Source organism: Pelecanus crispus, chromosome 1 (assembly GCF_030463565.1).
Source record: "Pelecanus crispus isolate bPelCri1 chromosome 1, bPelCri1.pri, whole genome shotgun sequence".
In the NCBI taxonomy this organism is placed as follows: domain Eukaryota; kingdom Metazoa; phylum Chordata; class Aves; order Pelecaniformes; family Pelecanidae; genus Pelecanus; species Pelecanus crispus.
The window spans coordinates 56,554,207-56,611,459 of NC_134643.1; the positions used below are offsets into that span (position 1 = coordinate 56,554,207).

At 39.5% G+C, this 57,253-nt stretch overlaps 1 protein-coding gene across 2 annotated transcripts; it reads left to right on the forward strand.

Moving 5' to 3' along the window:
- Window positions 1-636: 636 nt before the first annotated feature.
- Window positions 637-56,817, forward strand: IFT56 (intraflagellar transport 56). 2 transcript variants are annotated; one of them, XM_075719112.1, is made up of 17 exons: window positions 637-774; window positions 1,181-1,273; window positions 7,611-7,725; window positions 16,199-16,248; window positions 17,918-18,063; window positions 19,375-19,546; window positions 19,957-20,031; window positions 21,242-21,344; window positions 25,406-25,461; window positions 27,263-27,316; window positions 27,745-27,808; window positions 39,681-39,769; window positions 45,815-45,898; window positions 48,576-48,645; window positions 51,446-51,552; window positions 55,209-55,342; window positions 56,706-56,817. In XM_075719112.1, the coding sequence occupies exons 1-17, from the start codon at window positions 637-639 to the stop codon at window positions 56,815-56,817; spliced, it is 1,662 nt and encodes a 553-aa protein (XP_075575227.1). The 2 variants fall into 2 exon arrangements, with proteins under 2 accessions (XP_075575227.1, XP_075575236.1); XM_075719121.1 differs by lacking the exon at window positions 1,181-1,273.
- The last annotated feature ends 436 nt before the right edge of the window (window positions 56,818-57,253 follow it).

Genomic DNA, 57,253 nt, shown 5'->3' on the forward strand with positions numbered 1-57,253 from the left:
AAGTGGGGGAAGGAAGAGATCAAGGGGGTTTGGGGCAGAACCAGTATGGGACAGGTGACAAGGGGATAAAAGGGGCTGGTGACGTGCAAACCGGTTGCTCATCAGTACATTTTTCTGGCCGTGCCCCACACCTGATCAGCACAGCAGCTCTCGCCTTCATCTTAAACTCCATTTCTAACTATTTTCCAGGGTGAGGGGACTCTCTGTCCTGCACGTGTGTGTATGGAGGTTTAAGCGGCAGCAGCTGGAATTAGACCACAAGTCACAGAGGCCTACGTGCCCGGGGTGCCAGCAACCGGAGAGCCTGGCTGAGGGGCCGAGCCCCCTCCCGTGGTCGCTAGGGAGACCGACGCCCGCCGCAGCGGAGGCGGAACCCTGGGGGCCGGCGTCAGTCGCCAGCCGGCGCCTCTTCGCCGCCGCGCCCGGGTCTGCGCCGCCGCCTTCCGCCGTCCCGCGGTTACCCTGGCAACGGCGCCGTCGGCGGAGCTCGGAGCTCGGGCCCGGCGGCAGGATGGTGAGAGGCGGCGGGGCGGGGGGCGCGGGGCGCGGGGCGGGCGCGGAGCTTCCCCCACCTCGGGCGGGGGAAGCCCTGCCGAGGCCCCGCTCTGACCCGGCCCCGCTCTGCTCTCTGCTCAGATGCTCTCCCGGGCCAAGCCGGCCGTGGGGGGTACCCCGCCGCCGGGAGACAGGCGGAGGAAGAAAGGGAAGAAGGTGCCGCAGCTGGAAGAGCTCCTGGCCCTGAGGGACTTCACCGGCGCCATCGCCTTGCTGGAGGTAACGGCCGCTCTGGAGGCGGAGACAGCGGCCCGAGGGCGCTGCCGGCACCCTGGTTCTCCCGCTCCCCTCGGGAGAGCGGTACCGGCATTGCCAGGCCTCTGCCCGACACGGCTGCGGGGCGAGGGGAACCCTTCCCCGGCCTTGCGCCCCCCTCCCCTCCTTCCGCACCCTTTAGGCCCTAGTGCGGCAGCTTTTCCCCCCTCACTTCGCAGAAGTAGGTTTGGCATGTGCGGGTTGCCTGCTGCTTCCCTCAGAAATGTGAGAGCAGCTCCACCCCAGTAGCATCCACAGCTGTCAAACCATCCGTGATATAAGATGGCCTAGTATTATTTTGATTATCTGTGCGGCTTTATACACTGTGTGGCAGCTGACAAAATTCTTACGTTCTTTCCTCTCTACAAAGTTTAAACGGCACGTGGGTGAGCAGGAGGAGGATGCTGACCTGTGGATCGGATACTCTGCCTTTCATTTGGGTGACTACAAGAGAGCACTGGAGGTAAGGTGGGCAAATCCTGCTCCCCGAGCTTGGATATCATGACAACGCGATGACAACAGGAGGGAGATGTTCTGTAATGGGGAACAGTTCTGCCAGCCCGTTAAGGTATGAATGTACAGTGATAAGGCAGATGCTGTGGAAAGCAGTTTGGATTGAAAAAAAGGTATTTGCCTATGAAAATAGACCTTTTTTAATGTTACCTACTGTCTGATTTAATATTAGGGTCAGTAGCCTAATTTGCCCTTTTAAATGTCATAGCTCATGTCCTAAATTTTCCATTTCCTTTTTGCAGCTACCTTTCCACAGTGGGTTTTTTTTTTTTTCAGGTTTAATTATGTCTTTGTCTTCATTGTGTAGCTTATCTGTAATATGCATGCTTTTTTAATTCTTTCTTTAGAGGTTGATGCTCCTGGCCATTTAACATGTTTAACATCTTTATTGTTCTTCTTTATATTTTCTTGTGTTAGGTAATTCAATGAAATTAGACATTTTTATTCTCCAAAAGCTTTAAGTCACTGAAAGACATGTTGATTATTCGAATATGCATACATTTTCAATATTTGCACCATATAGTGCTGTTGTGTTTCTTTCAGTGTGTGAGTCCCTATGCAATTCTTGTGTCCGTTTATGTCTCCAGTGAAACTCAATTTGTTGCCACTGTCCCTGGGATTCCTTTATCTTCTCAGCTGTGCTAGGGTATTTCTCTGTAGAAGTCTTAACAAACTTTTGTTGCCTGCCTTGCTCTGTACCTCTGAGGGCTTGGAATCGGTATGCACACCAGAACAGGGAGTGTTGTGGAGAGTCATGTGGTGATACCCACAAGGCTGTGTATAAGCTAGTGAAGACTTGAAAACAACTCAGTCTGCCTGAGTAGTGTTTGTCTCATTGCTGTATTCCTACAGGTGTGAAGTGCTGGGTCCATACAATGTTTTATTGCACCATTTAAGACTTAACTGGGTTTGGTCAGTCAGCTGGGGGAGATCTCCATCATGATGCACTGTGAAGTATAGCTGTGCTCTGAGGAAACTTTTCGTGGCCTTTTAACTTGCTTTCCCTGGAAAAAATATTAAAAACAGATGATAATTTGAAGTATTAACAAAAGAAAATAACCGTGGAGAAATAGATTATAAAACAATCATGGTATTTTCCCTCTTAGATAAGATTACATGTTTAACTATAGTAATACATGGTCATGTGCACAAGATTCATGTGCAAGGCAGACACAGAATTTCTAAAGCTTACAAGTAAGTTCACAAGGCACTTTTCCTTTGCCTTAAAAGACTGAAGAGGAAATATCCGTTGGAGACATCAGAAATGCTCAGTGAATCGAATTGACAGTATACACAGTATAGAATCTAGAGTAGCAGTATAGAACATAGTGGTGACTTAATATTCATGTTTAGAGTTGTGAAATGTAAAGATTATGAATGTAACAAACAGTTGCTTTATTTAATTTGTATCTAGATGTTAAGTGTTAATTGGGAGTGAAAGTTTAAAAAAAGAAAAATGTTTCTATACAAATGCAAAATAGCTTGCAATTTCTTTGAAATAAATTCTGCCATTTGGAATACCCCGTAGGTGCTTCTATAGCCAGAGTAGATTTTAAACGTTTCCTTCAATGAAAGAGTAACAGCATTTTTTATTTTTTTTATTTTTAGAGATTAGGTTTTGTATGTGGTGTTTGATTCACCACTAGGTGATGCTGTTGACTCAGGTTTTTAAAAACTGGAACCTGGTCGTCTTTTTCCCCTTTCTCTGCCCAAGTAGGGACAATAAAAGGTTTGTATGCATGGTTTGTGATTGGTTTGTTTGTGTGTTTGTTTTAAGTGAGAGATCACAGGGCCCGTCTTTTCAGATTTAAGACTGATTTTTGGCACAGTGATGAATCCTGATAACTTAGTCATTTTGTGGTGGGAAATGAGCCTGTGCATCTCAACCTAGTTTCTTTTGGGGCAGAACACTGTGCTTGTAATTCCCAAGCTTGTAGTAATCAAGGGAAAGAGTGCTGACTGTGGAGGCTGAATTGCCTTTCAGTTATCAGCTTCAAGGTTGAAGTGTAATGCTGTATCTTCTCTGCTATGTTACAGAGGCATTGTTGCTCTATTGTCAAGGACAAATTCCTTGATTATCTATACTCTCTAGATCTTGGAGCACTCTTTGGGGTGTGCCGAGAGCACTATAAATAAAATATTGTGGGCAGAAGATTCTGCAGAATTTTCCAGAGGGACATTACACACAATCTAAATGATTCACACTCCGAAGTCCCTGCAAGACACATAGTCTGTATCACTGTATTTCCAGTCTATGATTTGTATTCCACATACCTGATGAGGCTCTTCAGAAATTCTGCTGCTCAATAGTCCTTTTATTTACAATACTTTCACAGTGAGCCAGGCGTGCTGGTTGCATGGCAACTTTTGGAGAGGCTTGGGAATTGAGGTGAGGTGGCTGTCACCCACTGGGAGAAGGCAGGGGAAAAAAAGAAAAACACACAGACCTCTGGTTCAAGAATATCTTCAGAGAGAATGACAGCAAAATATCTGGCACATTTGCATGAGAGAATTCACATTCTCTTATCATAGGCACACCAACAGTCAGGTATTATCTAGGTAGAGCTCTAACCTCAGGTTCACTAGGGTGACACATTCCACTTCTTAGTAGGTAGATGCCTTTCTCAAAGGATGTGTCACTGACACTGGTCTGGTGGGATCATCCCTATTGCTGTACACCAATTTACAAATGGTACTGCTCTGGACTTCACTCTTCCAGCAGTCATGGTGGCAATCCCTCCCTAGGGACGGTCTAGATTCCTTCACTGACAAACGGATTTTTACTAACAGTGGGTGGCTAGCGTCTTCATGGCATCATGTGGCAACCAGAACTGCCTGGATGGCAGCATCTAATCAGTTTCCTGGAGTCTTCCACCTCTGCTTTCCCTAATGGGGAAAAACCCACCTGTCTTTCTGCCATGACTTAATCTTAAACCATTCCTGAAAAAATTCCCAACATCACTCAAGGACCAGAATCCAAGCATCAGTCCGGTGATTCTGTTTGAGCTGCCTGATCTTATAAATTGAAGCAGCCAGGACCTAAGAAAGAGTGGGTTATAAGACATAATAGAGGTATTGATAATTTAGAAGAGGAATTGGCAAGGGCAGGTGTGCTGCTAGGTGGGGTTCAAGAACAGGTTTCACGGTTGCACTCTGCACCCTCTGACCGGGCTTAGGCACACAGGATGCTGGCATGGTGCAGCTGCCAGACATGGTAGTGCCATGTTGGCTCATCAGCTGCGCATGTGAGAAGAAAGCATGATTCCTGGGGCCAGAGCCCTCAGTACATTGTTTCTGTCAAAATCTCGCAAACTACAGCCAGGGGTTCAAACAGTCTCTCCTATCCACCACCTCCCTCCTAGCAGAGAATCGGGAGCTGTTCCACCTCTTCACTGGATGGGACCTCCTGCCTACCCTGACTTGGCTCAAGATAATTTCAGTCAAACAGTGAATCATGAAAGGAATAGGAATATACTAGGGTAGTGGCTCATGCATGAGCAATATATGGTCTTGCTCGAGTACTTCTGTGGGAAGTGTGAGAATACAGGTACACTCAAGTTCCTGACAGCTGAAGCTAGAAAGTATAAGATGGATTTTTGGCTCTGGGAAGTTCTCTAGGCTTCTCTGTCATGACTGTAGCCAGGTTACAATGAGTATCTCCACACCTTCTTTAAGCACTTGTGGGGCAGCCCTATAGGTTGGCCTGTTATTGGCTCTTCAGGGTCTGTGTTTATGGGCTTGGAGAATCCAGACAAGTAATAAGGGCACTGAGCAGAATCCTGCTGCTCTCAGCATTGTCAGTAGGTGTCCATAGTTGTAGGCAATCAAGCTGGCAGCCTGCTTTTGAGGAAAAGTGCATATGTCTCATGATAGGGACGAGAGGTGGAGGAGGGTGAAACAGCAAGAAGTTGTTATGCTCCTGGTTGGCAAAAATATGCCACAAGTTGACTGTTGGGAAAGCTTTTGGAGTATTTAGTTTGTTTGGGTTTGTTGGTTTTTTGGAGAGGAGGTGGGGAAGCTCTTGTGAAGTAGTCTTTGAGACACTGATGTTGAATGCCTTTTAGTGAGGAAAGGGGCAACAGCACATACTCTGGGCTCATGGCCCAGAACTACAGGGTAAGGAGCACTCATAGTCCTCATTTTTATTTACTGTGTTTCCATAGATTCACATTCGTACTGCTAGGGCACTCTTTATTTATTGCTTGTTTTGAATGGCCAGGGCAGAACATGGCTTGTGTTTATGCACTTTGTCTTTTCTAATTAATCTGCCTGAAGCCATAGCCAAAAGAGACCTTTGGGTGCATTTAATCTGAACGGATTTTGAAAGATTCCAGATGGTCCCAATAAACAGCAGTGGCCTGTCTCTCAGAGCTCCGTGACTGGCCTACATCAAGACTGAACTGGCCTCAGTGGGAAAGGTTGGCCTTTATGTAAATGTTTTCTTCTTTTTAATTATTTATTTTTATTTATTTTTATCTATTTTAAATCTTCTTGAAGGACAGCTAGTCCCTGAAGTACTAGCAAGACTGAGATGGCTTTTAAGGGCATACCTTACCAATATCTTCTCTGTTTGGGAGTGCAGTTTACTTTCACTTGGCAACAGAAAAAAAAAAATCTTTATGCTTGCCAACTATAAACTTTATTGTTGTCAGCATGTTTCTGTTCTTGGGATTCACTGTCCTTTCAGCATGGTTTATTTTATCTAGTGCTATATATGCATCTGTGCCTTTTCTCCAGAGATAAGGAGTCTTCCACCCGTAGTGGCACAATATGGTAGACTCTATCTAGACAGAGGGAAATTCCAATTCACATATTTGGAGGAAGAGTACAGAGTCGGCAAGGGATTGTGTTGCTGGGAGGGATGAAAGGCTTATGATGATTGGGAACTGTGTGTATGATTGGGAACTATGTGTATGACATTCTTTCAGCAGGTCTTGTGAGAACCTTGTGTGACCCTGCCTGCTTTGCCTTATGCTGCCTGTTGGACATGGATGGATGGATGGTCCTTCCTAGTAATATAACAGAAACCTGACAGAGGAAAAAAATAATGGCATCGAGAGGTCTCCCTGCCTCTGTTTTTATTACCTATTGTTACGCAGAGAAAAGATGTTTATCTTCAGGAATATCACTGTTTGGTAGCAAATTTTTTCTTCATTAAAAAAGTAGTTTGAAAGATTGGTCTGTTGAGTTTTTACTGTTTCACAAATAGCAAGAAATGAAGCAGTTTATGTGACAGTATTAAGGGATATGTAATGAATGTGGATGTATAAGAAGTATCAGAATATGGTATCTAGTGGTTTTCTATAGCTGTTGGCTCTAAGTCTTAAAATGGGAAATGGTGAAGTTAGGCACAGTTTAGTAATATTTACTATAATTATATCTTTATCTACTAGGAAATCTTGAATTTGCCCAATACCGACTTGTGGGCTTGTATTTAATGCAGTGGTCTCCAAACAATTTTGATCATGCACCCCTATCAGTAAAAAAATTTTGAGCACGCTCCCCCAGTATACATACATACATATATATATATTTATAAATTATATGCATGTACTACTGTACTGATATGTAATTATAAAACATACACAAAAATATAAATTAAGAGAGGATGAGATAAAGATGAAATAAACACTATTTTAAAAATATTTGGCTTAGTTATTAATGGTACCAAAAATTTTTTTCTTCCTGCACCCGATGGTATTGTCTTGCACAGCTGCTGGGGTACGCACACCCCACTTTGGAGAGTACTCTTTTAATCTATACTAAGACACTACCTACTGGTTTATAAAAGCATGTTTAACACTTGCTCCAGTAAGTATTCACAAATAAATTTCCCTGGTGTTTATGGCTCCCAGGCTGTAACTGGAGGAGAAGTTAGGAAAGCATCAGAAAAGAATGAGGAAAAGTTGGTTGTGTTGATGCCTTTATAACTTTAATATATTTGTCTTTTATAAATATAAATAATAATATATTTATAGTAATATAAATACATTTTATATATTTATCACTTCAGTGTTGACAGAATTCATGCTCCTACAGTGAAGATTTGTAGTGCTGCTTGTCCCTGATGTCTGTTCTATTGCTGTAAACAAAAAAGAGCTAGGGACAACATATCTTAGATTAAAATGCAATAGTTTCATTGTAAGAACTGCAATGAACATGGGAATAAGTCATTTGATTTCAGTAATGTAATGATACATTGTAAAATGGTGGAAGAAAGAATGATATTTAATACAAGTCTGTGCTATTACGCATTTTTAAAGAATCACCCTTCTCTTCTGTTACAGGAATATGAGGCCTTAACCAAACAACCAGCTTGCAATCCAGATGTTTGGGTGAACCTTGCCTGTACATACTTCTTTCTGGGGATGTATACGCAAGCTGAACAAGCAGCCTTGAAAGGTGAGATGTATGTCTCTGATGGGAAGGACTACTTGTTGACTAGAACACTTAAAGTGATTTCCAGAGAAAGTATTCAATGCTTTCTTTTCATAGGAATAAAGGATAGTTTTGAGCAAAGTTTTTTGGTTTGGGTTTTTTTGCTAGGGGTTGGGTTTTTTTTTTCATTTAACGGGAGAGTTATGATGCAGTTTGCTTCCTAAAAATACCTTGGGCAGATGGAGTAGCTGGAACTGAAAGAAGCATCTGGAAAATAATTTCTCTTATTAATTTCTAAATACAAAACCCAGCATATGCTGACCAGCAACAAAAAGTTACTTTTATTTTGACTGATTCCATGTATCTGAACCAGTGCAGATGAAGCTAATTAGGCTAGTGAAATTATCAAAAAATAAGCATCTGAGAGAGTTCAGCATTCTCCGTGATGTGGAAAAGAACTCTGTTTACATGGTTTGAGTGACTTAGTAGGTGGTCTTATTGCCTTATAAGTCAGATATTAGGTATTTGATTCTTTAAGGCGTGGAGTTCACTGCAGTCACATTATTACAGTTCTACTTTAATCTGAACATGCATGGGATCATTTAAAGAAGAGGAATGGAAATTAGATTCCAAGGCAATTTTTACTGCCTAAAAATGTTTTTGCTACCCATCACTTTCTATTTATCTCAGTGATTTATATTGTTTCCCATAACCATAGTATCTCAGTGCTTTCTAAGTAGAATTAATAGTACTGATGTTCTCAGTCAACTGCTGACTCTTGCCTTTTTAGGCTAAAACTCTCATTGAAGTATGGGGTTTCTCCTTTCTTTCTTTAGTCTTCTAGTCTTGGGCTGAAAATAGGGTAGGGAGAAAACAATTGTGTAAGTTCTGCTACTGTGGAGGAGTGCCTTCAAAACTGACAGTTTTGTAGTATTTTTTAGAAATAATTAGATTCTTGTATCCCTTTAAAATCCTCTGAAAGATCATGCTGAGCTCAAATCCCACAACTGGAAATGTTTCGTTTCCAACTGTAAAAAGTTCCATGCAGAGCTTTGTGATCTGTATTGCTTGAGGTGTGTAAATTTCTCATATTGACAGGTAATAATTTAATCTTTAATGTACCACAAATTTGAGCTTTGGAGATTACAATCTAGGACTTGAACTGGAATCTAAAAATAATTTGGCAATAGAGCCTGAGGTGTCACTTTGACCTAAACCATGGAGGAAGCAAGCAGCTGCACCCTGTACCAGTTGGAGTCATTGTCATCAGCTTCACATCATGTGAATTACAGTAATCCATTCTAGAGATGACAGATACACAGCTGGGCATGCACCTTTATTAACTGTGAGCTGGAAATGAGGGAAGGTTAATTTTTTCGTGCCCCTTCAGATTAGTTCGTAGTAGCATGGTGAGTGGCAGGGTAGGGGTTAGTGCTGGAGGAAAGGGCAGGAATATTAAGAAAGGAGTGCAAGACGTAGGGAGTGTAGCTGAGGGAGGGAACAGAGAATAACTGAGTGCTCACACTATCAGTTCCTGATTTCATGTAATTGTTTAGGAAGGACAGCATGCCAATTTTTATAGTGAGGCGCTAAACCTTTCTTGTGAGTACTGTAATACTGACGATTTTGAGCTACTTAAGCTTGGTGGGGAGGCAGTCACAGCTGAAGATTTGTGACGCTTGTCCTATCTCCACTGAAGGCTTCCAAGTGTTGTATATTCCCCTTTCCACTCCCATCACTTCAGTTTTTCTTACACTGAGGTTGAACCATTTTATTTTTGCTCGACAGATCCTCTTTTAGGTTTTTTTAACATCTTAGGACTGCATCAGTGATGGCTGTTTGCAATATATTACTGACAGCTGATCCATAACATCTTGAGATCTCTTACATGGTTTTGCAAAGATCCTGGAGAAGCAAAATATTTCATTTGATATACACACAACAGGAGAAGTCTCTAGAAGAACACCATTTACCCAGTACTGCCTTGAATACTGCTGAAAAAATGCTAGGTAGTGTTAGTGTTGGGCTGCTTACCATTGCTATTTTGGGATTATTTTGCCTAACTTCTTGCATACTGCTTGCTGTTTACTGCTGCAGTTAATGCTAAGCCCCTGAAAGTAGTATAATGCTAAAACAAATAAGGGAGAAATCATTTATTTTCAGTTATAATTCTAAACTTCTATAGTGATGGAATCTCTGTGCAAAAGGGAACATAAAAGTCAGCTAGCTTTCTGGAATAGGTTTTCCACGCAAACATGTAAACATCTAGAAATCAATAGAAGTTCCTTCTTGCCAGGTACTGTTGCTTAAGAAAAATATTGTTAACTGTCTGAGGAAAAATATGCAGGATACTTAAAAATTAGGAAACTAGCGTTAAAAGCCATGAGGTAATTACTGCATTTCATACAAGATATATAGTTCACAGTCTCTTGTGGAGCAAGGTTTTATGTTTATTTTATAATAGATGTGAAGTGTTCTCTTAGCTTGTCATTACTTAATTAAAACTTCATGGTCCATTCTCTCAGGAAAGAATAAATCTGTATATCAAAAGTCATATAAACCAGAACTACTGCAAATATAACCTCAGAAGTAGAGCAAAAAGGCAATAAAGAAAAATCCTTCTTTGAAGGTTTTTCATTACAGTTGTACTTTATCGCCTCTAGGCTTTCTTCCAAATTCCTTTCAGATATTTCTGGCGCCTTTTTCCCTGCTGTCCTCTTACATTACAGTTACTAATGTTCCTGGATGTGAGGTGAAGGTAGAGTTACTTCAAGTCAGCTACTGTTGTTTCATAGTCATCCCATAGTGAAGCTGCCAAGTGATGCTTTGTTTACTCCTTTTGCATCTGTGCTCTCATACGTTGGCTGAACATGTTTTCTGTGCTGTGTGCTAGCCCATCTAGTCTTGGGAGAATGAGGCTGAAAGTCTTGGTTTAATAAATAATAATGATAAATTACTATTTTTTAATTATAAAACCAAATAATCTTATGTTGCATTCCCAGTTCCCATGCCTTGCAAAGGATGAGGACCAGAAACTCAGCCTAGCGCACTTGCACGGTGATCCTGGCAACGGATCCTAGTGTTTAGAAGCCTGCATAGTGCTCTCGGAAGCCGTTGGCTAGCACTGCGTTAAGAAAAACACAAGAATTAACAGTGTTCTTTTAAACCACAAAATGTGCACATAAGTGGGGATGCAGTTAAATCTGTTATGAAAAACAGTCTTTTTAGGATAAATGGAATTTTACAATTAAATTTAAGATTCATGCACAGATGGGGTTGTGTTGCTGAACCAGTCATTAAAGTTTGGGGTTTTTTTCCTTCTCTCTTCTAATTTTTGATGAGCAAAGCTTTATAATTACTTTACTTCTTCACAGCTCTGCATGTGTCAGATCTGAATGTGGTTTAACTGAACCAGAAGTAATACTTCTCATTTCACAGCCAACACTAGAATCATGGAATCACAGAATCATAGAATGCTTTGGGTTGGAAGGGACCTTTAGAGATCATCTAGCAATATTGTACAAAAGCAGAACAGAGATGGGTTAGTAAGAACAATGACATGTTTCTTTAGACTGCATGTTCACCTACATAGAAAATTATCTGCTTTCTGCTCGTATTGTATTTCTTGAGAACAGTAGCTTGTTCTCATTGCATTTTAGCTGCCGTTTTGAACAAGCAGAGTTTGATATATGGAACTTTCAAAGTGCACAAGTGAAAATGTATATGTATTTAAACTTTAAAAACTACTAACTGTATTTTCTTGGTTTGCTTTTTAAAGTATAGTGGAAGCTACAGAACAGGAATAATTGATAGTTTTTTGCTTTGGTGATCTTTAATTTACTGTGCTTAGGCATGACTGAAATGAAATGTGTATATATTGCAAGTAACTGAACATAGCTGAACTGGCTTTTAAGTATTTTGGGAATGGGAAAATTTCAATGAACGTCCTCTGTAAATTTCATTCAAGAAAATTCTGAACAGTTGAGCTATTCAAGTGTGTGTAAGCGTGAACCTCACTGTTGGACCATGTTTTTTCCGAACATTTTTCCCATACCCTTGCATTTTCCCTCCACCCGTGAGACTGTGGTTCTGAGGCACAGAGGGCTTTGTTCAGCTACTATGTTCAGGTAAGCAGGGCATTGTTTCTCAGGGGCAGGAGAATAAGGTTTCCTCTGCTCATATTTTCCGTGCTGTCAGGCTGGAACCTTCTCAGCGCTGCTCCATTCCTACCAGCTCCTGCTATGTATGTTTAAGATGTGTTCTACACTGTTAATGTGTGAAGTGCTGCTATACCCTATACGTTATGTCTGCTAGATGGGACTTGTTAATGCTGGGTGCATGACCAACATTGCCTTGCACTCTTACGAGAGGGCACAAATGCCAGATTGTCCATGACTGTATTTCATCATCTTTTTACTGCCTGTGGCAGCAATATGGAACCCACCAAGAGTCTGAGCTGCTATTTCTAGTGAGCTTAACTTTTTGTTTAATATAGTGAAGATAACTGTCTTCACTCTTATTGTAGCTGTTTATTATATTTTAACAAATACTTCACTACGTGCTTCTTCAGTGTCAGCACATAAAAATACACAGAATGCTTTTAAGATCAATGTCAACTGTGAATTTAGTGCCTGGGACATCAGCACTGATCATGACAAAAATTCTAGCGTAGGAATATTGGTGTGTTTCCTAGCTGGAAAGGGATATATCCTATCCAGCTACCTCAGTGGTATCTTCAGCACAAGGCCAATACTAGACCCAGAGCAGGGTCCAGTTTGTTGCCATACAGCATTGTCATCATGTTTGTTATGATCCCTAGATTGCTTAGTACTGATTTACAAAAAAAAAAAAAAAACACACACACACATACAGTCGTTGTCTTGAAAAAGTAGGACAGGAAAAGAAGATTGTGCTTCCTTGTGGCATTAAGAGATCAGTGACAACGAAATTCAGTAGCAGCAGAGCGTAATAAAAGAAAAAGCCTAATGTCCCTTAAAAATCATTATCTCTGATAAGGCAGTTGTATCACTTCTAGTGATTGACAATAGCTTTATCCAATATTCTATTCACAACCATATTCTTTCTGGAAACTAATCTGACCTTGTTCATATGTTTCCTTGTCTTCCTCAAAAAATGCATTTGGCACTGGGAGAAAAGAAACTGCTGATATTGGATGTTTCATGGTTCTGCTTACTGTATCAACAGGACTATTTTGGGGACGGTTCATAGAATCATTGAACCCTTTGGGTTGGAAGGGACCATTAGAGATCATCTAGCCCAACCCCCCTGCAGTGAGCAGGGACACCTTTAACTAGAGTAGGTTGCTCAGAGCCCCGTCCAACCTGACCTTGAAGGTTTCTAGGGATGGGGCCTCCACTACCTCTCTGGGCAACCTGTTCCAGTGCTTGACCACCCTCATTGTAAAAAATTTCTTCCTTATATCCATTCTAAATACATTCTTCTTTAGTTTAAATCCATTATTCCTTGTCCTGTCACAACAGGCCTTGCTAAAAAGATTGTCCCCATCCTTCCTATAGGCCCCCTTTAAGTACTGAAAGGCCGCAATGAGGTCTCCCTGCAGCCTTCTCTTCTCCAGGCTGAACAATCCCAACTCTCTCAGCCTGTCCTCGTAGGAGAGGTGCTCCAGCCCTTGGATCATTTTTGTGGCCTTCCTCTGGACCCGCTCCAACAGGTCCGTATCCTTCTTGTGCTGAGGGCTCCAGAGCCGGACACAGTACTCCAGGTGAGGTCTCACCAGAGCAGAGTAGAGCAGAGGGGCAGAATCACCTCCCTCAACCTGCTGGTTACGTTTCTTTCGATGCAGCCCAGGATATGATTGGCTTTCTGGGCTGCAAGCACACATTGTTGGCTCGTGTCCAGCTTTTCATCCACCCCAGTACCCCCAAGTTCTTCTCCGCCGGGCTGCTCTCAATCCCTTCATCCCCCAGCCTGTATTGATATTGGGGGTTGCCCCGTCCCAGGTGCAGGAGGTTCACACAGGCCCACCTCTTCAGCTTGTCGAGGTCCCTTTGGATGGCATCTTGTTCTTCTGGCGTGTCAAGTGCACCACTCAGCTTGGTATCGTCTGTAAACTTGCTGAGGGTTGCCCCTCTCCTCCTCTGGCTGACATTAAGTAAAAGTGTCTTATTTTAAAGAATATCAAATGGATAGTATCATGTAATATGTCATGAAGCAGGACATATTTTCTCCTTCCATATATCCGTGCACACCATCAGAACTCAGGTTTCATCTTTTGCCTGTTTTTAGGTGTAAAATAATGTGGACTAACCCTCCAGCTTTTGCCAAGAAGTAAATAATAATTTTGGTGTCAGATCAGATGCCAGGTTTGCGAGGGCAGCACTGCAGTCATTGGTTGACTAGTGAAACAAGAATTCCTCGCTTTAGGTTCTTGAGGGAGTATTGCTTGCAAGTCACAATTTTCACAGTGAAATTAATGCTAAAACCCGCTCCCCCCCCCCCCCCCCCCCAAAAAAAAAAACCCACAAAACCTACTCAAAAAAGGAACATTGGTGTCTTTACTCATAGTACTGTGTTTATACAATATGCTATTTTCGGTGTAAATCCCGCAATCTGTCTTGCTTGTATTTTTGGAGTCTTTGATAACCAAATGTTTTGCATTCTGAACGGTGGTTGTGGTTGGTTGAAGTTTCGCACAAAAGCACATGTGGGGTCCATGTGCAACCCTTCTAAACTTTGATATTAAAACCTATCAATTAATGCTGGGTCACATGCAGAGTTACCACAGTATCATCGCTGACAACATTTTGAAGAACATACATTTAAATTAAGGCACTCTAACTTTCTAACTCACTAGATGAAATGATTTCTAGAATGTACTGTTGTATCAGTTATACTACTACTGCTGATTATACAATATTGATTGTATGTCAGAAAAACTTTCCACTCTTTAATAACTAGGCTAATGAGAACTCCCACATATATCCTAGATTGAAGATGAGTTAGCTTCTGAACAGCTTGATGCTCTGTTAGTAATGCCTTGCAAGATGTGGTTTTGTGAGAACTCTCTCATACTGCCTTTGCCTTTTGGGATTTCTGTTCTAGCAGTTCTTTAAAGATACAATTCACTGTCCTCTTAGGAACATGGTTAAATAACACAGCTTGGGAAGGAGAAACGGGGAGAAATAATTGCTGTGCCTATGAGAAGTAGGTGGACAGCCTTACACTGCCAACCTGATGAGAATGGCCTGGGTTTTGGCATTGTTCACTGTTACAAAATTTTCTTACTATGTGGAGAAAGAGTAAGAAGTCTGGAAATTTCTCCCTGCATTGCTTTTTTTTTTTTTTTTTTTTTTTTAAAATAACAAAATACCCAAAAAACTAACTTATTACTACAAAATTCCATTGGGGGGGGAGGGAAGAGGTTTTGGTGGTTTGAGCCCTCTTTCATGGTTTAGGATGTCAGAAGAATTATAGCCTTGTGTTACAGGCCATTGCTTTGCTAACTCTGCACTTTTGTGGCCTCATAAACACAGTAATTCTGCTTTTTGTAAAGATTCCATGTACATCCTTTCTGTGGAACATAGGTTGCCAGCTGGTTGGTCTGAGCAAGAATGAGAGTGCTCATTAACTGAGTAGGCTAAAGAAAATACAGGAAACAAGGGAAGGCTTTTTGTAAGATTGCTTGCAAAAGAAATTAATAGCTCTGTTGGATGAGGACCTTTGTCACTTTCAGTGAAGCACAAGGCTCTCTCTAGTGACTTAAAGCTCTACAGTTAACAGTTTGTGTCATATGGAGTGAGTTAAATGGAATTCCTAATCCTGCTAGAGCAAGAAATTTCATGAACCTTAGTGGCTCTAGAAAGGAGATGTCTCCCTTAAATCTTTTGCCATATCTTAGTTTGAATCTTATCTGTTCTGACTGCAGGATTCTTTCATGTGCCTTTTGTTCCTAAGGACAGAAGAAATATTAGAACTAAGTATAATGTTATGTGCATACATAACAAAGTGGTAGCAGCAATGGTTTTTGCAATACACTGGAAGTTGACAAGCTTCTTAAGATTATGAATCACAACTTACTTCAAATATGACATTGTAGAAGGAGCCTTGATTCTGAGTTTGTTTGTTGCTGCTTTTTATTTTGTAAAAGATGCTGTGCTGTGTGTCACTTGTGCAAAACCAGAGAACTATCCAGAAGGCCCTGCAGGCAAATGATAGTGCAATTCATAAAAGTTTTAAAGCTCATGGAAGGCAGAGGCCAATGAAAAATTATTTTCAACAGGGTTTTCAAAAGAAATGGGCAAGGAATGAAGACAGGAAGCAGGAAAGCCTTTCAACCACTCTGAAATTGGTAGAACCTGCCCTGGGGTTGGTTCCCAGAACCTGCAAAGAACTGTACTTTGGGTAGTTAATGAAAGAATATGGGTGCATGTATGTCTATTGAGAAAGGGAATTAAAAATAAAATAGAGTCACCCTCAGTTGTTCTTTGCAGCAATACTTACCGAATTTTCCTTACAGCACCTAAGAGTCGTCTCCAGAACCGTTTACTCTTTCACCTGGCACATAAGGTATGATGTCTTTTCTTCACTCATGCTTTGTTTGTTTTCTTTTCAGTTGGGTAATGTGTAATTTATGCTAGCAACCTAGCAGAATAATTAAAATGTCTGTGTTAGCAGGAGATCAAACGTTTTCCACCACCAACCTACTGTATTAAAATGTGGAGGAGAAAGTAAGTTCACATATGATCTCAGAATAGATGTCCTCAGCATGTATCTAAGGAAAGTCTTACCAACTCACTTCATGTAAGTCATATCATACAACAGGAACCCGATGGTATTTTTGATCATGAGGAACCTGGGACTCAAACAGAATCAGAAATGTATAAGTCACTCTTTTTTTCTTTTTCTTTCAAGTGTACCAAGTTTTCCTAACTTGCAGCTGTCTTATGCTTAGCAATTTGAGCAAAATGGTCTATATGCTATTACTGATCCTCCTAAGTCATTCAGTATCCAAGAAGTAATGTTGTTTATAGCATGAAATTTACTTTAATTTCAACAACAATTAAATGCTTATTTCACTTACCACACATAGCTATCTTCCTTTAAATTTGGGTTTATACTATCCTGTGTTATACTTAACAAGTATTGTGCTACTGAAGAGACTGAGTTTGGGGTGGAAAAAAGTATGAATCCTGAATGTTAGCTTTGATGTCAGATTCTCTTTACTCAAATCTCTGTTAAGTTTAAGAAAGAAATCTTAAAACATTTTTGTAGTGGCACTGGCACTTACAGATGTCTGTGATAAAGAGAAGTTGTATAATTCCTAGTTCATGTAGTTAGTGTTTGGTAATAAAGGGTTTTGCGAAACTATGAAGCCCATTGCCTTTAGTTCTGTTAAGCAACTTCTCTTGCCTTTGTACTGGAGTATCATTTTGGGACTGGCTCAAAGAAGGAGGAAAAGGATTTGAAGAAAACTGAGCAGATAGATTAAAAACAAATGCGATATGTAAGATAGAGTTTGTGTGTAAGAGAAATTAATAGTTACTGTTGAATGAGCAGAACCAACAAAAGGAAGCACTGGAATAGGTGATTTGAGTAGACTGATTAGGTGAATAGCCTCAACTTTATTGTTGTAATACAAATGTAACAGGTATGTTTAACTCTGTTCCTTGTTTTTATCCTTGTGTGTGTGTTATGTGCTATACAGCAATGCTTTTAAAAATAAACCATTTACTTAAAGAAACTGGAATTTTAGGGGACTGATGACAGATAATTTGTTAGTATGGTAAAGAAGTCTTGTGAAAATTAGTGTTTGTGAGTTGGCAAGTCTTGCATTTTCCTGCTATCCATGAGAAATAAGATTTGGATCTACAAACAGCAAAATTTCTGCTGGCTTGAATAATAACAGTCAAATCTTGTGTTGCAAAATTCTGTTTGTGAAATAATTAATTCAGCTCTTCCCCTCTTATCCATCAAGGCATATGACGTGTAATTATGTCTAAATCACACCTTAAAGGAAAATGTGTACTTGGTTTTAGCCTCACATTTATCTAGTTTCAACTGGTCCCTCTTTAATGTTTGGCTTTCTCCACTGGTCAAATTAACTTTAAAGTAACAGAGCTTTTCCAGATGTTTAATGTGGATCACCTGCTGTTTGCCAGCAAGGACAAAACTAATCCAGCTAATTAAAACATTTTTCTCACTGAACTCTTCTGAGAATGTGTCACACTCTTTTTAGTTCAGTGATGAGAAGAAACTGATGAGCTCCCACCAGAATCTGCAAGACATTACAGAAGATCAGCTTAGCTTGGCGTCTATCCACTACATGCGGTCCCACTACCAAGAGGCTATTGATATCTACAAACGTATTCTTCTTGATAATCGGTGGGCATCTATACTCTAAATCTTATTGCAGTGTCTCTGATACTGTTGGTATTTGAATTCCGTTTAGTTGCTTGGTTTCTGAAAGTACATATTTTCCCCAATTACTATGTCCCTTTCCCACTGCAAAATGTGCACAAGTTGTAGCCTCCATCAATTTTGTTCATTGCAAATCATTATTGAAAAATGCATGTTTAAAAAGAAGTCTGCTGTCTGTTCTTTCTTTTAGAGATATTTTCTTGTAATTTATTCTGAGATCCTTTTTTATTTTGCTCATTTATTCTGAAATTATATATGGTTATGTACCTGCTTTGTCTTTTTCTTCCCGCCCCCGATGGCCAGTCTGGTGGCCTTTGTTTGTGATTATTGACTTCTTCACCTCTTAGCCTTTCTAAGAAGGGGTCAGTTCTTAGTTTTTATGTAGAGAGTTCCTTGTATTCCTTTAAGTCTGAAATTCTTTCCATTTCTATTTATCATGTTATGACACTTGTTGATTTCTTTTTTTTTTTTTTTTTTTTTAAATCATTTTCTGCAAGTTCTTAGTTGAGAATTGAACAAGGAATAAATTGAATTGTTAAGTGGCTGGAAGTATTGTTTAATAAAATAGAAACTGCTGTCCCAGCAAACATAGCTATCTTTTGGCAGTATCTCCTCTTGAATACTTCAGAGAAAGCTGAGAGTCCATCATAATGTATAAGTATGTCATGTAATGGTTGGGGAAAAGATTTTAACTTCCAAGTCCTGTAGAAGCAATCACTCAAAACTAAATGAGTAACCTTCATAACAATTATCCTTTTACTTACTGTTACCACAAATGTCTGTCTTATTTCTGTGTCTAGTTCTTCTGGCTTGATAGCTTGTAATGGCAAGGATTTTTTGAAATAATTGTACTTGGTATAAGATAATAAGATCCATTAAAATATTTTCAAAGTTTTATGTGCATATTAAAAGTCTTTGCATGTATTGCATAGAAAATCCTATTCTGCCAGGCCAAGTACAGTGCTCACAATATGTGCATTTCCTTAGTGTGAAGTTGCCCCATTTCCCAGATTTGCAAACCAACAGTTTTGTAGGTAATTCTTTAAAGCTGCAGTAGCTGCCATTGAAAAAAACTAATGTGAATCTGGATCTGTGCGATCTTATCTAACAAACTAGAGCTCTAAAGATACCTAATAAGTGTTTCTCAGAAACCCCCGTTTTCATGTGCTTGTAAAAGATATATAGACATGTGAGAGCTTTATCACTGATTTTAATGTTCTGTAGTATAACTATCTAGTGGGATGTAAATGTTCTCTTTAATCGTCTTTCCTGCAGGGAATACCTGGCTCTGAATGTATATGTGGCCCTATGCTATTACAAACTGGATTACTATGATGTATCGCAGGAAGTGCTAGCTGTTTATCTTCAGCAAGTTCCTGACAGTACCATTGCTCTCAACCTTAAGGCTTGTAACCATTTCCGACTTTACAATGGCAAGGCTGCTGAGGTATCTATTGGACAGCCCTTCAGTTCACCTTTATTTTAGTTCAAGATTCCATACAGGTTTCTTTTCCTTGTTATCTGTCTTAATCAGTAATGTTGATAATGGCCTTTATCTTGTCATTGCATCCTTCTCTGAGGAGTGTCACCCATTTCAATCTCCCTGGTATTAAGCCATCTGTCCACATGTGTGCACAGTGTTATTACAGTTTTCCCAGTCCACTTTTGACCTTGTGTCTATAAGTATTATCCAATTGCTGAAATCATCGCATAAAGGTGGGAAGGCAAAAATCTTCCAGTGACACATCACTGCTGGAGATGTCTTTCTATCAGCTTCAGGGCTCATATGAAGCTCCATTTATGTTTGTGTGCTTTTTTTGGTTTTGTGTTAAAATTTTGGAATGTATGTCATTCCAGGCAGAGCTCAAGAACTTGACAGACAGTGCCTCATCATCTTTTGAGTTTGGCAAGGAGCTCATTAAGCACAATCTGGTGAGTAATGTATTTCTCAGATTTAATATGAACTTCACTCATTTGTAGAGCTTTTTTCGATGATTCATAAAATGGAATATTTTGGGAATTGCAGACCAAATTGAATCTCTGCTGCCATATAAGTCCCATTCCAGAAATCCTACCTGTATAATCGATGTGCCATCAAGTGTATTTTTTTTTTTCGTGGAATTTTTCCCTGTCAGTTTGAGACTGTGTGAAGAAAATAATAATGCTGTTGCTTTTACCCCCGAAGGCATGTTAAAATAATTTTTGTCCTGTAAGAACACTTTTGCAAGATATTTTGTGGAGCCCAGTCAATAAGGACACTGTAGAAACAAGTCAGAATGCATGACCCTGAATTCTTATTTAGTAAGACAACAATGTGAGTGGAATTAAGATAACTCGGGAAAATGGTCTTCATCCAAAAAGTACTTAACAAGGAGTTCATAGAGAAAAAGGTGCTGATAAAAGCCAAAATACTTTTGTGTTCTGCAGTAAAGGATTCACTAATCACCTGTTAATTTTCCCAGCAGTGGTATTATTACTTTGCTGAACCACCAATAACAGTTAGATTGCTCTTATTTAATGGTGGGCAGTTGCTTGCTTTGTCTTTTTGCAAGAGCAGTCACAAAAAGCTAACACTTTTTTCCCCAAGAGTTAAAACTGCTTTCAAACTGGACTTTCGTAAGTTAACATTCTTTATTTTGAATGTTGGTCTTTTGCCAGTGTTTTATTGAATAAGTATGTTAGATTTTGTTGGAGGAACTGTCATGTGAAACTGAAGTATAAAGAATTGACTGCTCCTGATCATTTTAGGATCTTGTGGCATTCTAAATAGATGTAGAGTTGTTAGCCTAATCTTTTTCATATGAATACTTCATAAGCAAATTGTAATTCTGTTCCCCTCACTCTTGTCTCGGACCACGTTATTCTTTAAAATCTTTGATATATAATGTATCACTGCTTTGAGCTGCTGAAAGCTGAAATAAGTTAATCTTTGCTGATGGATTAAATACTTTATATTCTTCAGAATAAAGATTGTCACACGTCATAATTCTATAGTTATTTTAAAGCAGGGATTATGCTAATGCCAGTACCACTGACCTTTTCCTACTGTTAATATAGGAATTTAAGGATTAATTTCTTCAAATTAAGAGGTCTTAGACAAGATTTTGATAGGCAGTTATCAATATGCTGCTTTTCTCTGCAGGTGGTATTCCGAGGAGGAGAAGGGGCTTTGCAGGTCCTGCCTCCTCTGGTTGATGTTATTCCTGAGGCAAGACTGAATCTTGTGATTTACTATCTCCGGCAAGGTAAATACGCCTTCCTCTGGCTCTTTCATAGCTTCAGGGATGATATTCATTCATTCAACTGACTATTCCATTAAATGCTTTTCTTTTTCTTTGCAGTAAAATGTAATTTATTTCATATTCTGTTCCTCTGGAAAATAGTGATGTAAGAGTTCCCATGGCTTGCAGAGAAGGGCTTTAATTGTGTGCAGTCAAATAAATCTACTTCAGCAGAGTGTTCTTCAACCAGGTTCTTGGGTTGCAGGAGATCGCTTTGGGGACAGTGACGTTGATATGTTTATAGTGAGAGGACCTCTCCTCTGCCTGAATATGTGAGAATGGTAGGCGTATGTCCCATGAAGGCAAGGACAACTATTTCTGTAAATACAGCACAAACAGAATGTGAGCCAGTGTGACTGTGAACAAGGCTACAGTTTGTGAACAAGACATTTCATTCCAAATCTACTTTACAACTCTTAAAGAATGCAGGTAGGTGGCCAGAATCAGTTGGAAAGGATTTTCTACTTGTTCCTCTCCTTAGCTGGCCGACTTCTTTGAATTTTATCTGAGTATAGTTTCAGAGCCATTCCAATTCTCCCATTGTGTTCCTTTATTCAACGGTGGGTTGACTGGCTGAGTGATGAGTAGGTGTTAACTGCAGTCATCTAATATAAAGTGATGTGATGATTGCTTTTCCGTCCACTGCTTTCTTATAATCTAAGTTTAGATGACCAGGGCATCTGAAAGCAGAAAAATGTCTTTTTTTACTTCTTAAATAAATTAAGACCATGCCTGCAATTTTTTTCCAAAATGTTGAAAAATTACCAGGAAAAAAAGGAGATATATTCTGCTGGCAGAAGTAAGTCACACCAGCTTTATATTCTTTGCATCCCAGTAAGTTCATCAGAGAATCTGAGCATATGTAAACATAGTACACTGCAAAAGCTCTGTAAGCTTTTTATAGTGTGATCGACTTGGAGTTTCAGATATTGATTCTGAGTAACATCTTTATTATTTGTAATCAACAAGGTTGGTGAGATTTAGTCTTTGTAGTTGGAGTAAGTTCTCTTTGATGCTCAGTTGTGTCCAGGACTGCTTCTTTTGTCTGCATGTGCAATTGAAACACTGCCTCATCATTTCAGTTCAGCTCAGGCTGTGACAAATTTTAGAATATCCCACTACCAATGACTATTAGCAGTTGTAGAAATTCTTATTGTCGTTAATACTGTGCAATAAAACCTCATTAATCTGACTTTGCTCATCTGCAAACATCAGTCGTCACAAAATATGGCAATTCTATCCCTATTTTGTTTTGTTTGATACTAGAGAATCACAATAAGGTTACTTAAATTTCATATGAGGTTATATAAATTTCATCATAGTTGTAAATTAGGTATACATTCTCAATAAATTCAAGTGGTCACAACTGTGTATTATTAAAAGTACATTATCACCCTCCTTATATTGTATAAATTTATAGAGTTCTAGGTAAATAACAGAATCACATTATTAGTGAGAAGGGACCACTGGAGCTCTCTAGCACAACACTTTATTCAAGGCAGGTCCAATTAGATCAGGTTGCTTAGAGCATTGTCCAGACAAGCATTTAGTCAGAACTTCCTCGGTTCGACCTTGTGTCCACTGCCTTTCATCTCAACCTGTGGAATCTGTCTCCATCTTCTCTGTACCCTCCCATTAGTTAGTTGTAGACAGCAGCAAGATCTCCCTTGAGCCTTCTCCTCTGACAGCTAAGCAAATGCAGTTTGCTCAATCTCTCCTCAGCTCCCTACCTGCCTTGGGAGCCCTTGGGTGCACTCACTCCACTATTTCAATGTCTCTCTTGATCGAGGGATCCCAAAACTGAACACAGTACTCCAGGTGCAATCTCACAATTGCCAAATAGAGAAGAATCCCTTCCCTTGCCCTGATGGCTACATTGTTGCTAATACGATCCAGTGTGCAGTTGGCCTCCTTTGCTGCAAGGGTGCACTGTCTGTCAGGTCTCCCAGGTTGCCTTTTAGCCAGTCAGCCCCCTGTCTGTCTTGTTGCTTAGGATTGTTTCAAACCAAGCAAGATGCAGGACTTGCATTTTGCCTTCATTGAACTTTGTGAGATTTCTTTGAGCCCATTTTTTTTCAGCCTGTTGAGCTGCTGCTCAGTAGCTGGGAACTTTCTCCTCAGTCTTTTATCATCTGCAAACTTGCTGAGAGTACTCTCTATCCTATCATCTGGGTCATTAATATAAGACATTCAACAGTATCAGTCCCTGGGGGATTTGATTAGTAATGAGCCACCAGTTGGATTTTGTACAACTGATCACTGTCCTTTGGTAGTCCAGCCAGTTTTCCATCCCCTTATCTTACTTAGCCAGTCCTATCTCTCCAGTCTGGCTATGACAAAGATATAAAAGACCATGTCAAAGACCTTGCTAAAGTAAAAGTATACAGTATCCACTACTATCCCCTTATCCATACAACCAGTATGCCTGCTGTTCCCAGCCACTTTCTGTCTAGTATTACTATTGCCAATATCACTATGGGTAATATTGGTATTATTACCAGTTATTTTGCCCAGTAATATTGTTAATAATACTAATATGTTTCAAATTAAGTTCTACTTACACAGAAGCAAAGTACATCTTCTGCATCACTTAAAAATCAGTGTTGTTTACTCATTTGCTGTCAACCTTGCAATAATTTTCATTAGTTAGTTTCTGTTCTTCACTGTGGTATACAAATGACTTGCATAGTGACAAAGAAGGCCAAGAAGAATTAGGATTAAAACCTCTTTCCTGGTTAGGCTTCCATTTTGAAGTCTTGCTAGTGTAGCAGCATCAGTAAAGAATGTGAGAAATCATTACTTCTAATGACTAGAGCTGTCTCTCCAAAACTTACAAGGTCTCCGATAAAGGCAGGCTTGTGTTAAGACATGCTCTGAACTGGAGTGACTGAAGCGCAAACATGCATCCCATTTTTTTTAACTCTTTAAGGTAGTGACTTTTAGCAGGGTTTGGGGCCAAGTATGCAGTTGTAATCTGCTCCAGTGAGATGTGCTGGAGGCTTCTGTTGGAGCCTGAAGAGCATAGTTCTGTGTTGATGGTCTACACTGATGAAAATAAAGGGTGCTGTCATTTTTTCGGTGGTGGTGGTGAGCTGAGCTAGCAAAAAATGACAAAAAAACCCTATTTCTATTTAAGGAAAAAAAAAAGTGATAACTTTTGGCTAGTCTAGTACCCTGTGCTGGCTTACTACATGACTGCTCAAGGGAATGGGTAGGAAAACAGAAGGATTGGTTGGGAGCCTGGCAGCTCCAGTGTATGTTGCCTTAAGTCACCCTGGAGTACTGTCCCCACAGTGTATGGATGGTATGTACTAGCAAAAAAAACATTTTGTTTGTTAAGGCTTGTTCTTATGGGCAGCTGGTATAATGCTGTACTAACAAAATTTTGCCAATAAAAAGGACATCTCACTAGGTTGGTTTACAAAGTTGACCATAGTGCCAGCATCTTTTTTTGATTTAGGTGAAGTTTAGGATCTTTTCAGTTTACTTATTTCTTGGGTGGGAAGGAAGTTGTTTATTGAATTCAAACTTTACATTTAAACTTCTATACTAGTAGTGCTTTTTGCTTGTTAGAATTAGGATCAGGTAAGAGCTGCTGGACAGATTTTGAAATATTGATAAGGAAAAGATGAAGTTTCCCTTCAGAATCATGTTACCCTATCCTCCTTGAGCAGTAAATAAATATGAGAAGAGAAAAGACAAGAAGATTATGCATTTATTATCTTGACCTTCGACTGTTTGTTGAGAAGGCAGCCACTGGATTATGAACAGGAGGTCAAGTCATCTCTACTAGGAAAATTGTAGTAATAAAGAAGCTATTACTCACTCTGTATTTGTTATTTGAGTTCTAGAAAAACATCACCATTGTGATATAAATTCACAATGATTTATAGTTACCTTTCTCCTCCTGTCTAAATGCTTTATTTCTTAGTCAGTGACTATTGGGGAATGTTGTAGAGGATGAGTGACTTGTTCTAATACGGTTTGCTGTGGGTTGTCATGCATTCTAACGTCTGGTATTTCAGATGATGTGCAGGAGGCTTATAACCTGATTAAGGACCTGGAACCTACAGCTCCACAGGTAATTGGAAACTGATGTCATGGTCCATAAAGACGGAGGTTATAAATTGTGATGAGATCTGCCACATACAAAACTGGTATCCTGAGGACAGCTTGCCCCATTCCTACTTTTAAAACTCTTGCGTTTTCCATCCTTTCGTCAACAATAGACTTAATGTGCATGCATAAAGTATTACATATGGGTATATATGAGTATTTAGCATGTTTATTGCCATACCACCTGGGGTCAGTAAGAATACAGCTCTGTTGTATGCAGACTTGATTCTAGTGAGCTGACCATTTGTGCACAGATAAAAGCCCTCTTCCAACTACAGCTGCTTGTCACTTCTGCCCTGGTGATGTTTACCATCCCACAGATCTACTAGCTCAGATGCTCATGTGGTTTGTGCTGAAGCCATTTCAATAAAAATGAGCTAGATTAGATTAAACGGTTTAAATAATAGGTCTTTTCTAATTCCGTCTCACTTTGGCTGCAATGAGTGAAAACTGCAGTGTCCCTTGGCTGCTACTGTAATTTTCTTTGGTGGCTGTTCCAACATCTTTAGTCTCTGATTTATTCCTCTTTGCAGTTTATTTTCCAAAGGTCACATAGCTGGGCATGAAAGGGACCTTTCATGAGTCTGTGTGAGGATTAGATGGAGGGAGGGAAAAGGAAAACCTTGAGAACACAGATCTGGTGATTCTGTGCTGAGGAGTGTCTTCTGCTGTTGCTTTTCACTTCTCCTTGCATTTTTCAGTATAGCAAGACTTACTTGAACAGTTTTCTGCAACTATTGGTCCTTTAGCCTCCGTTTTCTCCATATATATGCCTAATATAAATAACATGATACCAATCTTGATCACATTTTGAAACAAGATCTTTGTGCTTTTTTTCCATTTTCTCACACTTGGGAGGAACTCCCTGATAAGATTTGCAAAACTACTTGTATATCCGACTACAGTTCAAATTTCTTCTTTGTCATGTTGTGTATAGGATAATAATATGGCATCTATAAGAGAGTTGGTGTGCTAAAATGATTACTTAGCATGCTGGCTAGTACTCTTAGATTGTTTCCTGCATTCCATTGTTGGTCCATGTACATGCCTCTCTCTCTTTTTCCATGTTTACATCTGTGACAGGGCTGTCCAGGTTTATCAGGAATACCTACTAAAACAGATTTATATCTATAACTCTTAATTATAAGATGTGAATAAGACAAATGAGTCTGTTACATGCTGAGAAAATCTTGCTCAGAGAAGAATTAAACTGTAGTTGTATCTCGTAGTAGACATTACAGGGTACTCCTGTTCCTAATTTCAGTAGAGTAATATGACCACAGAGCGCAAACCTCTTGACATTTTTGCCCTGGTGAGAAACGCTATGCTTGCTTTGGAGCAAGGATGGTAGTGGTTATGGTTAACCAATATGCATACTTGAAGTGGGATCTGTGCATTAATATAACAATATTGCACTTGATTATTGGTCCTATGATGGTGAAGAGGGCATGATAGTATGTTATGGTGTTCCTTCTGGTGCATCATCTTTGCGCATAAGACTTATCAGAAAACACACCACCCCTTTGCATCCCATGTATTTAGCAGAAGTGACTAGCTAGCCAGTAGAATGGATTTTTGGGGGGTAACTTTGTACTGCTGTGCTGAAGCACTATCATAGTATCATAGTAACCAGCTACCTATTAAGCTGAGTTGGGATAGAGTTGAATTTAGTAAGAAAATAACGTGCATGTAGGCTCTTACTTGTCTCCCGAAATCTTCACGTTGTCTTCTCTGATCCTTTTTTTTTTTTTTTTTTTTTTTTTTAGGAGTACATCCTCAAAGGAGTGGTAAATGCAGCACTTGGACAAGAAATGGGCTCGGTGAGTGAAGCCCTTGAAGTTGTTCTCCAGCTTCTCCAACAGTAGAATGTGAACAGATCTGTAAGGACTGGAATGGAGTGAAAGAGGCAGTCATTTCTCATTTAGATTGCAGGATCCCTGACTCTCTTAATCTTCTTCCATAGTTAGTCCAGAATGAGTGAGATGCAAATCTCTGTTGCTAGTCCTGACAATAAATCAAGCTGAATTTGGCTTCTCTGTCCTGCTTCCAACAATCCTGTTTGTTTTCTACAGTGTTCTTGTGTATCTAGGCACATACAGTGGCACGTTTACCTTTTCTGGTTTTACTGCAGCCCTGGTTTGTCTGTTAGTTACTCCCCATCTGTTCCTCAGCGTGTATTTTCACTGCATATTGTAGCATCAACTCTGGAACTCATGTTGGATTTTTTTTTTTTTTTCCCCTCTCCCAGAGAGATCATCTGAAAATTGCTCAGCAGTTCTTCCAGTTGGTGGGTGAATCAGCTAGCGAATGTGGTATGTTTGAAATGTTCTTTCTCCATTATGTAATCCTTCTTACAATATCCAAATATATACCATCATATCTTTGTCTAACTGCTGACTGTTGGCATGACTATTGCTAGGCATTTTGTTGCTATAGTACGAGTAACAGAAAGTCTAATTTATAGTCTAAAACAAATTTGCAAGTTTAAATTAGAAGGCTCAATTGCTTCCAAACCTTACTATATGAATTTGGCTGGAGAAGAGGCTATACTGCAAACTGCTAGTCTTCACTGATAGACACTGTGGCAGCTTGCCTTTGACTAATAATCCCCATTATAGAAACAGAAGACAGCAGGCTAATTAGATGAAGTTTGGGCTGAAACCTCACAGGTACAGACACTCGCAGGTACAAATCTAGGACTGCTAATGAAAGCTTATCGAGTATGTGGAGTCCTAGCACAGAGTATGCCCTGGAACTGAGGGTGATAAAAAAGTAAAGAGGAATTCCGCTACAAAGGAATGGAGGCTCTGGGACTAACTCCTTGGTTGAATCAAAAAACACATGATAAAACCCAAAGAAAAAAATCACTATATTTTCAATATTTACTTTTACTTATTCAATAATAGACCAAAACAAGATCTTATCTTCCCTTCCCCTTGCCAAAGTAAAACCAAAAATCCCAAATCAAAAAAGCCAGTTGGAACACAGAAATTCAGCCAAAATGGGTCTTCCCATTTTCCTTTGTAGGCATTGTCAGTAGGACTATTTCTTTAGGTGGGTAACTTATGCATGTTTATTGTGCAGACAGTTCATGGTCCTCAGAGACAGAATGCTCTCTCCTGCGTCTGTGGTGACTGAAGAGAGAGGAGCTCAAGAGACAGAGCAGCAGCACTGATGAAACTTTCAGAAATACTGTTGAGCTATTCTGTTCCCCTTGCAGCCCTCGTACTGTTGAGATTGTGCAGCAGAGACCTTCAAGTTGGAAGTGGTTCCACAGATGAGGCTTCCCTAACATATTCCTTTTGCATTGAGGCTATCCCTTGGGAGTTGGGATCCCCACTAACAGAAAGAAGCAATATGAACTGTAGTAGTGAGGACAGTTAGTGGGCATATAGCTAACTGGGTTTGTGATGCCAGTAAAGTCACAGGGTGACTGATACAATGGTGGTAGACCTCTTAATGCCCATAACAGTCATGCAGGTGTGATGAATGACCATAGCATACATGGATGAAAATTATACAGAGATAGTTTGAGAAAAGATATCCTGAAAAGATGTACACTGAAGATAGAGCCTAAAAACAAAACTGAAATTGTTAGGAAGCATAATTTTACTGTGAAATATTTTTAAACCCATATGCGAAACAGCATAGAGAGGCTGAGACTTGAGGTATGACTGAGGAAAAAGGGAAGAGGAATGTAGTCTAGTTAGGAAGGTGGGTTAATTGAAAAAAATGAGCCTATGGAAAGGATTGATTCCAACTAAAGATAAATGGAAACATTAGTACTGCAAGTATCTCACAGTCTTGGTACTTCCATGTAAAAAATGCTTTGTCATCTTATTAAAAACTTGTGGGAGAAAGCTGACATACAGAAGAGCACACAGTTCAAGGTAACTCCTCCTTTAAAGGTGAAATAGTGTGGGGGATTTTTTGTATTCTCAAATGAAGGACAGGTGGAGGTCGTCAAACTGTAGATAGGAAAAGAGGCAAACAGAATTAAATTTAGATAGGACATAACAAAAAGCAAACACATGAAGACCAAATATGTAAGTCTTTTTATACAAATATTAGATGTTTTACAAGAAGATGAATAAAGTGGAACACCTGGGTTTAGAAGAGGAAGCTATAAACTTAAAATAATTTTTAAAATGTGATAGGAGGAAGGTAACATGTAGAATATTGTTCCCATTTAATTTACAATGGGGTATTACAAAATAGATGATGCCAGTGGAGAAATGGTTCTAAACATTATAGAAACCTTCTCTCAAAATAAAGTAAATATCTTTTCTTTATCAGTGAGTAACATAAAATTGGTTTAAATTACATGCTCCAATAGGAGACTCATCATATTCAGGCTAAATTATTCACCAGCCAGCCTGGATGGGAACGGTGACTGGCATATTAAAGAGGTTAGAGATTTTTATCTAGATAGATAATTAAATAATATTTGGAGGCTTCTATTCTGCCCATATTGACCTAGTAAATGCAATGACATGGCATAATATAGAGAATTAATTTTTAAATGCTAAGTTTGCATCTTTCTTAGAGAACACACAAGTGAACAGGTGAGTCTAGACCAATACAGAGATTACATAGAACCTGGTTTGAAATTTTATGATGCAAATCCAATCCTGTCACAGTGATCTGAGTATAATCAAATTCAAAATCCATGTGTTAGCAAATACCTCAAAATATATCCACAGTACTAATTTCAAGAAGGGAAGCTACGTAATAAACCTTTCTAATTTCTAACAGAAAATTTGCAGTGAAGTAGCAGTGAAAAGGATAAAATGCACCTGATTTGAACACTTGAAAGAACCTTTTGTTTCTTTAAAGAAAGGGCTCGTATTCATAATTAATGAGATATAGGAGACAAATAATGACATGACTAGGTTTGCCAATGGTACAAAATTATCCATAGTAGGAAAAATGAAAGCTTCCACAATGATGAAAGCTGTGGAAGAATATATGAGGCTGGGTAATAATATGCAAATTAAAATTAGCTTTGATAAATGCAAAGTAGTACATGGGGGGAGAAAAATCCTTAAACTATATTTGCAAAATTATCAGAAAAGTTGAAGAGAATTTTAGGAACTGATGAGGAAAGAGAGAACAAAACAAAAATAATTATTGTGTCATTGTATACAGATGTGGTTCCCTTTCTTGAATACTGTCTGTAGTTATGGTTCTTACATTTCAAAAAATATGGTAGAACAAGAAAGGGTACAATAAAGACAGCAATGATGGTCAGAGAAAGGAGATAGCTTCTTGAACAAGGAGAGGTTAAAAAAAGGAGTATACGTGGCCTGGAAAATGATGACTGAGTTTGGTTACGTTCGCCATACAGAACATCATAAATGACAAGGAGAAGAGGAATAGAGAAGAATTAGTTACTGTACCATACAAAAAACCAAGAGCATTGACATAAATCATCACGCAAGACAATTAAAACAAACAGCGCAGATTACTTTTTCACATAACACAACTTATTTGGTATATAATCTTGTGAGAACCAGAAGGTGTAAAGAAACTTGTAGAAGAAAAGTCCATTGTCTTTTTAACACAAATTTTTCAGTGATGATTAGGAAGTCATCAGTGCAGATTGTTGGAAGCTGGGAGAAACTTCAAAAGAAGTGGCATTACATACCACAGCACGTATTATATGTGAAATCAGAATATATTCTTTCTATAGCTGTATATTCTTACTCAGCAAGCTTCTGAAACAGATAGACTTTGGATCCAATATGGTCACGTTTATGTTCTTATATAACTTGGCATATTAGCCACTATTGTGTATATTAGTCGCCATTTTTGATCTGCTGCCTTTGTTTTGCTGGATTTAGAATGGAGAACAGAATTTTTGCTGTTTGTATGCTTGGGCTTTTGCTAAGTAGCGAGACGTGCTATTCAAGCATGTAAGTCATGCTTCAGCACTTCCCACTCTGCCAATCCTTGCAAGGAGCTAGTACAACTAGATTGTCTGAGATCTTTATCTAGTTACTTAGCTGCTTTACACATTTATAATACAAAAGTAGGTTGTGCTCGCTAGAGTGAGGAAATCCTATGCTGTGTCTTTGCTCGCAGCTGGGCCTACAAGGCTCCTGATTTTAATGTGGATTATCAAAAATTAATGGATTAAAATGAAGGTGTGGAATATTTTTTCAAAACAAGGCTCTGTCTTTCTGACTTGCTCTTGTTAACTGTAGAAATCCCATGACTGCATTAAGAAAAAAGCAGCAACAGACAGTTTAGGAAGAATACAGTGTCATGTATTAGTATTTGGAGTCACCAGTTAAGCCCTTTATATTTTTAGTTAGATCTCTGACTTGGAGGTTTAAGGAACATGGAGCAAACAGAGTTAATGTGAAAGTCCTTTCCAATACATGTACATGTTTCATCTCTTGTTGGAAGTTATGTACTTTAAGAGAAGTAGGGATACCCAAACAAAAAACCAAAAAAACCAAGAAGTGTTTACCGTGTAGTAATCAATATTCACTCTCTAGCAGCGACAAATAATACCCAGATAGCAGCCTGTTATACTAGGGGTTTTTAAACTTGATAAAAATTCTTAATCCCAATTACATGAAATGGAACTGGCATTACAAAGGAGGATATAGCTAGATTTTTATAGTTAATTCTCATGCTCTCCTCCCAGGGTCTCAACTGGGTGGAAAATTAAACAGATCAGATTTCTGAGATAAGTTAAGGAGGAAATGGGGCAAGAGGAACATTAGTGAAAGTAAATGAACATTAACATTTCCATTAAATGCAATGTTTCTGGTGCTTAACGTAAGTCTTACAAACTACTCTAAAAACACTGCAAGCATAATGGATAAAAGTACTCTCTTCATTTTCTGTGGTTCCCTTTTAGGACCAAGTCAGGCATATCTAGTGTTGGGTGGGAGGAATGAAACATTTCTTCTGGACTTTGTGCAGTCTTTTCTTTGAGGTATTCTTAGGTCACCCTAAGTAATTTTTCAAAATGAGAACTTTTTCTTCTTCCTGCATGAGTCACATGGGATAAATTAGAACTATAAACCTCTAGTTTTCCTGTCACTAGCAGTATTCGTTGCTGAGTTGTATGAGAATTACAGATGTTTTACTTGTTTGGTTTTTTTAATGAAATCTTTTACTAAAAGTATATGGAGGATGGTATGCTGGGATAACAAAATTTTCTACCAAAATGTGGATGTAAGAATAAATACTGAAACTTAGAAACTCTCCAGTCATATATGGGAAAAGTGTGGTTCTAATATTTTGTTACTGTGATTAATTTTTACTGAAAATGTATTCTCAGTTTTAAGTCTTCTTTGCATATTTATTTGCATTTTTTAAATTTTGTTTAAAATAAATTGCTGTGAGTTTATGAAATTCAAAAATTGAATGTGGGAGAAAAGGAGCATTTTTGAGGTACGTGCATTCTCACTACACCAAAAAAAATAGCAGAGGAACACTGAGGAAAATTATTCCTGTTATTGTACTGTCAAGGCATATATGTGTCATGATAAGTATGCCTTGCATGTAAAAAAGGACAAGTAAATATACGGGCCAGTTCCTAAATAACCAAATAATTTTTGTAAGTTGGAGAACTGAATGATGTGGTTCAGACACAGATAAGGATGGATTGTCAACATGGGAATGACAGGACATCCAAACTCAGTATTTCCTAGTGCTAAAAGATAAAAAAATGAGAATATTCTGCTATCCTTTGAAATATATTTTGAGATACCACATAGTGTTTTGCAGGAATAATTACTACCCTACCTTATTTAAAGGAGAATGTACAATTTTCCAGTGGAATGCTATATTTTGTGTTGTGATATTGTACCCGGTGCTGGCAAGGCCACACCTGGAATACTGTGTCCAGTTTTGGGCCCCTCAACACAAGAAAGACATTGAGGTGCTGGAGCGTGTCCAGAGAAGGGCAACGAAGCTGGTGAAGGGTCTGGAGCACAGGTCTTATGAGGAGTGGCTGAGGGAACTGGGGTTGTTTAGCATGGAGGAGGCTGAGGGGAGACCTTACCGCTCTCTACAACCACCTGAAAGGAGGTTGTAGCGAGGTAGGTGTTGGTCTCTTCTCCCAAGTAGGTAACAATAGGACAAGAGGAAATGGGCTCAAGCTGCACCAGGGGATGTTTAGATAGGATATTAGGAAAAATTTCTTCACGGAAAGGGTAGTCAAGCATTGGAACAGGCTGCCCAGAGAGGTGGTGGAGTCACCATCCCTGGACGAGATCAAAAAACGGGTAGACGTGGCACTTCGGGACATGGCTTAGTGGGCATGGTGGTGTTAGGTTGATGATTGGAATGATGATCTTAGAGGTCCTTTCCAACCTTAATGATTCCTAGTTTTTACTTTCATTATAAATGATCCAGCCACCAAGCCAGGAAACAGGAAATTGCTACTCTACCCTTAATTGGTTTAGTGGTGGACTTGGTAGTATTAGGTTAATGGTTGGACTGGATGATCTTAAAGGTCTTTTCCAACCTAAACGATTCTATGATTCTATGATTGGTTAAAATCTTTCTCTAGTATTTAAATTAGTGAGCATTCTCAGTTGTCCTTCGATTTGAGTCTGGGGTGTAACTGTGGTAGGGGGCTCATGAGTTGGTACTCGGGATCTCCCCCTGCCAGAATTACCTTTCCCCTAATTTCCTTCTTGGCAAATCTTAAGCAACTTCTCATGGTTCACTGATCAAGTCAGTAATACATCACCTAGATTTCTGCTCTTGGACAACCTGTTAACTAAACAAAAGCATGTTGTATAACTTACTTAGTGTCACCTAGACTTCTGCTCTCAAGACAATCTGTTCACTAAACAAAAGCATAGGTAGGGTAGGGCCTTACAATGGACATCTATAGCAGCATCAGTTTTGGACAATTTCCTCCTTTGATACTTAGTGAAGTTTAATTCTTCAACAAGTCTCATTTCCATTTCTTGTCTAGTAATTAACCCTTTTCCTTCTAATATCCCAAGTGCAATTCATTTAGGATGGGAAAGTGTTAATTTTAAGGGTCCCATCTCTCTAGAAGCCTGTTGTTTCTATTCTGGAGGTGGTATTTTCTTGGCTCTTGTATAAGACTGTATATGGCCCATTGCACTTCTCCTTTAGTGGTTCATCTTTCCAAACGCAAAGGTATACTTGATCTCCTGGTCTGTAGAAATGCACTGGAGTGTCTAATGGAACTGGCGCTCTTGTCCTCAGATATCTGTGCAGCGAGAAGAGAGTTCTAGCCATAGATAAAAGATAGTCAGTAAGTATTTTATTACCCATATTACCCATTACCCATCGAACTTACTGAATAGGGCCTCCCATACAATATTTCAAAAGGCCTTAGTGCTCCTTTAGCCCGAGGAGTAATACAAATACACATCAAAGCTATGGGTAGAGTCTCTACTCACCTCAAATGTGTTTCCTGACATAGTTTTGCTATCTGTCTTTTTAATGTTTGGTTCATTCTTTCCACTTTCCCACTTGATTGAGGTCTCCGTGGGGTATGTAAATCCCACCGTATCTGAAGATACCTTGCAACTTCCCTTACTTTTTCTGCTATAAAATGGGGACCTCTATCTGAGTAGATGCTTTCAGGAACCCCAAATCTCAGTATTATTTCTTTCAAGAAGTTTTTAATCACTTCTCTATCCTTGTTGGTATGGCACGGGAAGGCTTCAGGCCACCCTGAAAAAGTATCCACCAATACCAAAAGATACTTATATCCATTACTTCTGGGTAATTCAGAAAAATAAATTTTCCAGTGTTCTCCAGGGTTGTGTCCTTGTTTTAGCTCTCCAGGTGGAGGCTTCCTTTCTATTTTAGGATTATTTCTGCAACAAATTTGGCACTGTTTAACAAGTCATTCTGCATATTGTTGCATTCTGGGTCCAACTGCATACCTTTTAACACTTGAGACTAATGCACCTGCTCCCATGTGGGTGCCCCTATGAGTTTGTTGCAATAACTCCTTCATGACTGGGGCCTTGACTATACACTGTCCATTCAGTGTTACTCACCATCCATCCTGTGTTTTATGGCAATTCAGAAGCTTATCCAGCTTTTCATTCTCTTTTCAAAACAAAACTGCCATCCGTAAACAGAATCCAGTCTGGACTTTCCAGAGGAGTATCTTTTAGATCCAGTCTACAGGAATATACCTGTTCAATACTCTGTAAACAATCATGGGTTAAGTTTTCATCACTAGAGATGGGCAACAATGAAGCAGGATTCAAGGCCGTAGAAGTTTTTAGCGTCACATCGTCCTGTTCAATTAACACAGCCTGGTATTGTACCATTCTGCTAGGGGATAACCAATGATGTAATATTGGAGTATTATACTCCAACTGACATTCTCACAGAAGTCCATGTTGTTACAAATTGGGACTAGAACCAGTGATAGACAATCTTGCTTCCCATTTCATGGGATACCATTTCCTTCTTACCGGCTTAGCGTTGGGTTTTAGTTCCACTTTTATCAGTGTGGCTGCTTTTGCTCTTCCTCATGTCTTGGTGGCCCATACTATAGGAATGACAGCGTCTAAAATCTCTTCTGGTACTTTAAGCTCTCGCCCATTTTTGTTCTGTAATAGACATAACTGAGCTTTCCAGGCATTATTTTTTTGGAATGTTTACTTGAATTGTATTTTTGGAAAAGGTTATTTGTGCCCCTAACTTATTCAGTAAATCTCGACCTAAGAGAGGTACCAAGCATTCAGGCATGTACAGAAATTCATGTGTTAAATTTGATCTCCAATTTTGCATTCCATTGGCCATAGGAAGGGTCTCACCTCCTGCTTTCCTGTGACCCCAACAACAGGCATAGAAAATTTACCTAAATGTCCCTTACAGCTGTAGTGAACAGATAGGTAGGTAAATTACAGAATAAATGGGTCCTCTATCAACTAAAAATTTTATAATCTCATTCGCCAGCTGAACTGGAACCAGGGGATCTGCTGCGGAAATTGTTAAATTCAACCCTGGTCCCCTTCATTCAGAGTCATAAGTCCCTATCAGTAACAAATCTGCCTCTGGCACTTGACCCCCCCCTTTGCTGGTGATTGTACTCCCTTCCGTTTTTTGGGACATTCTTTTTTCCAGTGTCCATCTTCTCTACAATATGCACATTGATTTATCCCAACAGGGCTATTGCTTAAAGGCCAGGGTGCATAACTTCGACCCCTTCCTCTTCTTGCCATTCTTCTACAGCCCCTTCCTCCCTCTCTTGGAGAGGCACTCACTATTGCAGCATCTAACAAGCTAGCTTGCATCTTTCTATATTTTTGTTTTCCCTTCTGTTTTTCTCTTTTTTCCACTTCCTCTCTATTATTATACACCTTATAAGCAATACTTATTAGCTATGCAATACTCATATCCTCCACACCATCCACCTTCTGTAACTTTTTCCAAATACCTGGTGCTGATTGCCCAATAAACAACATATTGTACATCGTTCTATTACTATCCTCCTTGGGATGCAAGTCTGTCCATCTCCTAGCTCTTTCACACAACCTTTCATAGAATGCTGAGGGATTTTCGTCACTTTCTTGTTTTACCCCATATAACAGATTTTTCTGTTTAGGAACCCCATGCTGTATCCCATACAAGATCGATTGTTGATATTGTTTAATCATTGCTCTCTCCATGCTGGTATTGGGGTCCCAATCTGGTTCCCTTTTTGGTGTAAATCAAGCCGGATCATCTCTTGCATTCTGTCTCTCATTTTCCTCGTTTGCTTTTTCCAATACCAGCTGTTTTTCTTCCAAAGTGAAAAGAGTATTCAATGATGTTTTTACATCTCCCCAAGTAGGATTACGATTTAACATAATTGTTTGTCCTAATCTATGCATATTTTCAGGGATATCCCTGTATGATCCTACTGCATCTATAAATTTACATTCCTTTCTAGTGTCATGATAATTTCGCCAGGAGAAAAACAGATCAACATATGGAACTTCATCCCACTTATCCATCCTCCAAAAAAACAACATTAATTGCAAAATAGCATTATAATTCAGTGTTCCATTTTCAGGCCATTTTTCTCCATCCTCTAACTTATACATTGGCCACCACTAACTACAGTACTTTTTCAATTTTTTTTCAGTCAGTGCATCCCCACCAAATTTTCCCCAATGTTTCAGGATGAATCCTAAAGGAGAACAAGGGGGCATTTCTGTAGAGGAGCCAGATCCTATAGTATTTTCTAGCAAATGCTTCATTCAGACCTTCAAACACTCAGCCACAATTAATGTCTATGTGTAAGAAGTATCCTACTGCAGTGGTCTTTCCATGGAGTAACTTATGCAGAGGTATTCAGACCATCAGAATACCAGAATTCAGATTGCTCCTCTATCAGATTTTTCCCCTTTTTTCACAATATCTCAATTTAGTATTGCACCTTTGTGTTGCTTACCACCCAGCAAGGAGATGAGCCGACGGAGTCCCCAAAAAACTGTTCAGTGTGCACTGGAGTCCAGTCGGTTCAGTACTCCCTGCTGGCTGCAGCAAGTCGATCCAGGCAAGGCTTTTTCAGTGCAATCCCATCTGGGTCGCCAAAACTGTTGTCCCAAATAGCGCTCATTTACCTGGTGTGCAATAAGCCAATCTTCACACACTGAGACAAGATATTGTTTTATTTCATTTCTGTGCAGAGATGGGTGCTAGGTGGTAATTCCACAAAGCTAGCACACCAAATCATCAAGTCAGCATCTATTTATACACATTCATTACCATACTTAATTCCCTAATACATACGCAGTGCTATGATTAGTTAAAATCTCTTTGCCTAGTATGTAAATTAGTGAGCATGCTCAGTTGTCCTTCAGTTTGAGTCTGGGGTGTAATCGTGGTAGGGGGCTCATGAGTTGGTAGTCGGGATCTCCCCCTGCCAGAATTACCTTTCCCCCTATTTCCTTCCTGGCAAATCTTAAGCAACTTCTCATGGTTCACTGATTAAGTCGGTAATACATCACCTAGACTTCTGCTCTTGGACAACCTGTTAACTAAACAAAAGCACATTGTATAACTTAGGGTCACCTAGACTTCTGCTCTCAGACAATCTGTTCACTAAACAAAAGCATAGGTAGGGTAGGGCCTTACAATGGACATCTATAGCAGCATCAGTTTTGGACAACAGTATGGAGTCAAAATATTTGTCTTCAAATACATGCAATATCTATATACAGAAAAGATATTTTAATTTTCTAGTGTGGATGGATTGATGGTAAGGAAGCAGATTGATTGAAGGAGCAGATTACTTTGGGGCTGTTGGTAGCCTTAGGATCTTATTTCCTGTCACTTCACCAAACTGCACAGAGCAACATGCTCTCTAATGATCATTTGACGTAATGAAACAGTAGTGATTTGACATCACTTGGGTTTATGCCTTCCCAGCTGCTACTTGGTTTCATCCATCTCTGACCAGTTTCTGCTGGTTGGGTCTAACAAAAATTAGTCCTAGTAAGCTTACTTCAGAATCTTTAAAAGAGCTTTGAAATAGTTTTTCAGTAACACAGCTAGCAATTTCAGAGTAGATGACAGCAGAGTATGATGGCAGCAAAGTTTACTGTCACTCATTTGAACTGATATGCCTAGTTTATTTACGGTTTTATCATGTGTGAGCAATGTGGTAATCCCAACTGCATGAAAATTAATTTTTGTGTTGTATTTCATCACTGAGTATTTTTCCTGTGCATGTATTAATTTTTTTTAATATAACAGTATTTTCAGTGTCTCAAGTTTACTCTTTTACTGGAACTAAAATTAAAATATGTAGAGCTTCATTGTCCAGGATAACTGAAAAGCATAATTTTAAAGAAAAATGGCTAATGAGGTTAGAATAACAAACTCAGGTTTTGTATCAAGTGTCATTTCCTAAGAGTAAGAATAATTCACGGTAAAATTATGCTACATAAATTGTGTCATGGAAAAGGCCTGTTACTTACACAATTTGTCTCTGTAGAATTTGTTGTTGAATACAGTCTGGCAATAGTTATTGTATACTGTAGAGAAAGTTGACAAGATGATCTAATAGTTTTTCTAACCTCTAGTATGGTCCTTTGCCTTGAAAAGGCAAGTTACACTATTTTTAGAAGTTAGCTGCTTTCATAGCTGCCAGCAGTCTTGACAGTGATTTCCATTACCATGTGATTTTTAAATTCTACAAATATGCATTTCTCTTTTGAATTTTAGATACCATTCCAGGGAGACAGTGCATGTCCTCCTGCTTCTTTCTTCTTAGACAATTTGGTAATGTCCTCATTTACCTCAACTCAGTCAAGGTTAGTATTACTATTTAGTATTGGTAGTACTCTAATGCATGGAATCACTACTTATTGAATTGGACTGTAATGTGTGAGACACTATGTAAACATGAAAGGATGTTTTTATGAAAGAAACACAACAGTAACAACAAAACACAAAAGGGAAGAGAGCAGCACAGCTGAGTCGAGACATGCTGAAAGAGCAAGAGGGAACTGCACAGGCAGTGGAAGCAGGGACAGGTATCCTGGGAAGAGTACAGGGACGCTGCCTGCTTGTGTAGGGATGGGAAGGAAGGCCAGGGCACAGCTGGAGCTGAATTTGGCAAGGGATGCAAAGAATAACAAGAAGGTCTTCTACAGGTATGTCAACCAGAAAAGGAAGGTTAAAGAAAGCGTACCCCCCCTGATGAATAAGAATGGCAACCTAGTATCAACAGATGAGAACAAGGCTGAGGTACTCAACAACTTTTTTGCCTCAGTCTTCACTGGCAACCTCTCTCCTCACCACTCCCAAATCAATGGACCAAAAGATGGGGACCAGGGGGGTAAAGCCCCTCCCACTGTAAGGGAAGAACAGGTTCGTGACTACCTGAGGAACCTGAACGTACATAAGTCTATGGCACCTGATGAGATGCATCCCAGAGTCCTGAGGGAACTGGCTGATGTAGTTGCCAAGCCACTCTCCATAATATTTGAAAAGTCATGGCAGTCAGGTGAAGTCCCTGCTGACTGGAAGAAGGGAAACACTGTGCCCATTTTTAAAAAGGGAAGAAAGGAGGACCCTGGGAACTACCGACCTGTCAGCCTCACCTCTGTGCCTGGGAAGATCATGGAACAGATCCTCCTAGAATCTATGCTAAAACACATAGAGGACAGGGAGGTGACACGAGACAGCCAGCACGGCTTCAGCAAGGGCAAGTCCTGCCTGACCAACCTAGTGGCTTTCTATGAAGGAGTAACTGCATCAGTGGACAAGGGAAAAGCAATGGATGTCATCTATTTGGACTTCTGTAAAGCCTTCAACACAACATCCTTCTCTCTCTCTAAACTAGGAGATGCAGATTTGATGGGTGGACTGTTCGATGGATAAGGAATTGACTGGATGGTTGCATCCAGAGGGTAGTGGTCAATGGCTTGATGTCCAAATGGAGACCAGTGACAAGTGGTATCCTTCAGGGGTCCATACTGGGACTTGTGCTGTTTAATATCTTCATCAATGACATAGACAGTGGGATTGAGTGCACCCTCAGCAAGTTTGCAGATGACACCAAGCTGAGTGGTGCACTTGACACGCCAGAAGAACAAGATGCCATCCAAAGGGACCTCGACAAGCTGAAGAGGTGGGCCTGTGTGAACCTCCTGCACCTGGGACGGGGCAACCCCCAATATCAATACAGGCTGGGGGATGAAGGGATTGAGAGCAGCCCTGCGGAGAAGAACTTGGGGGTACTGGGGTGGATGAAAAGCTGGACATGAGCCAACAATGTGCGCTTGCAGCCCAGAAAGCCAGTTGTATCCTGGGCTGCATCGAAACAAATGTAACCAGCAGGTTGAGGGAGGTGATTCTGCCCCTCTGCTCTACTCTGCTCTGGTGAGACCTCACCTGGAGTACTGCGTCCGGCTCTGGAGCCCTCAGCACAAGAAGGACATGGAACTGTTGGAGCGGGTCCAGAGGAAGGCCACAGAAATGATCTAAGGGCTGGAGCACCTCTCCTATGAGGTCAGGCTGAGAGAGTTGGGGTTGTTCAGCCTGGAGAAGAGAAGGCTGCAGGGAGACCTCATTGCGGCCTTTCAGTACTTAAAGGGGGCCTATAGGAAGGATGGGGACAATCTTTTTAGCAAGGCCTGTTGTGACAGGACAAGGAATAATGGATTTAAACTAAAGAAGAATGTATTTAGAATGGATATAAGGAAGAAATTTTTTACAATGAGGGTGGTCAAGCACTGGAACAGGTTGCCCAGAGAGGTAGTGGAGGCCCCATCCCTAGAAACCTTCAAGGTCAGGTTGGACGGGGCTCTGAGCAACCTACTCTAGTTAAAGGTGTCCCTGCTCACTGCAGGGGGGTTGGGCTAGATGATCTCTAATGGTCCCTTCCAACCCAAAGGGTTCAATGATTCTATGAAACACAGGAACAACAGTGGGACATAAGTCGTCAATGTAGCAAATGGATCAAAATGTAAGGAAGCAGTTTAGATAGCATTGTGCAGCATGGTGCTTTTATCACACCTGCAATTTACCATTATTTGGCTTTCTGGTGGCATTACAGAAGACAAGGAAGATAATTAAAGGAAGACAATGAAAAAATTTGCAGATATTTATGGGGTGGGCAGCATGGAGGAAAAACTTTTTTTTTTAACCACATCAAATGAGTGATGGAGATTATTGTCACTGGTTAATAATCGGGGACAACATTTTAATGAACAAGAGTGTGTAAGGAAGATAGGACATGAAGGACCTTGAAAAGTAATAAAGCTTATATTTTATAGGGAAAGCGGTCAATGAAGGGCTCAGACAGGGCAGTATTACCAAAGCAGCAGAATACTCAGTGTTATTTCGTAAGATGTAAGAGCCCATGCAGAGGGAAATACTGGTGAGGAATAGATCTAATATTTAAAAACTGTCAGGAGGGAGGCAGAAATAATGACAGGTACAGGTATGCAAGCCTTCAATCCTGCTATATTTGTGAACTAGACGAAGGAGCGTTCTTACCTTGTCAGATTTGGGAGAAAAGATTTTATTATGTGTGCTTAGGGGAGGGGAAGGGTTATTTCACTGCTTGTATGGATGTTTTGTTTTGTTTTAAAAACTCAGCTGTTCTGCTGAAAGTATGTAGAACTACCATTGCATATTATAACATATATATGTGGATCTCAGCTTGCAAGCTGGACTTCACAGATACATGCCTTTGGCATCAGTAACTGTATATCTGTTCTGATTTGACCCATATTTAGGCAAAGATAATAAATTTTTAAAAAATATTCCCTTGGTTTTCACAGTTGTAATGTGACTGCATTTATAAGGATGAAACAAAATATTATGCTAAGTAAAGAAAATTCAATATAAAAAAAGATTGATGCATTTCATTGCAGTGGTGTACTCTTATTTGACATACTGGGCATTCTCCCTCAACTGTGGAGAGAAAGGTGATTCAGAGAATAATTAGAAATTGAAATATTGTCTTAAGAGATTTAGAAGATAGATATTATTTGCTGTAGAGGGAAGTTAAGAAAATAAAAAGATACAAAATGAAGATTAGGATAAACACGGTAGATTTGAAACCTCCGTTTCTATTAGGAGAGGCTGAAAACAAGATACAGCTTGCTGGAATTGCAGCAAATTCACCATGACTTTTCTGAGAAAATGCATTTTGTCCCTCTCAACACAGCTGGTTTATGGGACTCATTGTCGTAGTTCAAGGTAGGGATGAGGTTGCAAATTTGGAAGGTTTTATAGATTGTATCTAGCAAGTTGCAAAATGATCACGCTTAAGTAAAATATGTATTTGTTAAATTCTTGAAGGGAATCATAAATACCTGTACTTTGAGACATAATGCAGTTGATAAATAGCAAGGGACAAAGTTTTCTGCCTACCACCACTTTCTTTGCATGGTCCTTTTGAAGTAGTTGGTACTTATTATTTTCTAGCTGAGACTAGCCACTGCTCAGATTTACTTAGGTCATTCCCCTCCTCTTCAGGTCACAGGGTTGCAAATAATTCTTCCTGTACCATTTTACAGGCAAGGTTTAGGTGGCTTTATAGTCACCTTTGTGTTGCATTTACAGGAACCAACTTGAGTAGAATCTCTGCAGCTCTTTAAGTGGAGCTGTGCACTCTGTGAAGACTATTTGCATGATATTCACTCAGGAAACACCACCTTCATCCATGATTGATTAAAACTGCTGTAGGCATGAGAATATCTCAAAGGACACCTTATTATAAATGTATTGCCAGCTGCCCTGAGGGTGACATTATAACACTGAGCATCAACTGAGAAGACAAGCTAATTCAGGCTCAGCTGAGTTCTGACCACAAGGAATGCTTCATTGTTCAACTGGGTTATCTGAGCATCTCATTGAAATGGACATCACTCAGAGCACAGTTAGTTTTATGCAAAGATTGAAGACCACTAAAAAGACCACAAAAGAGTGAAGTTCAGTACATATAATGTGGTTTTAAAAAAAAAAAAAACCCACAACATTCAGCTGCTGTGAATGTATTGCACTATCAGTAGCACTAGTTCATTTTTACTGGTTTTGGTTTTGCAGCAAGTCTGGTCTCTAGCACTAATACAGCAAGGATAGAATGACACAGTTTTTGAGTTTGGCTGCTGACAGAGTTTCTTTTTTGTTTTAATTCAAATATACAATGGGGGCTATTTGAACAGAAGGAACTATTCATGCAGTAAAACCAGCATCTTGCTCACCAGCTTTGCTTAACCTGGGACTTGTGCTGATTCACACGAAACTATAATTGAGGAAGAATACAGTAAAGTGTTGTAATTCTCCTATGGTGAAACCAGTTATTTCACCCTAAGGGTACTGAAATGTTTTCACAAACTGAGCTTGAGATTCATCTGATTGGCTGATCCTCATGCTTTCACATAGCTTGCTATATTCACCGGCTCTTTTGGACCCTAACATAGACTATTTGGGTGAAACCTAGACATCTGGCAAATGGTAGCCACCCCCCACCTCTCCTCTCCAGGCACTGGCTTGATGTAGGTGGGTGAACTGGGTCAGTAGCCTTTGTTGACTACCTGTGACAGGGAAGGGAAGAGGTTCCTCAAGTGTCCCTACGTAATGAAATAAGATACAGAGCACTGGGAAAGGGTTTTCTCCCTTGCTTCCCATGTCTTTTGTACAGTCCCAGTTGTGCTTTTTACCTCCTCCTCACTCATTAATGAGGGAACAAAAGAAAAGTTTGGTCTTCCTACACAAGTTCTGTTTCTTTTATAGATGTTATATAAGGAAAAACATTTCTCTTCCACACACAGGAAAGCTTTTCTTGCAGTAACTGTGGTGGAGAAACCACCCTGCTTTTTTCCCATGCTCTTTCACAAGCGCTGCACCTCTGCTCAGTGGGGATCCTCAATCCCATTCATGCTTGTAGCTGTGGTATTGTGTTCCACCTTACCTCTACCAGGTCTACTGATACAGCAGTGTGGGACAGTGCTGAATGTATAACACACTCAGCTGACTTTTAGTCATCAGTTATACTTAAATCTGGACATCTGACCATGATCAAATCTAAGCTGTCTGGGTCAAACCCAAACATCAGGCTAATCTGTACCTAGAGTTGTACTTCCTGCTTTGGCCCATGCAGCTTTTCAGAAAAGACACAGCTAGATCAACCTGATCTGTCATTAACCAAGTGTGTGCAGTCTAATATTATGGGAGAGAAAAACTTAATGTTGCACTTCAAATAGAGAGAAGGGTGCCTATAAGCAAGGCTTGAGCTTGAGGAAGTCCTATTACACTGTGCTGCCTGGTTACAGCCTGATACTGCAGCTCCACCTCCATCATGTAATCCAGTGTGTCAGACTAGCATCTGTCACATAACCAGATCCACAGGATCTCTTGTTGAACCTTGAGAAGTCTTGAAAAAACAAACCGTTCATCTCCTTAAGCCATTAGGGAGTCAACTGCCTATTTACCACCCTAGTGGTGAAATAAGTGTTTGGGAGGTGAAAGAGACCATGGCAGCACAGCATGTCTTCACATGCCCAAAGTGAAAATTACACCCATAAAAGCTGCCACTGCAATTTTGAGCTTGGAGCATTCTCCAGATCTCTCATGGTTAATACTGTGGAATGTTCCAGCTGTTTTTGTAGTCACGAATGTAGGATGGAAAGCCAGTCCATAATTTTCTACCCACTGTTTATAAATGCCGTATGTTCATAATGTGGGTTTTTCTTTTTCCTTCCTGTTGTCTTGATATAGTCTGACTCAGATTGGAGGGTGGGGGGCGGTATTTTTAATGATTTTTAATGTTGTTCTACCATTAGGGAGGAGGGTTTTTTTGGTTTATTTATTTGGGGTTGTCTGTGTGACTTATTTTCCAGAGTTACTTCTACAACGATGACACTTTTAACTTCAACTACGCCCAAGCCAAAGCTGCCATGGGCAATTTTAGTGAGGCTGAAGAGGTATGTATTTACTTTCTTTAAAAAACAACAATGGAAACATTTCCCACATACTCCCCTCTTTCTTTCCCTTTCTCCCTCCAGATCTTCATGTTGGTTGAAAATAAGCAGGTTGTGGAACGTCATCTCCCCCTTCTTAGAGGAACTGAAACGCTCAGTGAACACTATTCAGAAAAGATTATCTTGCTAATCTTGTAATGTGAAGTATATGGGGAGTCATGCTGCTTGCGGTGCATCACAAGAGTGCTTGCAGCTATCTCTAATTGATCAAAGAATGCCCTCTTAATCAGATTTCCTACACTTTGGGATCCCAGGCAGTCTTATTGTTCAGACTGACTAGGGCATGCTGAGTAAAAGACACTGAATAGTAAGGAGATTCTAGGTGTCCCTAGAAATTTGTGTTTAAAAAAAAAAAAATTTCTTCCTCTGAGAGATGTGGAAGGAAAAGAGGAAGCGCTTACTATCTTATTCAGCAGCATCCAGATGCAGCTGGAAGAGATTAGCTTCTACACACAGCATTTTTTGTGTCTATGTGCAGTAGAAACTTAATTACAACTAAAATATGCAAATGCAAATATCTATTATGAAGATGGAAGCAACATCTTCCACAAGACCAGAAAGAAGACAAGCCAGAAAAAAAAAAAAACAAAACACAAAACCAACCACGTAGTCCAAAGTGAATCATATAGGTTTGGTTGATTTGTTTTTGTTTGTTTGTTTTTTCCTGTCTTTCTAACTTTTTAACTCTTCAGGTTTCTTGAAAACAGAGCCCCCCTGGGTTTTTTTTCTTTTTTTTCTTCCCCCTCCCCCCCCCAGCACCCAGCCCCTTAATTTCCGTGACCTGAAATTGCATCTCTCTTTAAGAAACATATCCAAGACTGTCAGGCACAATGGATATATATTTCAATTCACCTACCTTAATTTAGTTATCTTAATGAAAATGCAGGTAGGTATCTTAAAACTATGCTAGCAGGCTGTGCTGATAAAAATTATAATGCTATAAGTAAGCTTTAGCTACAGCCAGGCAATAAAGAAACGCAAAGGTGTAAACTGCTGTTAATCCACATTTTTCCTCTTATGTTCTTACAAATGATTCTATATAACCTTGTGTTACATAGCTGATGCATTTAAATTACAGGATTATGTAATTAAATTGATTAGTCTGTACTACTGCCTGATTGTTGTCCCAAATAGGGCTCATTTACCTGGTATGCAATAAGCCAATCTTCACACACTGAGACAAGATATTGTTTATTCACGAAGTTGTGCAAGTTTGGGTACTAGGTGGCTTTCCACAAAGCCAGCACACCAATCATCAAGTCAACATCTATTTATACACATTCATTACCATACTTAATTCCCTAATACATATGCAGTGCTATGATTGGTTAAAATCTCTTTGCCTAGTATGTAAATTAGTGAGCATGCTCAGTTGTCCTTCAGTTTGAGTCTGGGGTGTAATCGTGGTAGGGGGCTCATGAGTTGGTAGTCGGGATCTCCCCCTGCCAGAATTACCTTTCCCCCTATTTCCTTCCTGGCAAATCTTAAGCAACTTCTCATGGTTCACTGATCAAGTCGGTAATACATCACCTCGACTTCTGCTCTCGGACAATCTGTTCACTGAACAAAAGCATAGTTAGGGTAGGGCTTTACAATGGACATCTATAGCAGCATCAGTTTTGGACAACAGGATCTTTGCCTGTGATGACACTTTTCATATAAAGATCACCCTTCCCCAGTGTCTCATAAACTTGTAAAATATCTCCACATATAGCACTTATTAACTTGTTAAAAAGCTCACCTCCCTGGACATAATGAAATAAAACCTATGATAAAGTGCTACGGATACTGATAATGCTGCACTTTTTTTTTTTTTATTATTTCTTCCCTACCCCCAAAATTAGGGTGTCAGCAATGTTTAGCCAATAAAATGTCAGTAATTTGTGGAACTCACTGTTCCAGTACGTACATCTGCTACTCTACAGGTATTTTGAGTTTTGCCAGTAGCATCTTAGTATAGTAACAAATATACCTGCAGAGAGGCATAAATAGCTTTTTTTTTTTCCTGTGAGTAAAGCCAGAGTACATTTTAAAATTTATACCTTCCCCCCACACATCCCTTAAGATGTAGAATGTAATAAGCCTGTATTTGTACAGTAAGTTACAAAAGATGAATGTTTTGCCTCGGAACCTTAGTGAAACCAAAGTGGTTAGAAAATGGCTTATTGCTGACCTGGAATGATCTCTGACATGTATGGGGAGGAAAGGTTCATACATATGTGAAACTTCTGGTATTTCAAGAAGATGCTAATGTAATTGCTTGCATTGCTTTCTACACAAACACATTCCAAATAGCTTTTCCCACAGGCCCAGCGTTCCTTTGTGCTGTTTGTGTTGCATGGCCGCCCACTGGCACTTGTTCAGAGCAGGCCGCACCCTCTGCACAACTTGGTGTTTTGCAGCTGCAGAAGTCCCTTGATAAGCACAGCACTGTTTGAATCCTCCAGCTACCTGACACAGAGAGATGCCCCAGCACTGCACTTGCATACCGTAACTCTTCTCATGAAGCAGTTGTTTGTGTGGCTTAAGCTTTAGCTGCATGTTGAAACGAGGCAGGTCTGCTTTTTGTTTGTTTAAAAGTACCTGCATGTATAATCTTTTATTTTCCTTCTTCCTGCAGGTGTTCCTTTTGATCCAGAGTGAGAAGATAAAGAATGATTTTGTTTACCTTAGCTGGCTAGCTCGCTGCTGTGAGTCACTTTACCCTCAACATTGCAGAATACAGATCTTCCCCTATTGCATCAGTCTTGGCAATCCACTTTCTTAATTGAATTTCATGTTGTAGGTGGATTCAGGACTGTGAAAGTGAAAAGCTGATTGCACTAGTTATAGCATGGGTGGTTATTGCACCTTTCATACATCTGGCTTTAGCAAGCAATTACTGCTTCAGTGCAGCGCTATTATAGTTTCATCAATGCAGCTCTGTCCTAACCAGTGAACCTTTTTCTTCTCAATTGTCTACTCAATTACTTGAGTGAAGATTTTCTGTCTTAAAAGACTGAGTTACAACTCTAAAATGTTCAGAGTAAAACATAAAATAGAAGCATCCATACTGGGTCAGGCCCAAGGGTCTATCTAACTCCAAGAGAAGCCAATGTCAGATGTCTAGGGAAGAGCAGAATCAGGCAAGCACATGTGTTATTTTTCTTCCTACCACGTTACTCTTCATGTTGTGCAAATTCCTGTGCCTGAGGGATGTCACTTATAATCTCCATCATGTTTTTTTCTTTCATAAACTTTTCCATTCTTCCCTTGAAACCGGAAAATTTTTGCTATAGCAAATTTTATTTAATATTTCTGAGTCAGTTTTTAAAACATTGCAGAGTACACCTTAGTACAGATACAGCTGCAGCACCATATGCAAAATAGTATAGAGGTGGGCTTTTCTGATCACTCAAGTCTGAGACCTCCCTAGGCTAATTTGTTTTCCTGACAGTGCCTCAATACAAAAATATTCTCTTATCATACAATTTTCAGTAGTTGTACTTGGAATGTAAATACATTTGGTTTGGGACATTATGCCATATCACAGATGTGGTCAACATCTCTAATGTGATCTTTCCAGACAGGCATATTACACCTATGGATACCTATCTATGAGTCTCTTCTAGGACATGCCAGTTTATTTGCTTTTTCATTAAGCTGCAGTAACTGGTTGTGTTTGAGTGTTTTATATGTGAAAGTTTTATGTGAATTTTTTTGATGGGAGAACTCCTGTTGCAAAAGGAGATCATGGTTGTTCAGTAGACAGTGTTCATCCCTTTGATTCTGTGCTATAGTAGTTCTTTGACATACATCTGGGGACGCAGAACATTTTGAAGGTGCTACTTATTATACAAGAAGTAGAATCAACACCATGTTTTCAAATTTTTTCTAGCTCTTTCATAAGAGTTGCTATTTATTCTTGAGCGTGCCTTTTGCCGTTCTGAATTCCTGCTGAAGTTTCAGTAGAGCTGCTGTATCCTTCTGTGTCTGTCTTAAAATTTTGATTTTTTTCATTACCAAACATGCTAGAATTCTTTGCAGAAACAACTGTTCAATGATGAGTATAGTTATCTTTTTGTGTCAAGTATGTAAATTACTATTAGATCCTTCTGGATAAAAGCTGCTGTAGAAATTACAAAGCATTACAATACATTCATGTCAGAGTATGATTAGGTATTGAGTCATAAACAATTCAATGCTGAACTATTTCCAAAGGGCAAAAAGGACCAGAGATGCATCTTTTTGGATGCTAGACAGTATTTTTTTGTTTAGTATTATTGTACTATTTATACCAAATTCTTCTTGAAGAGAAGGTAAAAAACCCATTGAATTAGCACAGTACTCCATTTCTCTAGATAGATGGGTTGGTATTTGGAAATTAAGACCTGGCTGTTTGCCGCTGTGTATGGTATCTGGAGCTGATGAAAGAAAAATCTGATTTCATGTCTTGTTGCCTCCTGAATGAGAGGTTTCTATAAATTCCGTGATTTGGTGTTACTTGTTTATTGTTGATAATGCCACCCATTCTACCTGCAACATATGTATTGGCACAGTGGGCACAGATATAATAAGCTAAACAGTCCCTCTTTTGAAAAAGCACAAGAGTGGTCCATGTGTGAACAGCTAGCTACTCTGTGAGTAGCTGGCAAGACTTGAAAAAGAAAGGAATACTTGATTTCATTTTCTTTTCTCCCAGTACTTGAATGAGTCTGGAATTACCATTATCAACCTCAGATTCAACAGAATAGGTTCTTATCTCCAGAAAATCAAATTTTAGAATTCTTTGTGTTCAAACACCCTAGTAGAATTTCCACTAGCTGAGTTGGAAGATTCAGATTCTTTTATTTCTAATTGTGCGTAGCAGTGATGTTTAAAGTTAAAGGCCAATGAAAAATTCTAGGCACATAGGCACATGTAAACCCAGCACCAAATCTCAGGAATTTGGAAACATTTTTTCTAGTAGATGCATAATGACCAGTTTTGTTATGCTTGTAGGGGCTTTGCCTGCCCCCCCCCCCCGCCTTTGGTTTGCTATCATTCATGGAGATTGAATGTTTAGATTGAGATTGGCACCAAGTATTAAAGACCTCAGTTCAGTGCTAATTATTTTTTTTTCTGTGTGTAAGAACACATAATCCAAAATCTCACCATCTAAATGGACTGCCACAGTTCATTGTCCTGCATTAACTTCACTAATGCTTTCCATTCTATTTCTTAATCACATCTGAAATCATGAGAGTTGTGCTTATTGCTGTATCTGTGAAATATAAATGGAGATGTAAACACCATCATAATTCCTCTTGATGTTGGTATTCTCTGATGAGTTGCTGTTATCGCTAGCAAGGCAGAAGATAAGGACAAGTTTCCCTTCCCAACCTCATGCTCACAGGCTGAGGTATGCATTTACATTAAGCAAAGAAATTTAGGAACATTTATTCCACCTGCCACTGAGTATTGTGCATGGCATATTCTTTTCACAATCCTAGCTTTTTGTTGTTATTGCAGATATTATGAATAAGAAACCACAGTTGGCCTGGAAGCTCTATCTGAAGATGGAGACCTCAGGGGAGTCCTTTAACCTTTTGCAGCTCATTGCAAATGATTGCTACAAAGTGAGTCTTCTCTTTCGAGCTCGGTGTATGGCATGTTAATTCAGTGATGGTACCAACACCCATTTTTTTGATACTTTCCATCACTGTCATCACTAGTGAACTTTCTTTTATAACAGTGGGATGTCTAATAATGTAGATGAGTTGGCAAGGATTAGTCAGTATTTTAACCTACAGGCCTTCTTGGTAGACAACCCACTGATTAAAACATTGGTAAATTACTGCATGCTTAAGCTATCAATAACAATAACAGTTTCTTCTCCTACTAGGGATTAATTGTTGGTAGAAATTACAAGAAACTTTTAAGAAAATAAAAAACCTAGCACATATTCAGCAAGGAGCCTCATGCTGCATTTTTTTCCTGGGACAGTGTTGTTTTTTCCTTAAAGCTTGTAATGGCAATGGGAGATACTCCTTTGTTAATCATAAGGAAATGGGAAGAGAATTCTCACAACTACTATTCTATCTGCCCAAGTGGGGCAAAGAGACACGGGGGTGGGGGGTGTAGTCATTAGGAATAAAACTACTCAGAAAAAATGGTGAGCTTAACTGCCTACAGCAGGATCCCTGCTAACACATAATAGTTCTTCTTTTGAACGTTTTCTAGAGGGGACTTAAAGACATGAGGTTAGACTAAGCTGTCTAACATCTTTAAAAGTCAAGCTAGACAAGACAATGCCCACTTTAGTAGGGATGCTCTGGGCATTTTAGAACAAGTTAAAATATATGCTACCTTACTTGTGCTAAGCTTCTAGATAATGTTTGCTAGTTCTCATGCTCCATGGTAATACACTGCTGGCACACCTCCAAATTCTAGTTTATACAAAGTTATGTTAACAGGGAAGAGACCTTAGGAAGCTGATTACAATTCTGCCTAAATTCCCAACATCTAGTTTTTCAGATGGTGTCTATACACAGTGAGACTTCGCTCTGATTCAAGTTTTTTGCTGTTCTGCAAATCATGAAAGAAAATATGAGAGCTTCACCTGCAGGACGGATGTAGAGGCATATAAAGAAAACTTTTTTGAAAGGATTGTAAATGGGACTATAGGAGAAAGAAAAATTGGTTGTCCTATCCAGAGTACTGCTGTGCAAGATTTCAGTAGACAATAATAGAATGCTGTATCCGGCATCCTCGCTGCCACCTACAAGGATGATTGCATTGTGTTGGGACCTAGAGGAGTAGCAGCTCAGTGATAGGAGAAAAGGATGTTCTTTGGAAAAGCGTCATGGTGAGACAGGCCATCCACTTCTCAGAATGTATTGGCCAGAGCCAGAAGGTGGACTGAAATTATTTGGAGAGCAACCATTTTATATTGAATTTAAATTAAATATAGAGTATAAAGTCAGATTGTAATTTTGTGATTGTGCAAATATAGTAGTTCACTGTTTTAAGAAAGCATATATGAGAAGAAAAGCAAAACACAGATAATAGGTGTAAAGCTCATGGAGCTGGTTCAGTGGAGCCTAATGCAAGTGAATACACAAGAGCTACCACTATTAGCATAGGCTTACTAGAGATACAGTGACCAAACTTGACGTCATACAGGGAAGATAGTAAACTGAGTCCTATTGGAAAACCTCCCAATGATTCTTAGTTCAGCCAAGTGCTCCAAAGAGCAGCAATATCCGCACACTATCTGTAACATTCTTTTTTGCTGTTTTCCTTCATCTGACAAAGTAACATGTTCTCAAAATCCTAACAAACACATAACTGAAAGTCAGACAATCTACCTTGTGATCTCAAAAGCATTCTTCTAAAACTGAGTGAATTATCTCTTGCACGTCTGCAAGTATTCAATCCACCAGCTCACCCTAAAAGTCTTGTTGCTTAAGCAAGTGGCTATGCCTCTGGTGTTTCCCATGGCTGCAATTTGTGAAAGCAAGTTGACAACCAGACCTTATGTAAAATCTCTCTCTAGACCATTTTAAGTCTCACTTAAATCAGTTGATTACTTTGCCTAAATTCTTCTCAAAACCTTATTGTACCCTAGAGGAGAAGCAGCCTCACACTTTGGATTCATCTAGAGCTCTTAAAAACTGCACTTACAGGACTAAATTTTTCAGCCTAATTATGTGTCTACATATGGCCATAAATGACTGCTCTAAAGACCAAGGAATTTCATTTCAAAAATGATTACTATAGTGTTATAACTTGTCTTTCTACACTACCAGCTGTTTGTACCTCTTCCACTAAATGGCATGTTGTTTGAGTTTATGTAGCATTTTCCATTTTTTTCTGAAACACTATATTATACTGGAGGTCCACAGATAGTACCACAGCTGTAACTTAAGAAGGCAGTTGTACTAGGCTTCACTCAACAGAATGCTGAATGAACATGGATGGAGCAAGGTCAACAGTGTCCTGAGACTAGCTGCAGCTGGATGCCCCATTGCTATGCTGATAGAAGTTGCTCAGTGAGGAAGCTGGGATGCAGGACTTCTGGCTAATTTCTTGCTGCTTTTCATGCAATAGCCCATCTTATCCATATAGGGAACAGCACATGACTTGGGGTGAAGCATTTCCTCCTTTTATGTCAGATAGGAGGAGGACATTAAACTGTTATCTGCTTAATGGAACTAGATCAGATGCCAGTTTGGAGAGATCAGTATTCAATTTTTTCTTCTTAGCTGACATATCTGATACTGTTTATACTCACTATCTTTATTCCCATCCATTTAAGTGCTTGCCAGTCACCTGTGGTTAAAATCACCATTTATGTGAAGAAAAGGCAATTATTACTCATTCTGTAGTACTTATGTTTCTCTGACTAAAGTTTTCAAACGTAACTCCCACAGCCTGTCCTTTTTTCTCAGCAGATGCAGGCTTCCAGCTACCAAAGGATGGGAGGCTGTGCTCAGTCTACCTTCTGTGCTCTCTCATGGGAAGATGCTAGCCACAAACAATATTGCTATTCAGGCTTGCCCAAGTGAAGAACACTCACAGTCATAGACAAGGTCCACATGAGTTATGCTGACTTCAAAAGCCACAGTTACTGTGGTCACTCCTTTTGCACTGACTGTTGCCAACCAACTTGCTTCTTGTTCCCATTTACAAGTAGAGAACCTAAGGCAGAAAAGATAAGGGTACACAGTGGATTTTCCTATGCTTAGGAAAATTTTGGATTATAGAGTTCACTGAATCTTATTTTGTACTGTACTGTAACAGTGAAGAAAAAAATTTAGCTCTAAGTTAAACCCAAAAAACATCCAAATATGTCCCTGTGACCATCTCTAGATGAGGAAGAGAGGTTCTGTTTTCAAATGTCTGGACTAGTTTGAAGTTGATACTCTACCAAGGACTTTGGTATAGTTGGTATGAGACTAGATAGGGCACTTCATAAAAAAGTTCTGTAAGCTAGTGTTACCTATATATGATCAAAACAACAGTGCTGATCATTGCCAACTAATAAAGTTCACAGTGCAGTTTGCCTATAATATGTTCAAAGACATAGACCAGTAACGTTATAATACCACCTGTTCCCTTACGTAGAACTGCAATGTGCTTGTTCCGTGTCACTTGCTGCCTGCAGAAAAACAGAAAAATGCACATTGTGTCTATGACTTACTGCTGATTTCAGAAAACTGAGCTCAAAATTTTTAATCCCCTTCTGAAAGATGGTCATATAGTCAGGAATAATGTTTCACTTTCTGTGCAGATGCGTCAGTTTTACTATTCAGCCAAAGCATTTGATGTTCTGGAGAGACTGGACAGTAATCCTGAATATTGGGAAGGCAAGAGAGGTGCTTGTGTGGGTGTCTTTCAAATGATCTTAGCAGGCCGAGAAGCAAAGTGAGTATTCTGTGTTGTTTCTGAATTTATTTTGCTCTTCCTATTTCCAGTTAGCTGTAAGCCAGAATCATAATCTTGGCTTTAAGACTATGTATCCTCTTCCAATTCTTGACCTTTCAGAGAATAGACACTCTGGCCAGTGGTTCCATATGCAGTGTTCAATTTGAAGTGTATCTTCCACACCAACAGTTATAGAATATATCGTGGAGCATAACTTACCAGCAAATACTACGAACTGTAGGAAAAAAAAATACATTAGTCATTAAACTAGGAAGAGCTAAGTTATACATGTAGTATGTTCATGAATGAGGGAAAAGAACCTCGTTTCATGTTGATGGTGTAAGAATGGGAAATTGTCCCATGACATTTTAAGGTTCATAGAACAAAGTAAGGAAACATTTACTCAGGCTGTAGGAAGGACATGGTATCTTCAAACACTGAGTAGATCAGACTGTATTTTCACTAAAATTTGCTTTCTGAAGACACTGTCCATGTCAGACAAATATACTTACTTGATGAAAGCTTAAAGGAAATTATCTGTGTTACTGATAATTTTGCTTTTGGCCCATTTCACTGGATGGGAGAATGAGAGAGAGTAGTGAGGCTGTATTTAAGAACTGTTCCCTTGTGGATATTCTGCTGTGATGCCAGATGGCCGTTCTCCCCTGGCCAAAATTGCTGTTTTGTACATGACTGGTAGGTGTATATCTTGGCTTCTACACCTTCCTTGTATTCCCTTCTCTGCTGGAATAATCTCATTAACTACTGCACCCTTCAAGTGTCCTTTTAGCAATTACTGCAGTAGATGCAGTAAAATACACATAGCTTGCCTGTTTTTCAATATGCATACAAGTTCTTGCTGTAAAGTAGCTGGCAAACTGCAACTTCATACTGGTTTATCCTGTTGGTAATGTTCATTTCCATGTATTTATGTGCAAGGTGCTTCGGCAGCATTAAGCTAGATGTTGCCATACTGAAGACTGGCAAGTAACATTAAACAAAAAAAAGTTTGTTTTGTTCTGGGGAGCTCTTTTGCTAGAGTAAGGATTTATATATAAATACACACACACGCGGGCACTAAACTCCAAACTAATTACATTTTGCTGATTTTTTTTTTTTACTTTTAATTTCTTTCCTTGTTGCAATTGTATACAAGACTTTTTTTTCTTTTTTTTTTCTTTTTTTTTTTTTTTTGTCCCCTGGGATCTAATCTACTGTGCCTTTTTACCTGTTTCTGCCCTGCAGATGAATGGACCTCTCTGTCCAGGAACGATGTTTTGCAAAATAGTTTGGATGTGGGTAGTTGTTTATTGTATCAGCTGGGTCTCACCCTCATTTAAATCTTTGCTTTTCACCTTTGTAGAGAGACTCTACGGGAAGTACTGCATCTTCTGAAGAGCACTGGTAATTCTCAAGTAGAATACATTGTCCGCATCATGAAAAAGTGGGCCAAGGAGAACAGAGTTCCCGTTTAAGTCAGTACCACAAAATGAACCGGGTCAGTTCCTATGGTGTGTGTGGCTGTAAGATGTGGGTCTTGGTTTCTCCTGTGCATTCTGGGTATCTCCTTCCTTGCAGGAGTTTAGACTATCAAGCAGGCTGACCCAGCTGAGCAACAGCATAGTGCAGTGAGATTGCAAAACGTTCAGCAAATATTTTTTTCCATTGAAGCTTTATCAGTGCTTTTTCTGTTGCACCACTTTCTATTCCTCATTCAGAGTTTCTAATTTTTTTAGTAGCAATTCCAACTGTTCACAAGTCAAAGTGCTCCTCAGATGTTCCCAGTATTTCTCAACAACACAAGTTATTGGAGCACTTTTGTGGGGTTGGGGGTTTTTTTCAGCAAGTCTTCTGGCCTCTGGGGAAGAATCATTTGTTAAATGGCTGAGACAAATCTACTTCAGCAAGAGG

Coding starts and splice junctions, on each gene's coding strand:
- IFT56 (XM_075719112.1), top strand. CDS start 637: ATGCTCTCCCGGGCCAAGCCGGCCGTGGGGGGTACCCCGCCGCCGGGA. Junction 16,249..17,917: donor TCTTTCACCTGGCACATAAG/GTATGATGTCTT, acceptor CACTCTTTTTAG/TTCAGTGATGAGAAGAAACT. Junction 25,462..27,262: donor TGGAACCTACAGCTCCACAG/GTAATTGGAAAC, acceptor TTTTTTTTTTAG/GAGTACATCCTCAAAGGAGT.